Here is a 72089-nt window from a genome sequence, read left to right as displayed (position 1 = left end):
AAGGAGGAGGCAGTAGGGAACAAACACAATGAGATGGGCGTTGCCATGGGAACCAGAAAGGCTGTGTTCCAAGGAGAGAAATCTGTGGGCAAAAATGAAATAGTAGGCCCTAACGTGGAATGATAGCAAAGAAGAGCAAAATGAGGGCATCGAACCGCAGCTTTGACTGAAGCGACAACAGGCACTGCATGTTCTTTTCTGTACATTGAGTGGCAGGTGGCACTGACCCAATTCTTCCTGAACTCAGTGTTGCAGAGATTCCTTTTCTTGGTTTCCTTGGAGGAAAGCAGGAATATTAGGCTCTCCTCATATGCTCTGTGAAACTCATTACTACTACCAGGTCTTTTCTCCTCTGGTTCCTCCTGCTGACTTTTCCTTTAATGAAAATAAGCTGCTACTTGTACTTTCATTTGATTGCATGACATTCCTGGTTCATGCACGCATGTCCAGTCATCAGGTTCCTCACCATTATATTATCCTTTGTATTATTGTTAATATTGCATTATCAGTGTATGCGGCACTTTTAGATAATAATATAAGCAAAATAAAACCCTCACTCCAAAGAAGAAGCTTACAATCTCAATTGTGTCAGAGAGGAGACAACAGGAAGAGAGGATGGCCATGGAAAAAGAGGGGAGTAAAGTGTAACAGGGGTTGGATATTAGTAAGTCTAATTGCACATGCTTCTGACTATGTTTCAGCTGAAGGTGCCGTAAACTGCTCAGAGAGCTTCGGCTATGGGGCGGTATATAAATGTAATTAATTAATTAATTAATTAATTAAGGTGGGGATCAAGTCAAAGGTTAATGAAAAACATGGCTTTGTAGGAGAGATCTGAAGGAAGCAAGAGAGATGGTGTTCTAGTATGATGTATGGGTTTCTTGCCTGAAGAGATGTTTAAGCGCTTGGAAGAGCAGTACACCTTAACATAGCTTTCTCATTAACACCTCCACCACCACCACCACCACCATAACCAAGATCCATGGGCTCCTCCCCTTTACTTCTTGTCTCTGCCTGTGCATGAGCTCTGACCCCAGGTTGTAGGTTGGAGTTCTAGGTGGGTCCCAGTTCTTGATAAGATGAAGACCACCAGAGGGAGTACAAAGCACAGAAAAACCAGTAGAGTATTTTAAGAAGACCAAGACTTTTGTTCCAAGCGGTGGCCTGCAGGGGGTCCTGGTGAAGCTTAGCAGGAGTCCAAGCAGGAAAGCAAGACCATGGTAAGCTCACCATGGAGCTGGGTAGAATCAGGCTAGATACAGGGTGACTAAGAGCAGGAAGATAGAATGCTGCCCCAGCAATGCTCTTTGAGGATTAAGTTGTCCTCCTGTCAGGTTGGTGTTTCCAGCTCTGTCCCTTCCAAGGAAACTGTTGGTGTTTCAAGGAGCTGTATCATTGCTCTGTTCCTCAGGCACTGGCAGAGCTGGGGAGCCTACAGCTCCCCTCAGGACACAGGTGCCCTCCTGAACTGCTGTGGCTTCTGGTGAGGAGTTCTCAGAGTCAGAGGAGATGCAGGTGACCTCCTTAGACAATGGGACTGAAGGCTTCACCAGCTTCTGTTCTGAAGCTGGGAACCGAGAATCCAAACTGAAGAACAATCAGGAGCAAACCAGAAGGTAGGACTTGAGAGCAAACCAAGAGTCAGGCCAGAAAAAACACAGGTTGCTTAAGAAACATTCCACTGGCATAGGGAGCCCTGTTATACTCCTTCCTGCCTGGAGGAGCCAATAGCCAGCCTGGACAGAGTCAGTCTGGAAAATTATTCACCGAGAAGCTGTAGTGCAGTGGGTGGGGAATCTTTTCCCGCCCAAGGGCTGCATTCCCTTCTGGGCAGCCATGCTTGTGGTGGGCAGAGCAACAAATGCAAATGTTACCTTTGCACAGTAGGCTAATTTCTAAAAGCATTCTTTCTCCTCCATCCTGAAAATCAAGAGGCATTATCAGAGTTCAAGGACACATTCCAGTCAAGCAAAAACACTCAGGAGTACGAAGCAGGGCCAGTGAGGGGGGTGCCTGGAAGGAGTTCTGAAGGCCAGGTAAAGAGGCTGAGAGGGCTGCATTTGCCCCCTGGGCTTGTGTTCCCGTCCCCCCCCCTGCAGTGGCATGGCTCACTCTGTGGAACAGTGGCCAGCAGTTCCTGACACTCCCCTCCCATGAGAGTTTCGGCAGGGCCATGCCTTCTTCCTTGTCTTCAACTCCTTCCACTGATAGTATGGGCCCAATGGAACATGATAACCTTCCAGTGACCCAGTGTAGCTGAGTTGAAGGAGAGAAACTCACAAACACCTATTGCTGAATTGCAGCTAAATGTGTGACCCATCTGCCACTACAGGGTAGGTAACAATAACATTTTTTTAAAAAAGAAACCAGATTTTCAAAACTTATTCACCTGTTATACTTATATGCTTCTGTCATATGGTTTCCTGTGATCTCCCAGCCATGTGATTGGCCAGATCCACAGGTGCTTAGCTTTAGCAGTGGGTGTCGGGTGGTCCCAAGCAATTTACTGGACACTATGTAAATATATATAAATAATATATATATATTAAAAATTAAGTGGTCTAAAATGAAATCTGAATTTATACAGAACGCATGTTAGAATCAGTGCTTATAATCTATTAAAACTATGACCACCGATCAAACATATTAAGCTATATTAAAAATGGAGGAAAATATCTGTCTTTAAAAGTTAGAAAGTTAAGGATTATAAATGAAACAAGTCGTGTATTACATTTCTTCCCCCCCTTTTTTATGGTTCCTTCCCTTTGTTCCTCCTCTACTTTTTAAAAAAGTTTCATTATTACTATTTCTAAATACAAAAATCTGAATACTAAATTCATCAATTTATAAATATATAAATATTATACAAATATTAAATACATGCTGTATAAAAACATTCCATCTTATTCAATGTAAGATCACCAGATCAATCCTTTTAAGTTATAAAAAAAGTCAGTTTGAAAAAATGACTATTTAAACCAAGTGTATTTCATATACAACTGGGCCTCAAATATATTTAAATCTTTATCTGCTCAAAAAGCTACTACATTTCTTAATGTGTGCTTCCTACTAAACCAGGGACTATAATAATAATAATAATAATAATAAAACTTTATTTTTACCCCGCCCTTTTCCAATAGGACTCAGAGCGGCTTACAACTAAAAACAACATCATTAAAACATACAGAGTATATTATTAAAAAAGAATTAAACTATAAGGGAAAATTAAAAACTATAAGATAAAAGTTAAAACAGCGAACAATTTAAAATAATAATCATATAATATGACTAGCCAATCATCACAGATTCTAGGATCCAGGAGATTCTGGATCATACTCCATGCTAGTCCTACTCAGAGTAGAGCCATTGAAGTTAATAGACAGGGATGGAACTGGCAATCCCACCCCATATATACGGTCTGCCTAGTAAACGTCGCAAGACGTCACCCTAAGAGTCGGAAATAACTTGCACTACAAGTGCGGGGACACCTTTACCTTTACTCTGAGTGGACCCATTATTTAACTATTTAACTAATATAACTCTCTATATCTCACTGTCATCATTATCACCCACAAAGCTTATATAGGTGGTCTTGTACACTTGTGTCATACCCTTCAACTACATAAAATCTGTTTGGTCTTCAATTATGAATATTTATGACTCTAATAATTTAAAATAATTTACATTTACTTTCCATCTCACAAGGAACACTCTTTTGCCCAGTAACACCCAGCCCTTACTTAGTGAAAGACTTGGAAACTTACACCCCAATTCAATCCATGTTTATCTTGGAATTAAGTCCACTTTGTACAATAGGACTTACTTTCAAATGAGTGTGTGTGCATAGGAGTGCAACATTAGTCTTTAGGTAAGTGCTTCTGCTTAGTATCGTTGCATATGTACAAAAAAAGAGCCGAAGAGAAATACTGTCTCTGATGTAATTCTGCGGTTCAAAAAGCACATGGATTATGGTTTTAGACTAAAGCTCCATTAAGTTACAAGCCAAGATGTTTTAGTTGTATATAGCAACTGGATGGTTTGCATAATTGTTCAAGAAATATATGAATGTCAGAATGGGAACCTTGACTTATGTCACTTATTTAGGTTACCTTCATTTAAATCACCATGTATTGTGCTTCTGCTGATTTCAGGTGTTTATGATTAATCTGTGGGGCTGATTCCACTTGATGCTACTGTTGCATAAGTGAATTGGCCATAAAATGCAGATTTGACCCTCTTGGATGCTGTTTTTGCCACACACAAATGTTACTGAGATGCCCTTTACACATTTCAGCAGTCATTGGGTTCATCCTATGGGGTAGCTGCTTCATCCAATGTCAAGGGAAAAAATCACAACGGTTTTGGGGGTGTATTTTCTACCTAAGTGAGATTTTCAATGTATAGTTGGGTGATACTTTGGCCCCAGGTAACATTTGTGTCGCTATCCTAAAAACAAGAGCCAGAAAACACTTCTTCAGAAGCGGCAGAATTTTTCTGTGCAGTAGATGTCTGCCCCTTCCTCTGCTTATTGAGTAAACAACATAATTTCTGTTCCTTTAATAAGCTATGATTTTTATTTTCAATTTCAAGCATCAAAAACTATATTTTAAAGTAAAAATACCGAGAATGAAAATATTGTAAACTGTCTAGAAAAACCTTTATTACAACTGTGAACTAACATTAATGGGTTTTTTAAAGTATTTTTCTAACCCCATTAAGAAAGCTAGAAGAAAACCGTCCTTGATTAGAGAAATGTCCCCAAACATTATATGGTTTGTGCCAACCTATTGGCACACCCTACACTTAGTTTCCATCATGCTGTGGACCCTGCAACAGAATTTCCCACAGCTGTTGCACTGTCTCCTGGTTTTCTTATGTTCTACCCAGTGTCCACTTGTTCCAGATTCTGCAGGTGGAAGTCGAGGTTGGGCTCCATAACCAAGAACAGATGCCGCTGCCCAGATGGTTGGGTTTGGAGCAGGCACACCTTGCAACCTTTATCTCTGTGCCAGTTAGATATTTCTCCAGAGTTACCAGCAGTTGACACTTTTGAAGCTGTAGAGATGCATGCTTCTAGATAGTTGTGTACCCATAGCACATAGGTACTAATGGCAGCAACATCAATCATATTGAAGAAAATTACCATTGGCCACCTGTTAACTTTAGGTTTGTATATAGATGGGATCTTGGAGATGTGATTGCAAGTTTGTTTACTCCTTTGTCATGTGACTACAAGCTTTTTTGCTCTTGCAAAGATGGGAGGGGAAATTTGACTCCAGTGCTCTTTGGTTCCCTGTCCCTGAACATTTTTCTATGAAAAAAAAATGGGGTGTTTTTACTACCCAATCTGCTAACATTGGTTAGGATAGTAAATATACCACAGTGGCAAAATTCAATGCATTTCTGGAACATTTTATGTCCAAAATGTTTTGTTTGTTTCCAGAAGGAAAATGGTAAGTAGAAACTGGCTGAAATTTGAGGATGTTGTATGGGTGATTGTAATGTTCCTCCCACTGGCACCACCTGTCAGGCTTCCACCCGTGGCTCCCACCAGGGAGAAACATAGTTTTTATTTTTCTTTAGCTCACCCTAGCAGAGATCTCACAAGATCCCACTGCTAGGCAGCACCACCAGTCACTCCCTGGAAACAATACTGCTAGAGACTTCACCTTAGTCTCCCTTCTGGCTTATTGTTACTTTGTGTCTGGGTGCACTTGCAAGCCACAATCCCCCTGTATCTTTGTGCCAATAAAGCATACAGCCCTGGGTTGCCCTGGATACTTGATGATACACTATCTCTTCACCGCTGCCACCATTTGATACTGTTTCTCCGCCTTGGTAAATACCCTACCCACCTTTCTGGTCTGTGAAAGCCCCAGCCAAGGATCAGGCTTTTGGTGAACCAATAGAATATTTATTTATAAACACCAGGAAATAACAAGATTATGTAAGGTATGTTTAACAAGCGTATGGTTTCATATAGTGTCACTCTTTATGTTTCTGGTCATATATATATATTGCCTAAATATCAGCCAAATACAATCCAAGCCTCCCTCAGAACTCTGCCAACCATCTCCTCCAAAATCCCTCTCATCAACCAACCCACCTCGTCAACAACTCTCCCCCCCGACTCAACTGTCATCCTCTCATGTATACCTTCAGCCATTCAAACACTCAGCCAATCATCATCCAACATTCTCCAGCATTCTAGCCCATGTACTCCCCCCTCTTACTCAGTCACTTACCATATATCGCTTAATAAACCCGCACTTACCATATTTACAGATATTAAAATACAGAGACATCACATTCCCCCCCTTTAAATAAAAGCAAAGTATTACTCCTGTACCCAGGAATAAAATGACGCATTATATACAAGTGTCCATCACTCAGGGGTAGAGTGTCCTTTTAGTCTCCCATCTTGATCACTTGATTGCAGTATCAGCAATCTGCCTTGAAAGTTCATCTGCCAACACATTGTCCTTTCCTTTGATGAAAACGAAGTCCAGTTGATATTCCTGCAGTGCCCAGGGCCACCTTTGCAGCATGGTGTTGTTGTTTCTCATTGTGTTCAGCCACAGCAACGCGCAATGATCCGTGATGACCGTGCACTTCCTTCCCCACACGTAGGGACGCAGCTTTCCCAGGCCCCACACGACTGCCAAACATTCTTTCTGAACCGATGAGTAGTTCTGTTCTCTCACTGACAGTTTTCGACTCAGATATGTAATGGGATGCTTGATGCCTTCCCTCTCTTGCATCAGCACAACTCCAAGAGCCTAATTCGACGCATCCGTCGCCACGATAAAAGGCTGCTCAAAGTCCAGAGCTATCAACACAGGACTCTGGCACAATGCTTGCTTCAGTTGGTCAAAAGCTTTTTGACACCTTTCATCCCATCTCATGCACTCAGCACTTTTTCTGCATTAGCTCATGCAGTGGGGTTGCTATTTCTCCAAACCCCTTTATAAACTTTCTATAAAATCCAGCCATACCTAGAAATGCTCTCACTTGTTTCTTGTTTATGGAAATAGGCAAGATTGGATAGCCTCTATTTTATCCCATAAGGGAGTTATCTTTCCACTCCCCACCTTATGCCCTAGGTAAGTTACTTCATGTAACCCAAACTGGCATTTTTTTACTTTGATGGTTAAATCAGCCTTTTTAAGTGCCTCCTCTTAAATGTTGAACATGTTCAGGCACCAACTTGCTGAATATAGCTATGTCGTCTATGTATGCCACAGCAAAATCTGACATGCCTCTTAAAATAGTATTAATTAATCTTTGAAAGGAACTTGGTGAGTTCCTAAGCCCCATAGGTAGTGTTGTATATTCATACAACCCATCAGGTGTGTTAAAAGCAGTTTTAGCCCTGGATTGCTCTCCCAACTCCATCTGCCAAAACCCTTTGCATAGATCTATTGTGGAGATGATTGTTGCTGCCCGCAACAGTTCTAATATGGTGTCTACCCTAGGCATGGGGTATGCATCCGGAACTGTGATTTTATTTATAGCTCTATAATCAATACAAAATCTGATTGTCCCATCTTTCTTTGGTACCAGCACTATACTAGAGGACCAGGGACTAATTGATTCCCAAATCACACCCAGCTCTAGCATATCTCTTACTTCCTTTCTGATTTCATCCAACACTCTTCCATTCACTCTATAAGGGGTAGATCTAATTGGGTGATGATTTCCAGTGTCAATAATATGTTTTGCTACACTGGTTCCACCAGGTCTAACATTAAAGAGATCCTTATGTTTGCTCAGAACACTTAGGATTCCCCCTTTGACCTTGTCATCCACCTCCTCTGCCTCGCTTTTTTGTACCAAGACTGACAAATTAGGATCACTCCCTTTCAGCATTCTGTCAAACCTTTCTGTTAACCCATTGGTTGCTGGATGGTATGTGGGGGTTTTCAAATTCAATCCACAACACTTCCACATACATTGCATCACTTCTCCCATAAATACACTGCCTTGATCAGTCAAAACCTTATGTGGAAAACCCAGCCTCATAAAGATTTTCAGCAATGCCTCTGCCACTACAGGGGCTTCCACTGACCTCAGGGCCTCAGCATCTGGGTACCTCGTTGCAAAATCCACCACCACTAATATATATTTCCTGCCATGCCTTGTGGGTTTAGAAAAAGGACCCACCAAGTCTATTCCCACTCTATAAAATGGTTGTCCTATAATAGGAAGGGGCTTCAATTGAGCTTTTGTTTTTACCCCACTTTTTGGCATATCATACAAGAGGAACAGTACTGTTTGACATCCTTGGAAATATTTGGCCAATAATAATGAGCAGTCAGCTTTTTCTTTGTCTTTTTTTATTCCAAGATGCCCTGAACAAGGAATATCATGTGCCATGTCTAGCAATCTGGGTCTGAATTTGCTAGGCACAATCAATTGTTTAACGGGTTCACAGCAGTTCTCTCTCTCTTTAGGTAACCACAGTCTATACAGTACACCATTCTCCCACACAGTTTGATCCCTCAGAGTTTCTGTAAAGGGGATTCTTTGTGGAAGGGCTTTTCCCTTTATTATTTTCAAACTGCTATCATTTTCCAGCTCATCCCTGAACTGTTGTGTTTCTGCAGTAGAAAACATTCGTAACAAAGTTTCATGCACTCCAGGCACACTAGAGGTTGCTATGGCGACCTCAGGCTCAATTACAGGTCCCACCCTGTTTTGTTCTGCGTCAGATAAAATGGCTTCTGCTGCTTTGCCAAGTTGTTGTCCTGTCACCACATAATTTTTTCCTTGTGCCCCCATAACATCTCTGCCCAAAATTACAGGTTCTTGTTGCTGGGCATTGATATCCACTTTATAAGTCTCCTCTTTTCCTCTCCATTTCAGTTTTATTAGGGCCATGGGAATGCTTTCTGGTTCACCTCTCACATCTTGAATTACCAACTTTTCCTGAGGTAAAATTTCTTCAGATCTTATCAAATCTGGCCTCAGTAAGGTCTGAGCAGCACCAGTGTCCAGCAAAGCCCAATATTTTGCCCCTTGCACACATACTTCTTCTCTCAAGCTTCAGTCAAAATCTTGAACATTTGACCAGCTTATTTGACAGAATTGTATTTTCTTTGTTTCACCCTCTCAGTTCACTTTTCACTGCTCTTCCTTGAACAGGATTACTGATAGGGTTTGTAGCTTCACATTGGAAATGGAGATGTCCTGGCCTACCACATTTGAAGCAGAGTTTCTCCTCCATTTTAGGATACACAGACCCAATCTGAGGTGTCCCGTGCCCTTCTGATTTTATTAGAGGGTTTACTCTTTGTGGTGCCACATCTCTTCTGCCATTATTATTAGGTCTTGATTTGAAATCTCTTGGTGTTTTTCCCATCCAACCCGTTCGGTTTGAGGTAAAATGACCTGCCAGCTCTGCTGACTCCTGCACAGACTTAGGGGAATGATCTTTAACCAGCAATCTAATTTCTGATGGCAATTGATGATATAATTGGTCTAATATCATGAGGCTTTTCACCTCTTCCACAGATTGAGCTTTAGCACTTGTCATCCATTTTTCAAATATGTCCATCAGTTTTGTTCCCAACTCCATGAAAGACCTCCCTGTCTGTATCTGGCAGTTTCTGAAGAGTTTTCTAAAATAATCAGGCCCCAGTCTAAACCTTTTGAACACTGCTTCTTTAAACTCAGCATATGTTACTGGCCTGTCTGAGGGGAAATATTGATATACCTCAGCCAATTCCCCCTTAATTAAGCTTGATAAATACTGCATGTATTTATCTTCAGGTAGCCCCCACATCTGAGCTGCCTTTTCAGATGTTGTGAGGTAAATTTGTGACCAGGCTCATACACAGCAAAGTCTTTTGGAGTGACTTTTATTTTTGCTTCATCTCTCTCTTTCCTTGTTTCATCAGAATGAAACTTCTCTCTTTCTAATTTTAACCTTTCCACTTGTATCTCAGCCTCCATTCTCACTCTTTCAGTATCCATTCTCATCCTTTCAGTCTCCAACATTTGCTGCTTTTCCTTATCCACAGCCTCCATTTTAAATCTTTCAGCCTCATATTTTAACTTCTCTCTTAAATACTCCACATAGGCAGGATTACTTGAGTACCCTTCTGGGGTCTCTTCTCTTACAGGTTCTTTGGTTTGGATTGACGTATATGTTATTAATGCTACTTGCAATTTATCCACCCCTTTACACTCATGAGGTAAATGAAAAGCTATATATTTCTCCAGCAGCTCTTCTCTGCTTCATCTTTAAGAACTCAGCCATGTTTCTTAAATCTCGCACACTTTACCACACTCACAAGTAATCTTTATTTGTTATTTCCTTCACAGTCACACCACTTTATAGTGACTCTCTTTTGTTCGTATCCCACTGCTACAGCCAACACATGTAATGTTCCTCCCACTGGCACCACCTGTCAGGCTCCCACCCATGGCTCCCACCAGGGAGAAACATAGTTTTTATTTTTCTTTAGCTCACCTTATGTCGAAAGGCAGAGCTGGGGTCCCAATCCCGGGGAGCTGGATCCTGGAGAGTTGGGAGAAGAGTATTCGGATGGATGGCAGAGGGAACGGGGAGGAACTTCCCCCCTTTGGAGCGAAGACGAAACAGAGGAACTGCCAGTGATAAGGTCGCTTAGCGACGGGGAGCCTGAGCCCTCCCTGGACATTCTCATGCCTCCCCCTCTTTCAGGCTCAGAGCAAGAGGGGAAAGAGGGAGGGCTGCTCACAGCCGAAAAGCGGGGAGGCAGTTTACCATCAGCCCCTCCCCTATCCCCCATCCTGGAATCGGAAACTTCAGAAGAGGAGGGGGTGATGCTTCCCCCCTCACCGCGCACACGCAGACAGCTGAAAAGACAGGAGAGAAGGGGGGGAAGGCGGGCAGTACCTGAGGGGCAGTTAAGGAGGAGCGAAAGATTGCACGCCCGTTTGGCCCCTTCTTAAAGAACAGGCGGGAAGAAGTCCCTTGCTCTGTCAACTTTCTCCCAATGCCGCAGGACCTGTATCCCTGTATTGCTTCATGAGAAAATGCAGTCTTTGTTTGGACATTACCCTAATAAAACACGAATTAACTACAGCCGTTGGTCTGGTTCCTGAGTCACATCCTGGGCCTGACAGCTTGACAGAGCCACCTAAATCACCCTCAACGCTCTCTTCACTTGACTGGGACAAGATGTCAAAGGGAGCAGCGGGGGGGACGAACCCCACTTCTGAGACGGAAGAAGTGGAACTCTTGAGGACTAAGGTAGCTGATTTGCAGATGGATGTTCAAGCCCTGCTAGCAGCAGTCAAGGCGTTGAAGACGGATAATCAAACCTTGAAGGCCACAATAGACCAGATGCGAACAGCCCCTCCAGCTGCCATAGTAAAGGTTCCCATTGGATTGCCCCCAAAATACGCGGGACAAAGTGATCAGTTGGCAACCTTCGTGGCTCAATGTGAGTTATATCTGGATGTCAGGCACACGGAATTTCCAGACGATGGGGCTAAAGTAGCTTTCGTGATTAGCCTCCTGGAGGGAGAAGCTGCAAAATGGGTGACTCCGTATCTCGTGAGAAAGGATACTGTCTTAGGAAGGTACAGAGGATTTATACAGGAGATGACCGAGATGTTTCAAGACCCGCAAAGGGCTGAAACAGTAGCGCGGCAACTAGGTGCTCTGAAGCAAGCTAAAGGGACTGTTTCCGAGTACACTAACGCTTTTAAAATTCTGTCCCAGGAAACGGGTTACAATGACGCCGCCCTGATGTTTATGTACCGGAGTGGATTAAATGCTGAAATCCTGGATGAGTTGGCCAGGACCTCCCCCCCCGCTGACCTACCAGGGCTCATCCGGCTATGCCTACAGATAGATCACCGGATGGAAGGAAGGCGCCTGGAAAGGAAGCAGGAGGTCCCGAGATACTCAGCCTCGGCATCCTGCAACAAGACCCTTCCCACTGCAGGGATGGCAGGTAATGCAACTGAGGGACAGGGAGGGGCTAGGCCAAGACTGTCGGAAGAAGAAAAGGAAAGACGACGCCGGGAACGTTTATGCTTTTATTGTTCAAAGCCGGGCCATGTGGCCAGAGACTGTGGACTGAAAGGGGGGAAAGCCGAGCCGTCGGGAAACTAGAACACCCAGTCCACGTGCAGGCCGGTGGACTGGGGGCAGCGTTGTATAAAGGCCCCCCAACGATCCAACCTCCCTCAAAGGGGGTGTTGGTCTTGCCTATTCAGATTACAACTTCCAGAGGAGTGGTGTTTAATTCCACTGCCTTAATTGACAGTGGAGCCTCCACAAATTTTATTGATGCAAAGTTAGTCAGGCGTCATGGAATTTCCCGGTGGAAACTGGACGCTCCCCTAGCTGTGGAGACTATCGATGGGAGACCCCTGAAGTCAGGAGGGGTGACACAAGCCACGGAGGAAGTGAAACTTCAAATCCCTGGGCACGAAGAGTTCATTTCGCTATACGTGTCAGATCTCTCGAACTTTGAGGTGATTCTGGGAATGCCCTGGCTAGCAAAGCATGAACCCAAAATAAGTTGGAAGGAGGCGGTGGTGTGGTTCACCTCACAGTATTGCCAGGAGAACTGTCAACCTGAAGGAATCAAGAACACCTTAGCGGGGGCAGTGCAAGAGATCGAGCAAGTGACCCTGCCGCCAAAGTATGAAGAATTCAAAGATGTGTTTGATGAAAAAGAGGCAGAGACTTTACCCCCCCACCGCCCTTACGACTGTGCGATTGACCTAGTGCCAGGAGCCAGCATCCCATCAGGGAGAATCTACTCTCTCACAGAGAATGAGAGGGAGGCCCTGAAGGAATTCCTGGATAAAAACCTGAGGCGAGGATTCATACGCCCCTCACAATCCCCTGCTGGAGCGCCACTATTGTTTGTGAAAAAGAAGGGGGGGACTCAGACCCTGTAACGACTATCGCGCATTGAACCAGATCACCATCCCCAACAGCTACCCGCTGCCCCTGATCTCAGAGTTGCTGGACCGACTGCGCTCTGTAAAAATCTTCACGAAGTTGGATTTGAGAGGAGCGTACAATCTGATCAGAATGAAGGAGGGAGATGAATGGAAAACAGGATTCTTGACCGCTTACGGACAGTATGAATACCTGGTCATGCCGTTCGGACTTTGTGGAAGTCCAGGAATTTTTCAAAAATTCATGAACGACGTGTTTAGAGACTTGTTGGACACGTATGTAATCTGTTACTTAGATGATATCCTGGTGTTCTCAAAGAACCAGGAAGACCACGACCAGCATGTGAAGACGGTGTTGAAGAGACTGAGAGAAAATCACCTGTATGCTAAATTAGAGAAATGTGGATTTGACCTCAAGTCTCTAGACTTCCTTGGATATCAAATCTCAGCGGAAGGCGTGGAGATGGACCCAGGGAAAGTAAGCTGCATATTGGACTGGGGCCAACCTGTCACCAAAAAGGATGTACAACGGTTTTTGGGGTTTGCCAATTATTACAGAAAGTTCATTCCAGGGTTTTCCAAATTAACAGCTCCTCTGACTGACTGTTTAAGGGGGAAGAAGAAGTTTCAATGGACAGAGAACGCCACCGAGGCCTTTGAGGAGCTGAAGAGAAGGTTTGCTACTGAGCCCATTCTGCGCTTTGCTGATCCGAACCGCCCTTTCGTCGTGGAAGCAGATGCTTCAGATTTTGCCATCGGGGGGGGGTCCTGCTACAATTAGACCAAGAAGGAAAGGAGCTGCACCCCTGTGCGTACTTCTCTCGGAAGTTAAAGCCTGCAGAGAAGAACTACACAGTTTGGGAGAAGGAGCTGCTGGCCATCAAGGACTCTTTTGAAAACTGGAGACAATACCTAGAGGGGACCTCTCATCGAATTGAAGTGCACTCCGACCACAAGAATCTTGAAAGCCTCCAAACCGCCAGAAAGCTGAACCAGAGACAGATAAGATGGTCCCAGTTCTTCACTAGGTTTAACTAACAGATTACTTACCATGCCCAAGCCAAAAACCAGAGAGCGGATGCCTTATCCAGACAGCCACAATACAAAGAAAGTGAATCCGAGGACCAGCCTCAGTACATAATCCCGCCAGAGAAATTAACGTTGGGAGTATGCCAGCCTTCATGGGAAGAGGAACTCAAAAAGGCACAACAAGAAGATGCAGACATGCTAAAATATCAGCAGGAGACGGAACAAGGTCAAGACTCAGAAGTAACCTTTCACTGGAGAAATGGACTGTTATGGTTCAAAACCGCCAGATATGTGCCAGAAGGGGAATTAAGGCTCAGAATCCTACGCCAGTGTCATGATTCCATCACAGCGGGACACTTTGGGATTTACAAGACCATTCAGAACGTGGCCAAGGACTTCTGGTGGCCTAAAATGCGTCGGGATATTGAGAGTTATGTAAAGTCCTGCTCTGTCTGTCTGCGGACAAAAACACAAACAGGGACACCAGCAGGACTGTTACAACCGTTGCCTGTCCCACACGAAGCCTGGAAGGACCTCTCCATGGATTTTATAACTGATCTACCCAAGTCCCAAGGAATGACAGCCATCTTAGTAGTGGTGGATCTACTTACCAAAATGGCACACTTTCTTCCTTGTGCAGGGGCCTTAGAGGCTAAAGAAACAGCCAAGTTATTCATAAAAGAAGTCTACCGGCTGCATGGATTGCCAAACAGCGTAGTCTCAGACGGAGGAACTCAGTTCACAGCCAAATTCTGGAGAGCAATGTGGAAACAGTTGCAGACGGAATTAAAACTCTCCTCCGCCCATCACCCCCAGACAGATGGGCAGACGGAACGCTTGAACGCCGTTTTGGAAAGATATTTACGAAGTTATGTGTCCTATCAACAGACTGACTGGGTATCATATTTGCATTTTGCAGAGTTCGCCTACAACAATTCTCTGCACTCCAGCACTCAACAAACCCCGTTCTTCGCGAATTATGGATTCCATCCTAAAGTCTTTCCAAGCAGCTCAGAAGGAATGCTGGTGCCGGCAGCTGAGGACTTCCTAAAAGAATTGCAAGCGGTGCAACAAACACTGAAACAGCAGTTAAACGAAGCCAAAACAGAGTACAAGCGAGTTGCTGACCTGCACAGGAAGGAGGGCCCCCCCCCTTCAACCGGGAGACCAGGTATGGCTGTCCACCCGCTTCCTCCAGATGCCGGGCAAATGTAGAAAATTACAAGACAAGAGGGTGGGTCCTTTCAAAATAGAAACTCAAATCAATCCCGTGGCGTACCGACTGAAGCTGCCTGACACGTTTAAAATACATCCTGTGTTCCATCGATCCCTCTTAACGAAAGCCGCCCCTCCCAGTGAGTTACGGCCGGAGGAACCTCCCGGAGCTCCACTCCTGGTAAATGAGCAGCTTGAGTTTGAAGTTGAGGAGATCTTAGATTCCAGGATCAGACGCCACAAGCTGCAGTACTTGATTCACTGGAAAGGCTATGGGGTGGCTGACAGATCATGGGAAGATGCAGCTGATGTGCATGCTCCAGAATTGGTAAAACTTTTCCATCAACGTTTTCCCCACCGTCCCAAGCCAGACAAGGGGAGGGGGGCACAGCCCGGGAGGGGGGATGGTGTCGGAAGGCAGAGCTGGGGTCCCAATCCCGGGGAGCTGGATCCCGGAGAGTTGGGAGAAGAGTATTCGGATGGATGGCAGAGGGAAGGGGGAGGAACTTCCCCCCTTTGGAGCGAAGACAAAACAGAGGAACTGCCAGTGATAAGGTCGCTTAGCGACGGGGAGCCTGAGCCCTCCCTGGACATTCTCACGCCTCCCCCTCTTTCAGGCTCAGAGCAAGAGGGGAAAGAGGGAGGGCTGCTCACAGCCGAAAAGCGGGGAGGCAGTTTACCATCAGCCCCTCCCCTATCCCCCATCCTGGAATCGGAAACTTCAGAAGAGGAGGGGGTGATGCTTCCCCCCTCACCGCGCACACGCAGACAGCTGAAAAGACAGGAGAGAAGGGGGGGAAGGCGGGCAGTACCTGAGGGGCAGTTAAGGAGGAGTGAAAGATTGCGCGCCCGTTTGGCCCCTTCTTAAAGAACAGGCGGGAAGAAGTCCCTTGCTCTGTCAACTTTCTCCCAATGCCGCAGGACCTGTATCCCTGTATTGCTTCATGAGAAAACGCAGTCTTTGTTTGGACATTACCCTAATAAAACACGAATTAACTACAGCCGTTGGTCGGTTCCTGAGTCACATCCTGGGCCTGACACCCTAGCAGAGATCTCACAAGATCCCACTGCTAGGCAGCACCACCAGTCACTCCCTGGAAACAATACTGCTAGAGACTTCGCCTTAGTCTCCCTTCTGGCTTATTGTTACTTTGTGTCTGGGTGCACTTGCAGGCCACAATCCCCCTGTATCTTTCTGCCAATAAAGCATACAGCCCTGGGTTGCCCTGGATACTTGATGATACACTATCTCTTCACTGCTGCCACCATTTGATACTATTTCTCCACCTTGGTAAATACCCTGCCCACCCTTCTGGTCTGTGAAAGCCCCAGCCAAGGATCAGGCTTTTGGTAAACCAATAGAATATTTATTTATAAACACCAGGAAATAACAAGATTATGTAAGGTAAGTTTAACAAGCGTATGGTTTCATATAGTGTCACTCTTTATGTTTCTGGTCATATATATATATTGCCTAAAAATCAGCCAAATACAATCCAAGCCTCCCTCAGAACTCTGCCAACCAACTCCTCCAAAATCCCTCTCATCAACCAACCCACCTCGTCAACAACTCTCCCCCCCCCGACTCAACTGTCATCCTCTCATTTATACCTTCAGCCATTCAAACACTCAGCCAATCATCATCCAACATTCTCCAGCATTCTAGCCCATGTACTCCCCCCTCTTACTCAGTCACTTACCATATATCGCTTAATAAACCCGCACTTACCATATTTACAGATATTAAAATACAGAGACATCACAGTGACAATTTGTGACAATGTCCTGGAAGGACTACCCTGTAGGTCTACATATGTGTAAACTGCACAATGAAAAGTGTACTGGGGGTATGTTTTTGTCCCACAACCTTGGATGAAGCTCTTACATGTAAAGGGCACTTGATGTTAAAATGTTTAAGCTTTTAATTTTTAATCTCTAATTTTTAGAATTTTGATTATATCTATATGGAATTTACTTGTGTTTGGTTGTAAGTCGCCCAGAGTGGCAGATTAACCTCTGCCAGATGGGCATCTAACAAATTTCATAAATAAATAAATAAATAAATGAAATGTAGGTCTGATGACAGAAAAGTAATTTATGAATTCTAATCAATGTAGGATTGCATTAGATTACACTGCATGATGCGACTGATTTTAGCCTTATGTATGAAAATGCTGTCAAAGTTACTATAGATCCTATGAGTACTGCTCAAGTAGCTTCACTATGCACAGAACAGAGAAGTCTGGATTGATTACTAAGCGGTTATTTCTCCCAGTAATCACAAGGATGAAAAACTGAAATAAAAGATAGCCCACTCTTATGTGACTCTTCTCCTTGCTTATGTATTATTCTGTAAAGTGCATTGTGAATTGATGGCACTATATAAACAAACATTACACCTCTTCCTCTAATATATATTATAGAGGTGTAGCTGTGTTAAGTCTGTTGTGCAAAAATAACCAAGTGTCCTGTAGCACCTTAAAGACCAACATTTATTGAGGCATAAACCTTTGCTTACAATGAAAGTCTTTAAATTGCCACAGGACTCTTGGTGCTTGTTCACCAATATATAGTTGCACGCACTGAATGAAAAACAGACTGCACAAAAAGAACCTCTTTCTCCCTTTTTTGGCAGTGTGAAGAGGCAGCCTAATAAAAAAAATGCTAGCATCTTTTTCCTTCACAGCCCCACAACCAAGAACACCTACTGGCTTTGCACATGCGATCGGTCATCAGATGAAGACTGGAGGGAAATTTTATGCTCACACCAACACTTTTAATGCATGTTGTATTTTGCCCCTGCACACACTGATTTTATAAAATCAGAATATGCAATCAATCATGGTCTGAAAGACATGCTTTTTAATTTGGGTAAAGTAAACCACATTTTGATGCAAATCTACAGATCCTACGATCTTTCCCCCTCCCCGTCCCCGTAGCTTGTTGTATTTACATGTCTCTTCTTCACACGTACCTGTAATTATCCTGGCTTATACTATGGTAAGGGGGGGATGAGTGATGCTTAAGGGCGGAGGAGGATTGTTGCAAAAGAAACAGCCATCGTTCCCGCATCCTCCAAGACCGGCATCATCCCTGCCTTTTTCGCCTTTTTCCCCCCTCCAGCCAGTAGGGACCCAGGTTGCCACCACGTGAGCTCTTGCCTAGGTCCGCCTCCTCTTGCGCATACAGAATAGTAGGCGGGTTTTAACCGGGCTTTTCTCCTCCTTCCCTCCCCCCCCCCGTAATGCCAGGTCAGCTGCAGAAGCGCGGGGTATCCTGCAAGGCAGAAGAAGACGCAGCTGACTGGGGCTCCCCAAAATTCCACACTGGTAGAGGAGGTGAGCAAAAGGGCAGGACTTGCAAAAGAAGATCGCCTTAGCGGAGTGTGTGTGTGGGGGGCTTATCTCCATCTTTTCCTCCTTCCTTCCCCCCCTCTCGTTTGTACGCGAATATCGTCGGTCCAAAATAGCCTCGCCTGCCGGCTTCCCGGCTGGACAAGCGGCGTGTGGAACAAAGGATAAGCAAGGAAGAGAAAGAGAATTCCCGCTGGCAGCAAAGCTGGCGCAACGAGGCTGGACAGGAAAAACGAGTAGAGCTTGCTGGGGAGGAAATTTTGCCCTAGGAGAGAAAGTATAGAAGGTTCGGGGCCGGGGGGCAGGACATACCGGGACCCATCATCTCACCTGGCTGTGCCGAGGACTGGAGGGAGATTTTTTTAAGAAAAAAAATGTAAGGGGGAAAAGGAAGGGAAGGAAATCACTCTAAAAGAGCAAGCTAGACCGGCTCCAACTGTGTGCGTTTTAGTCGTTGGGACCTGAAGGTTATCGTGGAAGCAAGTGGCCTTCTGCAGCACCAGCCGCGTGTCTGCGTGAGTGGGCGGAGGTGAAGGGGGTGGCGGCGGCGGCGGCATTTCGCCTTCTTTTCAACGTGGGATTTAATGGCCACGGCCGCGGAGCTTTGATGATTCCGGGAGAGGCAGCTCGAATGCTGCAATGCTGCCAGCCGCAACAGCATCACCGACGGCTCTGGTGAAAGGAGGCGTCTGAGCAGCTGCGGCGGAGGCGAACGCAGGCGGTGGAATCCGGCAAAAATCATCATCCACGCTGCATTTTCTTTTCCTCCTCCCCACTGCCTTTCCCCTTCATCCATCATCGGCCCTTTTCGTGGCTGGCTGGCTTTCCTAGCTCGGGCAGGTAGCGGATCTGGCTCGTTTCTCGCCCTCCCCACCCCGTTAGACTAACTGCCTCTCCCCACCCCGTCCGCATTCACCCAGAGTCGTTTGGAGCATGGCTACACTGCTCCGGAAAATCGGGCTTATCCGAATCCACAACAGGGACACGGAGGATCCCAAGCACCATCACCACCACCACCGCCGCGGCAGCATCCAGCAAGGCTCGTCGCTGCGAGGCAAAAGCAACCAGAAGAATAAGCAGCAGCAGCAGTTGCAAGGCACGCCGGCCAGCGGCTGCGGCAGCCCCAGCAAAGAGAGCTGCAGCAGCAGCAGAGGCAACAGCCCCGCGCGCAACAAGCCCCAAAAGGTGCTGGAGCTAGCGAAGCAACAGCAGCAACACGCGGGCCCCGACGGCGCGAAGGAGAAAACGCAGCAGCACGGCGGCAGCAGCAGCAGCAAGGAGGCGGGCTCTGGCAAGGAACAACCGTCAGGGGGGAGCGGCGGTAGCGGCCGCTCCAGCTCGGCCTTGGTCCCCTCCTCTTTGGTGCCCGCCAGCCGGCAGGCGCACTGCACGCAAGTGCGCACCCGACGGCTGATGAAGGAGCTGCAGGACATCGCCCGCTTGAGCGACCGCTTCATCTCGGTGGAGCTCGTGGACGAGAGCCTCTTCGACTGGAACGTGAAGCTGCACCAGGTAGACAAGGACTCGGTGCTGTGGCAGGACATGAAGGAGACCAACACCGAGTACATCCTCCTCAACCTCACCTTCCCGGACAACTTCCCCTTCGCGCCGCCCTTCATGCGGGTGCTGAGCCCGCGCCTGGAGAATGGCTATGTTCTGGATGGCGGAGCCATCTGCATGGAGTTGCTCACTCCCCGGGGCTGGTCCAGCGCATACACCGTGGAGGCCGTCATGCGTCAGTTTGCTGCTAGCCTTGTCAAAGGGCAGGTAAGGAAGGATCTCCTAGCTGAGGGGCTCTTGGGTGGGCTTTTGAGGCCCAGCAGCAGCCAGAGTTAAGACTGGCATAGTCCAGGGAGAGGTCTTGTGTGGAACTCAGCCTGACTGTGGATGAAATGTTCTCAGGCCCACAAGCCTTTCCTCCTGCTAAATTATATACACAAGGGGGGAGTCTCCTTAGCAACAAAATTTAGAAAGAAATAGGAAGGTAGCATAGATGCAGGTAGACGGTTAAGACTTGTCACCGGCTGAGTTCCACCCAAGACCTCTCACTGGGCTTTGCCAGGCTTAACTTGGGGGGGGCAGTGGCATCACTAGGGTTGGTGTCACCTGGTGCGGTAACTCATGGTGTCACCCCCATGGACCTCCTCCCATATCAGACCATACAGAATCCTTAGTAATGTTTTTTGTACTAATGTTACTCGTAAATGGTAATTCCCATATATCACTGAATGTAATGGCAATAGTAGTGACATAAACAACTAGCGAAATTAAAATTACACCTTTAAATTACAATATCATACGCACAGCTCAAATTCTTGCTCTTATTACTAATGGGAGTTAATTATCTTGCATATGCCCATAGTAAATTTTCAGATACTTTCAGACCCTCAGCAATTTTCAAGTGGTCTATGTAGAAGAAAGGTTTGGGAACCCCTGGAATAAGACACCTGCTTATGGCCCTATGCTGCTCTCTCCCCTCATTTAGGGGCCTGGGATGCTTGCGTGTAGACACACCTCCTCACAATTATGGAAAGTGATTCTTAATAATAAGTTTCCAGACACAAAGTTACATAGGTATTTATCAGTTGTTTAGTAGAAAATTCAGAAGTGCAGAGTCCCTTCATGATAGTTACAGCCACATACACCCTTTTTTGCTCCTGGATTAAGAATGAGATCTTTGTTAATGCATTCTCTCACAACAACAAACATCTCTAGGAGCCAATCAGCATGAAAGTGGAGAGCGTTAGCAACTGAGAAGAGTCTTCTCAGTGGCTGGGTCACCTCCTTTCGCTCTGATTGGCTCCAATCTGCAGAAAAGGCAAGGAAGCATATTAGAAGACTCTTCTCAGTGACTAACACACTCCCTTTTCATGCTGACTGTAGGATGCTTGGAGACATAGGGACCCTGTCCCCCAAAAAGCAGAGGGACTAAGATCCCCTGGGCGACTACCCTCCTGGTGCTTATGGACATGACCGTAATATATTTTGTAAAGTGCAAGTTCGATATTATTTATTAAGTGTGTTTAGGATTACACTGATGGCATTCCCAAATATGTACTTTCACACAGACTTTGGTTTTCCATAACACAATGCTTGTCCAAGCCTCCACACTTGGGGGGGGCACTACTTGCACACCCCTTCCATAAGCACATCAAAGTTGGATACACACCTGAACCAAGACCCAGACAAAGGGCACTCAAAACAAAAAGGTAATTACAGTGGCTGAGTAGATCTTGTACAGTGGTTATACTGACTGGGCAGCCACTGTCCTTCACATTTTACAAAATACTTTTTCCTATACAAAGATTAGCTTTCTGTGTATGAAAAAGTAATATATGAAGTGGTCTCAATAGTGAGAAAAGTAAACAAGTGAATGGTGATCCAAATGTTTTTCATTCTCCCGTTATGAAGCTAGCTGCCAGATGATGTATCACCTTCCCTACGCATGCAGCGTAGACTGAAAAAACAGCACCCAAGCCACCATTCAATACGTGCACGTGTTCTTTCCAACATGAATCTACAGGTCTCAAAAAGTAATGTGTGACAAAGTCCTCAAACACCTTATAACATGCCTCAAACATGGTCTCTTGTTCTACCAGCATGCCTCCACACCATCACTTTGCCAAAACATAAGGATAGGTAAATTGCTTTTAGGGAGGTTCACAATTATGATTTCCTATTTATTTAATCTAAAAATATTTAAAATACATAAAAACAGCCAGGGGAAGATATTGGAGAAATATAAAATAAATACAAATAAAAAAGGGGGGGAGGTGAAGAGACTTTAAATGTGCTACTCACCATCTCTCAGCCTATCCTCCCCTCAGGATGAAAACAATGGAGAACCATGACCACCCCCAGGAAGAAGGGCACACTTAAAATGTAGAGGAAAAAAGCATCTACAACCATAGTGTGAAATCAAATACTTATTAGGACACAGTATGAAGAAATACTTATATAAACATGACTCTCAAATATGTTTATGAATTACACAATCTGTAAATATATTTATAGTGCAATCCGATGTTTGTTTACTCAGAAGCAAGTCCCAATGTATTCAATGGGGCTTACTCAAACTGGGAAGTGTGCAGAGAACTACAGCCTCAAGTGATAAGGAACTTGTTCTTTTCAGTTGAGACCTTATCCCAGTCTGAGTCTGTGTTGGAATTGCTTTTTAATATATTTTTAAGCCTTTTCTTTTTTTAAAAGCTTATAAAAAATATTTTCAAAGATGTTTTAATATATTTTAAAGTCTGTTTTTATGATGTTTTAAAGTGCTTTTAGTGCTTTTGTTTGCCGCCCTGGGCTCCTGCTGGGAGGAAGGGCGGGATATAAATCAAATAATAAATAAATAAACTTCATTCACCCAACCCAAAATTCAGAATCATGCCTCTTTAGGCTGTTTTCCAACTGTTTATTCTTGCTTTATGGTTATTGGATTTTAAATGGCTTTATTTCTTGTTGTGAGCTGCCTTGGTTTCCAACCCTACCTCACAGGGTTGTTGGAAAGACTACACACACACACACACACTGCAGATGTATAAATACATACAGCCCATATAATAGTTTGTCAAACCAGTTGGTCATTGCAGAAAAATCAGTATTAGTTTTTAAAAAATCAGTATTAGTTTCCTACAGAATAAAAACTGTAATACCTAAGTAAACCCTGCCTACTTGCTTTAAAATAGGACTGGAGGAGGGAGGGACAGAAAGAGAACACAAACACAATTCTTTTATACATTCACTCCAAAGTCCCATTGATTTTCAGCACATTCATAACCATGTCTACTCAAAAGTAAATCCTATCGAATTCAATGGGATTTACTCTGGACATATGGGATTAGCAATGCTTTTACCCCCACAAAAGCAAGTATTGGGAAGGTTTTGAAAACACTGCCCAGGATCTGACTCCTACACACAAGAGGGGAAAAAACTGAAATGTATATACTTACCCAATTTATGAGATTTTCAGATAAACGGGGGGGGGGAACCACCATTTTCTGGCCTTGCAATGAGGTTTACTAGACATTGCCACAGGTCAAACAAACACTTCACTGATTGGCTGCAATCCTGAACGGGCAGGGTTAAAGCTATGAAGTGCTATACAGTAGTTTAAAAAAAGATTTAAAGGGGGCGGCTGATGTTTTTATGTATATCTTGAGAACCGGACCACCTAGAAACTTTTTTTTTTAATTAACGCTGAGACTCACCCCCCTCTGATGTGTCACCTGGTGCACTCCACACCCCCCGCGTGATGCCACTAGTGGGCGGCTGATGTTTTTATGTATATCTCGAGAACCGGACCACCTAGAAACGTAATTTTTTTAAAATTAAAGCTGAGAGTCACTCCCCTCTGATGGTGTCACCCAGTGCGGTCCGCACCCCCCTAGTGATGCCCCTGGGGGGGGGAGGACTCAGCACATGCTTAGAGGCCCTCTTGTCTGTTTCTGTTGCTCACTCTAGCTCATGGTTGAGCCTTGGCATTGAAAATGGCAAAGCCCCAGAGCAAGGGTTCCCAAGCTGTGGTCCATGGACCACCAGTGGTCTGCAAGCTGTGTTCAGGTAGTCTGTGGAGTCTCTGTAGATTAGTGATTGGGCTACAGGAGATGGCACATCAATCAATTGTATTAAATATTCATACAGTAGGGCCCCGCTTATATATGGCGGGTTAGGGACCAGGCCCCTGCCGTAAAGAGGAAATCGCCGTAAAGCGGAATCCATTGACTATAATGGGTCGCGTTGTGCGAATGCCGCAAAAGTGCAAAATCGGCTTTAAAACGGGGAATTTCCCCTAATTGAAAGCCGCCGCATCAGCGGAACGCCGGAAAACGGAGCGCCGTAAAGCGGGGCACTACTGTACTCATTTTTAATTGGATTCTTGTTGCTTCTTTTATTTCTTATGTTGTGATTGTTGTGTAACAGTTTGAATTCCATAGAATTCAATGGAAGAATAAGAAATAAAAGAAGCAATGAAAACTTAATACAGCACCTAGCACAGTGCATTACAATTACTACAGTAGGCAAGTGGCCTTTGGGAACCATTGCCCTAGAGACGTGGTTTAGATCCATCTCCTCCATACTGGGACCTGGACTAATGCATTTTGCTGCATTGCATTATCCAAGTGACTAAGAACCAAACCACTAATGATGTGGGCGATTTGTGATTTCACAGCTTTCCCCTGTTAAGTATTAAAGCTGATGAGGGGACTCCAAATTTGATCAGAGCAGCACAGCTGGTCCGATCAAATTTGGAGCATCTTATGTCTTGTTTTGTTGTTATTTTTTATAAGGATATCCAGTTGCAAATCATGTTGTATAATTTAGTCCTGTGTTGCCTTATCCAAGTGGCCAGGTTGTTCTATCCAAGAGATGTACCCTGGCATGCCTTGCAGCACAGTAGCCAACATGGTGCCCTCCAGATATGGTTCGACTTCTTCAGCCCTAGCCAGGATGGCCAGTGCTGAAGAATGATGGGAATTATAGTTTGACAACATCTGGAGGGCACCAGGTTGGCTATTCATGCCTTGCAATGTCTCAGACAATACTGGGGAGCACCTCTTGGATCATGGTCAGTTGTGCCCTAGCACCCTCTGCTGCAAAATTGTGAGGAATCCTGGGATGCCCTTCTTGGGCGACATGCTGCTTCAAGGGCACTTATAAAAAAATACTTCTGGGCCCCCCAAAAAGTCCTGCCCAAGCTTCCAAAATGGGTATATAGAAAACCATATGTCAAACTCCAGTAGTGGAGGCCTCCTGGCTACTTTCTGTGGCGCATAAATGGTTGTTTACAGAGTGTTGGATTGCTGACCATTGGGGACCCTGGAGGCAGGAAGAAGTGTCAGTGAAGACGGAGCAGATTGTTCTGGTCCCTAAATCGTTGTGCAAATGGAAGAGGATGACTGTTGTACAGTATTCTGTGGACTGAGTAGAAGTGGTTCCAATTCTAATAGGCTCTGTAAAATTCAGTGGTGAGCAATCCAGCATCATGTACGCAACCTTTTAGGGCCACAGAAAGTGGCAAGGAGTGCCTCCAAACTATGACTTTGCAGCAGACACACAAAACAAATATTTATAAAATTTGAAATGACCTGGAGAGTGCGAGTTGAGATAAATTATTCTCCCTCTCTCAGAACTGGAGTTTTGAGTCATCCAATGAAGCATTGGCTGGCAGAAGTGTTGCTTCATAGAGCAATAACTTACACAATTCCCTGCCACAAGATACCATGGTGGCAACTGTGTCTGATGGCTAAAAAGAAAAATGTCTAACATGTTCATAGAGACCAGGTGTATCGGTGACTAAGAATATTACCAGAAGGTGGGGATAATTAATTAAATATTATTAACTCCATTATGTGAGCACCTGATTGGCTACTCTTAGAGACACAGTGCTGGACTAGATGGGCCTTTGGGTTGATCCAAATAAGCAGTTTTGATGTTCTAGAGTGGTCCTGTTTTAGCAATACTCTGACGTGGTGCTTTCTATATAGTGGAGCTATGCGGAGGTTAGCTTTTATGAAATGGAGCCTGTGGCTTGAAAAGAGAGCCTCTGCAGCTCTACTTAAAGTTGTATAAATATGTAAGATAAATAAAGGAGTTGAGACTGTTCTTTTGTATAATAACTCCAAATCCCTTGATCTGTCTACTGAAATCAGTGGGTTGCTAGTGGACTGTGGCCTAAGCCAGATAAATCTTACCTCCTAGCTGCATCTACGCTACCTTCCCATTCCAACCTTTCCTATTTCCTTCTGGCTTAATGTAATCTTGACTAAATTGGGTTACTTAGGAGACTCCCCCCTTATGTATATTTGTCTCCCTATCTTAAATCACATATATATGTGTACTGGACAGTCCTGTGCACATTTGTTCAAATGTGTTTAGTGAAGTATGCAGGCATAGGATTGCAACCAAAGCTACATATTGATTAATTCAATATACTGTTTTTAAAATGGAGACAGTAGCAATTCCTCTGCTCTATTCTTTCCGCTTGTAACGATGTTTTTAGAGGTGGTTGTGGCAAGGGATATTTGTAAGCAAACCTACACACCAATTTTTAATTTATTTTTTTAATTGCTGTAATGGATGTATCTGCATTAGCCAACTCCCAAATAATGTCATAAAGATCTTTATATGCTTTGTGTCCCTTCTTCCCCTGAAGATGTAAGCTGTGATCACAGATCAATGCCACATTTGTTCTGACATAAATTATTTTTGGTACCTCCTTTAATACTAATGTTTACATCCCAAATTTCCAGGGGACGATTTTAAAAAACTGTATTAAACACACTTTACAATGCAGCCTGTAGATTTTTCTTTAGCCCTGTTTTCTACACAGCAGCATAACTGACCAAGATGGAATGGACATAATCATTAGAACATCATTAGGTGTTTGGAGTGCAATTTGATGGAAAGTTTTCCTTCGCAAACTCCATTGAAATGAATATATTGTGCAGATCCCATTCATTTCAGTGGGGCTTGGGCTTGACAGTATCCTGCTAGATTATGCTCTTGGTTTTTAATAGCTCCTGCACAGAGTTTGAAAATGTTCTTCTTCAGTGTTAACCTCCAAAGGTGGCCAGGGATTGGCCAGTTGTCACAGACATTAGGATCCAGCTCTTGATTCCAAGGGATGCCCTCCTGTGTATTACTATGGGGATCATCCACTGTGTCCACCATAGTGATCTTGTGTAATCCTATTTTTAACTACCTGTTCTCTTTAGTTTGCTTAGTTGTCAAATTATGAAAGCCCACGAGTAACTGACAGTTGGGGCCAAGTGTTATTTCTGGTAGGCAGAGGGTGAAGCAAGCTCCCTGCAGCTGCCCCTTCTGTGGTTGATAGATGGGACAAAGTTGGTCTCCACCTCTTCCTGTGATGTTCTTCCTGGAGGGTGAAATCTTCCAGTGGCCCTTGGTCTCGTGGGCAAAGGCAGAGTCAGGTCAACTGGTACCTGGATCTGAGTATTCTTTAATTTATTGAACTGTCCCACTGAACTCAAGTGAGATTTCATGTAGAGGATTGTGCTGTTAAAGTTGTTGAAATTAATAACACATTCTGTTTTATTAAAACACTTTAATCTTTACAGCAACTTTTCACATTTATAACAGGCCACTGAGTATGCTGTATACTTTGCTTCTATTTAACAGTCCTGGTACCCTGTAGATTGACATACATAACACATAGTTATTTATTAAATAAGCAGCATATGTATCATTTTCTAACATTACTAAAATATAAAGTTTATATATCTATAGCTAAGTAAATAAACACATCAATAAATCATATGAAGGGTACTCTCATACATGAAGGATACTCTCGTAGATAGTGTAAATGCTTATAACCTATTTTAGTAATTAGATTAACCTATTGGTATGCACCTTTGTTTAGGAAAGGTATAAAATACCGATGGGACATTTGATTTAAATCAGCCATTTAAATTGGCTTTTTTTCTTGGTGACTGGAATCATTATTTGAACCAACAAGAAAGAAAAAGGCCATTTTAAACCATTGGTTTCGATCAAGTTTTTCATTGACACATCATACCTTTCTTAAACAATGATGCATATTGCCTCAATTTAGATCAACCCAGCTTGGCTTCTCAAAGTATCAGCAACCTTCCTAAGTTTATGTCTACCAAAACACAATCAAATTCTCTGTATCCTTAGCTCAAAGCAGCTTTCAGTGAGAAAACATTTTTTGCCCAGTGAAGAATACACAAAATGGGCATCTTGCATGTCAAAATGATGGATGGTTCATTTCATTATGGACAGGAAAGGAGGAAAACAGTTTTATCTGCTATCTTGCCCTGATTTACCAGAAAACCATTAGGAAACCAACAATTATAAAGATACCATTTCAGAGAAAAACAGTGGTTTGTAGTATTTGTCATAATTATTTATGCCAGTACTATAATCCCTTGTCAGCTTCCTCCTCTGGTCCCAAAAATTTGCCTATAATTGTACAGTGGTTTTCTTTAAATATCTGTTCATTTGGGGATTAGAGGATGAGAAGAGGTGGTTGCACATTTAATTAAACTATATTGCTTCATGTTTTAGGGCGAGATTGTGGGACTACTTTCCCATTCGTTAGTCATATGATCCTTTTTGTTACTGATATGAGTAATTCATGTTACTTCAAACCTAATGAGAACAATTGTCAGTGTTAAGTCTTTTTTTTGCATTCTTGCAATTAAAGAAATAGGCTTTTAATTAATTATGTATGTGACTCAACAGTGCCTTCTAGAAACAGCAAAGAATTCTGTGATTCTTTAAATAAGTTGATTTAGTAATTCATAATAAAGCAATATCCTTATTAGGCCACCCAAAATGTCACAAAACAGTGAGTAAGCTTCTGAATTCTGCAGAACTCTTCATTGGACTAGCTGTTAAACAAACTGGGGTGGGCTGAGGGGCAACTAGCCTGTGTTCAAGCTATGGAGTCTACATTTAGTCATAACCTTAAAATGGAATGTGGGAGAAGGTAGCGGACAAATAGATTAGGCTTGATTAGGTGCTGTGCAGGGTTCATGTTCCACTTAGGATTGCTTCTAGAATGGCTGGAGTAAAGAGACATACGATAGTTGAATAGCACCCAGTAGAACCTAATTTAATTTTCTCTTACTGCCTCCTCTCACATCTGTCCTAAGAATGCAACTAAATGCAGGCCCCATGGTATTATTACCACCAGCCAACTTTTTCTCTCTCCTGACCTCCGCTTGCATTGTTCAACTTAACATCTAGCTTGATGAAAAGTTCTGGGGAACTCAAAAACTTGCTCATAATTTAGTAATATTTTGTTTGGCCTAATACAGGCATTGTCTTACTGTAGATTTTAGAATTCTTTTTACATTTTGTGTGGCTTCATTTCATTTATCATTGCTTAACCAATAGGTTCACAGTATGTTGAAGGCTTGTTTTTTCTTTCAGTATTACTCTATCCCCTCTCGCGTGTGTGAATAAGAAATGAGATGTATACAATCAGTGCTGGCTTCACGTTTTGGGGGGACCTTGGACAAGGCAGCCATGATGAGTCCAACCCCCTCAGTGAGTCTATCCTATCACAGCCATTGCTGGCAGCTGTTGCTACTCTTCTGCCTCATCATTGCTACCGCCTGCTTCCTTGCCAAACAGAGCCAATGAGCAAGTAGGCACTGGCAGCTACTCCTTCTCACCGCCACTGTGATTTCCTTGCTCATCCTCTCTGAGCTAAAGCAGGAGGCAGATGAACAAGCAGGTTGCAATAATGAAGAGGAAGTTCAGATCCAGGGGGCTCCTGTCATTGGCCCCTTGCTGATGTGTGGGGCCCTTGGCAAGTGCCCTACCATGCCAACCCTTAACCCTGGCCATGCATATAATATATAAAGCCGGCTTAAACTGTTCTAATGTTCCCATCCTCAGTAACATAAGTAAATCTGCACCATTTTAAAATTAAAAATTTAAATGAATACTTACTTTAACATTTATTTCTGAATACATTGTGTTTTTCAAGCCCTGCTCATCGTATGGGCAGTGTACAAATAAGAAATACAGATCTGGGATATAACTGCCAAAGAGATACATTTTTAGGTAGGGATTTTTCTTAAGCTGCAATCCTAAAAATGCTTACTAGGAAGTTAGCCTCACTGAGTACAGTGGAGCTTCTGAGTAAACAGGTATAGGATTGCACTGCATATCTCCTAATTATTCACAATGTAATATTTTCACTGGAATTCTATAATTACAAGAGGGGGTGGTCACTGGCTGCCTGAAAAAGGCGGTAGTGAGACCACTCCTGAAGAGACCCTCCCTGGACCCAGAAAATCTTAATAACTATAGGCCAGTAACAAATGTTCCATTCCTGGGCAAGGTCCTGGAACGAGTGGTGGCAGGCCAGCTCCAGACACTCTTGAATGAGACCAATTATCTGGATCCATTTCTGTCGAGTTTCAGGCCTGGTTTTGGCACAGAAACAACCTTGGTCGCCCTGTATGATGACCTCTGTTGGGAAAGAAACAGGGGGAGTGTGACTCTGTTGATTCTCCTTGATCTCTCAGCGGCTTTCGATACCATCGACCATGGTATCCTTCTGGGAAGACTGACTGAGTTGGGAGTGGGAGGGACTGCATGGCGGTGGTTCTGCTCCTACTTGATGGGTCGGCTCCAGAAGGTGGTGCTTGGGGAACATTGCTTGGCACCCTCCAGTATGGGGTTTCGCAGGGGTCAGTTCTGTCCCCATGCTGTTCAACATCTACATGAAACCGTTGGGTGTGGTCATCCAAAGCTTTGGAGTGCATTGCCATCAGCATGCTGATGACACGCAGTTCTATTTCTCCTTTTCATCTTCTTCAGGTGAGGCTGTCAATGTACTGAACCGGTGTCTGGCTGTGACAATGGACTGGATGAGGGCTAATAAACTGAGGCTCAATCCAGACAAGACTGAGATGCTGCTAGTGGGTGGTTCTTCTGACCAGATGGTGGATATCCAACCTGTTCTGGATGGGGTTGCACTCCCCCTGAAGGAGCAGGTTCATAGTTTGGGGTTTCTCCTAGAACCATCTCTGTCACTTGAGGCTCAGGTAGCCTCGGTGGCACGGAGTGCCTTCTACCAACTTTGGTTGGTGGCCCAGCTACACCCCTATCTGGATAGGGATAACCTGGCTTCAGTTGTCCATACTCTGGTAACCTCCAAGTTAGATTACTGCAATGTGCTCTACGTGGGGCTGCCTTTGAAGACTGTTCGGAAGCTGCAGCTTGTGCAAAATGCAGCGGCCAGATTGGTAACAGGGACCAGACTTTTCGAACATATAAAACCGATTCTGGCCCGCTTGCATTGGCTGCCTGTATGTTTCCAAGCTCGATTCAAGGTGCTGGTTTTAACCTATAAAGCCTTACCAGAGCTTGGAAGATTACTTTTAAAAAGTAATAAATTACAGTTATAGTTACATGGCCCCAAAAAGTAGTAATTACCATTACAATTACAATTGCTTTGAAAGTAACTGATTACTTTTCCTCCAAAGTAATCACTATAATTACATTTCAGTTACTTTAAAAAAATGCCTACAAAGTGCTGGCCTTGGCTGCTGCCTAAAACAACATTAAAAATAAACAAACACATACAGAGGTAGTAGAATAATTATTTTTATTCATAAGATAGCAATTTATTTATTTATTTCATTTCATTTTTAAACCACCCATAGCTAGTAGCTCTCTGGGCGGTGTACAAAACAGAGTTAAAATACCATGTCACAATAAAATGGTGGTCTCTCCACTGGTAAGGGTGGTGGGGAGAGAGGCTGAGGCCACTTACTCAGATCTTGGCACGTCAAACCAAGTGCAACCCCCCCCCACTCAGCCAGCCAGCATCATCTCTCTCACTTAACCACCTCCCGGACCCTGCCCTGCCACCAAGTAAGGGACACTCACTCAAGCAAACATTTTCCCCTGAGATGCAAAAAAGTTAAAATACTGCAAATGCAGCCCAGTAGCCAGAGAGGGTGGTGGAGGCCACTTTGTGTGCCATGTGCAAGCACAGTGTACACACACACACGCACACATACACACACATTGTCATCTTTCACCTCCACAGTTCTTTATCTCTATTCTGCTGATGCCTCCTTTATCCATGTTCTTGACCTCAGGATCCTTTCCCCCTCCACTCCATTCTTCACCACCACTATCCTTTTTTAAAATAATTGTTTTCTCCACTCCACCCCGTCTCACTCTCTGCCTCCTCCCTCGTTGCCTCCTACCCATCCACAGAGCATGTGGAAAGAGCAACACTGCACAGAAGCCCAGTTTGAGGCACATGTTTTCCATCTACAAATCAGAGGAGCAGAAGACTTCCCCTGCTCCCCCCCCCAAGTAATGCCCAAAAGTAATTCTGGAAACGTTACAATTACTCCACAAAAGTAGTAAAATTACTCCTAGTTCTATTACAGTCAAAATGTAAAGGAATTACCCACTCATTACTCAAAAAAGTAATGAATTACAAGTAATTCGTTACTTGTAGCTAGTTACTTCCAAGCTCTGAGCCTTATGCGGCTTAGGACCACAATACCTGATGGAACGCCTCTCCTGACACGAACCCACCTGTACACTATGCTCAGCATCGAAGGCCCTCCTCCGGGTGCCTACTCCGAGGGAAGCTGGGAGTCTGGCAACAAGGGGGAGGCCTTCTCAGTGATGGCCCCCAAATTATGGAATGATGTTTCTGACGAGGTGCGCCTGGCGCCAACACTGTTACCTTTTTGGTGCCAGGTCAAGACTTTCCTCTTCTCCCAGGCATTTTAGCATGTGTTTTTAAATTGCTTTTTTAAAAAATGTGATTTTAAATTTGTATATTTGTTTTTAATGTTTTTAATTGTTGTAAACCACCCAGAGAGCTTCAGCTATTGGGGCAGTATACAAATGCAATAAGTAAATAATGACTATGATTTTTTTTAAAAAAAAAAAATATGATACCCATATGTTGGTGAAGAGCAAAGGGAAACGCTGAAGTAAATTACTGTTAACAGTTTCATAATGGTTTATTCTAATTAAAAACATGAAGGCAATTGCAAAGGGAAAATGGAAGGTAGTATTAATAGTACAGTGTTGTCAATGACTGCTTGGTAATCTGAGTAACTGCTGTCTAGTAGTCAAATTCACTGCTGTGTAATATGAGCCACGTTGTATAACCTTGCATAAGACTGACTGTACAGGAGCTCTGACTAGAAGAGACGCTTGAGAATCCTGAACCTGCTTGCAAAGCTAGGCTTTCTTAACCGTTAGTTTTAAGAAGGGCACTGCACTGAGAGAAAGCCTGCTTCCAACTGCCAGAGAAGATGTTGAAAATATAATCACTGAATTTGTGAAACCCTTAACAACTGACATTATATTTAGCCTGTCGCACTTGGTAAGATTCCCAGTGTTTTGAATAAGAATAGCTTCTGGCAGTTTAATCAGGCAATGCTGATAAAGGCACACATGAAGATAAGAAGGGCCCCTGTTAGCCCAGATGGAGGGTCCATCTAGTCCAGCATCCTGTTCCCAGCAATGGTCACTCAGATGCCTCCGGGATGCCCACAAGCAGGGCTTGAAGGCAGGAGTCCTCTGCCATTATCTGTTCTCAACATTTGGCATTCAGAGCTGAACATGGAGGTTCCTTTCAGTTATTACAGACCTATCCTTCACAGATCTGCCTGGTCCCCTTTTGAAGCCCTTTATATTAGTAGCCATCACCTCATCTTGTAGCAAATCCTATGCATTAATTATGTGTTGAGTGAAGAAGTATTTTCCTTTGTCAGTTCAAAACCTATGGCCAATCGCCTTCATTGGGTGATCCCAAGTGTTACTTCTTATGGGCAAACCAACTCTCTCTAGTTTTCACCACTGATAATTTCATAAGCATCAAGTCCCCCTTCATTTCATAAAACTCTGTCCCATACAGTTTAGCCTTTCATTGTAGGAACGTGTTGCAACCTTTGGCAGCCCTGAATTCCTACAGATCACTCGCTTTGTTACCGTGTTTGCAGGATCGATCTCTTCTGGGCAGTCTGTAAAAGGAGAAACACAAGCAAAGCACATGCAAATGAATTACTAAAATGGGATTAGTAGTTGCTGGGATTAGTAGTGCATTGGTTCGTAGTGCCTGGCTTACCATGTGGAAGATGTTTAGAAAAAAGGAACGCATCTGCACTCAGAAAACCATTTATATAAACATTAACCACTGTTTCTCTCAGTAGTAAGGCACTGGAGACTAAGGGAGCAATTCCATGCTCACTGGGAGGGCAGCTGAGGAGCCATAAGATACTGCAACCTTCTTCTCCTGCCAGGGTAGGAAGAAAGAGGTTTGCCACCAGAGGTCTCATTGGTGCAGTGGAAGAAAGTTCTGCCACTGGCAGGGGACCCTCAAATAGGGCATGATGGAGTCAGGTGTGGATCTGCAGGATCCTGTGTTCCCTCATTCCCCGACCTAGTGTTTTTCCCTACTCTCTCTTTCGGTCTGCCTTTCACCTTTTCTCTTGATCTCCTCATTGCCCTCCAAAATATTTGTTTATTTAAAATATGATGTCTTAGCCACTCTTCGTTGCAGAAGCAATCCTAGAGTGGGTTGCATTAAAACTCAAATACACAATGCGTATTAAAACAACAGTCACAATAAGCAATAAACTCTCATAAAACAACAAACGTAGCCGCTCAGCAGGAACTTGCAAAAAAGCTCAGTGCTTTGACAAACTCACCAGCATCACGGCTGGCTGATACATACAGTGTTGGTGTATCTGAGAACAGAGGGAAATCCATAATTGGGACACCACTGCCAAGAATGCCCTCTTCTGTGTTGCTGCATGACAAATTCAAGTGAACATGGAACAGCTGGAAGGGCCACTCTTATAGGTCTCAAAATATGGTTGCAGAAGCCCAGCTTGTGATCCACCTTTTAGATCAAGTTATGATTCAAATGTGGGTTGTAACTCATCAGCTGAAGACTAAGGAGATAGGACAGTGGATTTCAAACTGTATTCCAGGGAACATTGGAAGTTTATTAGGGCTCTTCATTGAGAAAATAACAAGTGCAGACAGCTTGGTCATCATTATCTATCTATCTACCAGTGTAATGTGCATTCTTGTTGGGTCTGTTCTAGGCCATGTTCTCTATTCCCATGGATTAATAGTGAGATCTGATGGATATGGCCATTAGGAAGAAACACAGGAAGTTGCCTTACAATTAAATCATATACTGATCCATCTAACTCAGTATTGTCTACTTACTGCTGGCAGCATCTCTCCGGGCTTTTAGTCAGAGGTCCTTCCCAGCCTTACCTGGTGGTGTCAGGGATTGAACCTGAGACCTTTTGCACACAAAGCATGCACTCTGCCACTGAGTTTTGGCCTTTCTCCAAAGATAGACATCCTTGGTGGACTTGAACCACCAACCCACCTTGCCAGTTATGCCACATTGTCCTGCATGAACTGAGTGTGAGCCATAAAATAGGTCCTAGAGTTCTTGACAATGCACTGCATCCATGGCAAACAAGTTGATATGGAAAGTGCCCCCTGAAGTTAGAAGGTCTGAAAAACATTAGGATAGGACATACGCATCAGTATGTCAGCAAACCATTACAAATTGGTTACAAGATGACATGTCAGGGCCGTAGGGATATTTAGCACAAATGTTCATGGATCACAGCGGCAGGCCACAACAGGGGTTGTTATCCTCTAGGCCCATGGGCACAGTTAGATTTTTGAATACCATGGGCACCACTCCTTCTAGTCACTTCCCTCCCCTGGATCAGCCTCACCCTCCCATAAGACAGAAAGAGAGAAAGTGCATGTGCATGCACTTTACTTTTCCAAGACATCTGGGTAAAGGTTAGATCCAATAGAATTAATCTGAGCTTTGAAAAGCACATAGAGCTGAAAGAGGAACTAGTGTTTCTTTCAGCTCTATGTACTTTTCAGGGAACAAAAAGGTGACCCCCATCACCTGATCACTGATGGGGTTGGTCAGTGAGTATTGGGAGGGTTGCTCAGAGGCTTTACAGGTGCCAAAGGCACCATTGCTCTCACAGGCATCGTGCTGGTGATGGCTGGCTTACAATTTCGAAACTACTGAAGCTGATTCCTAAACTCATTTTTAAAAACTGCTGTGTTTACATTATGTGACATAAACATGAAAACATAGATCATGCAAATGTGAAGAGCCTATAAAGCGCATGAGAAGAGCCCTGGAGGTGGATCAGACCAAAAGTCTAACTAGCCCAGCATCCTGTTTCCTGCAGGAGCAAACCAAATGATTGTGGGAAGCCCACAAGCTGACATGAGAACAATAACCCTCTTCTGCTGTGGTTTCTCAGTAATTAGTATTTGGAGGCATCCTGACACTCTTCTTTGCAGGCAGAATATAACAGACATGACTTGTAACCATTTATAGCCTTATCCCCTATGATCCTCTTTTAAAGTCATCTAGCTGGGTGGCTGTTACCACTGTGATGGAAGGGAGAAGCCAAGAGAGCCTGCTTATACCCTTTCTTGCCCAACCGCTATCCGCCTGCCCTGCAGAGTAGGCCAGTTGGTCCCAGCTATCCACTAACTGCTGTCCCCCCCTCTTCTTTGTGCCTGCAGGTCCCAGACAGGCGGGGAGTTTGGAGCTGTCAGGTCAAATAATGAAATAGGGACTGGAAGGTAGGCTCCCGTTCTCTGGGCCCTCTCCAAGGGGAAAGTAACTTGCTTACCTCCACCAAAATCCACCCCAGTTTACAAGGGGCACAGAGCCAGCACCCAACTTTACATTTCTCTCATAGATCAGAGCAGTCTGCTTTTCTTTGTCAACCCCAATCCTAAACTTCTGTAGCATGAATCAAGTGACTGAGGCCCATGGGGGGCTGTTGAATATCCTGCAACAGTACACACAGACCCAACTGTCAAATTTTAGAACATGTATTTGAAAGGAAGAGGGCAAGTGGGTAAAACAGAATATTGAACATAAAAGGAGCTCTTCAGCTGAAATCTATCTACCCTTGCTAGGGTAGGTCTCCTCATGAGTAGCGCAGCTTGATCGTCAGTTGCCCACCATGATGGAATGTAATGGACCCTGGTGTGATGGACAAAAGAACTCTGTTTTCAGTCCCCCTTTTTTTAGGATTTCCAGCTCACCTTGTCTTTGAATGACAGCTGACACCAGACAGCCAATCAGGTCCCACCTCACATTACTCAGGTAGCCCTTTCACACTTTGGGGGACCTGGGGGAAGGTGATAGACACCCTCTGGTTTCACTGGGATTTCTCCACCTCCCTGCCAGACATTCTAATCTTTAACTTGTGGCTTTGGAGACTTGGTGGGAGTTATGTGCTGGTCTGGGTTGGGCTAAATAGAGGGACAGGAGACCAAGCCTTTCCTTCACAACCACCTCTTGTGGCAGCGGACCATAGTTTAACTATATGCTCTGTGAAAAAGTCCTTCCTCTCCTGAATCCCCCAGCATTCAGCTTTATTGTATAACCCCAGGTTCTAGTTTTATGAGAGGAAGAAAAAATTATCTCCATCCACTTTCTCCATATCATTCCTAATTTTATACACCTTAAATATCATGTCCCCTTTTATCTGCCTTTTCCCCTAAACTAAATACAGGCATACCCCGCTTAACGTTGGCCCGCTTAACTCCTCGCTATAACGTACATGCTCCATTCCTCTCCATACCCCGCTTAACGTTCGCGCGCTTCGCAATAACGTATACTTTATTGGCATGACGCTGCTGCCATCTAGTGGTGATTGCATGCAGTACAAGTGAAGACAATTGCTTCACTTAAAGGTTATTTTCGCTTAAAGGATACTCTCCGGTCCCATTGCATACGTTAAAGCGGGGTATGCCTGTAGCTTCAAACATTGTACCCTTTCCTCTTAAGAGAGTTGTTAAACCTGCCCCCTCCCGATCAGTTTGATTGCCCTTTTCTGCAGCTTTTCTAGCTCTACAATACCTTTTTGTGATGTAGGAACCAGAACTCTACACGGTATTCTAAGTGTGGTTGCAGCACAGGTTTGTATAAAGGCATTATGATTTTGGCAGGTTTATTTTCAGCCTCTTTACTAAGGATCCCCAACATGGAATTTGCCTTTTTCACAGCTGCCACACACTGAGTTGACGTCTTCATTGAGCTATCCGCTATGACCCCAAGGTCTCTTTCCTGGTCAGTCACCGCCTGGCCAGCTCAGACCCTATTACAGTGAAGAACTTTTTGCCCAAATATGCATCACTTTACACTTACATTGGGTTGTATCCAGCTAAGACTTACAGCCCAAACCCCTCTTTCACTGGGTTGTGTGGGGTTTGGACTGAGCAGAGGCTTCCTTCCACTTAGTCATATCTTCCCCTTCTGCCTATTCTCATCAGCAGAACCCAGCAGGAAGCCCTGAAACAGGGCAGGCAAGTCTGAGGAGTCATGGGATCTGCTGGATTCCAAGCTGTTTTCTCACAGAAGTCCCAGAGAGTATCTGGGCCCAATCACTGTGACAGTCTGAAACTAGCGCAAGGATCAGGTCTGATTTGCCTGCCTCCTTCCTGCTGCTGCTGCCTTCTTAAGTGGCCAGGCTGCAGATGTGGCGGTAATTCTGTAACTCTGCGGAGCTATTGTGGCAGCAAGTAGTTAGGATTGCTCTATAAGTCATACTCAGAGTAGATTCATTGAAATCAATGGACTTGATTAACTTTATTAATTTCAGCGAGTCTGCGCTGAATATAACTTAGTTGGAATCTACCCATTGAGCTGCATTTGTCATTTTATTGCCCGTTCACACTTTGAAGAGATCCTTTGGAGTTCTTTGTGATCCCCCCCTTTTTTAACACTCAACGATTTGATGTCATCAGCCAATTTTGCCATCTCATTGCTCACACCTAACTCCAGATCAAGTTAAAGATCGAATTAAGAGCAAGTTAAAAAGTGCCAGTCCTACTACAGAAACATCTTCTTACATCCTTCCATTGGGATAACTATCCATTTATTCTTACTCTTTGCTTCCTGTTCTTTAACCAGTTACCAATGCACAAAAGTTTATCTTATCCCATCACTGCTAAGCTTTCTTAGGAGTTTTGGATTAAGGACTTTATCAAAATCTTTGTGAAAGTCCAAGTATACAATATCTATTAGATCACGCCTATCCATAGACTTAATTGATACTGGGTGGTATTCAGTGGTAATCCTATTCAGAGTAGACCTAGTCCATTTAAAAGATATGTCTAATAAGTTCATTAATTTAAATGGCTCTACTCTGAGTAGGAGTTCTGGTTTGACCTTCTTCCGGTTAATTGCTATCTTCTCAGCTCCGGTTTGTTTCTCTTTTAATTTATTTTTACATAATTTTTACTTGGGCAGATTTTATCTTACTTTGGCTAAACTTTTCCTTAGTCTACAAGGAACATCTGATCGTTAACGACCCCATTTTACTGCAGTTAATCCTTGTTTTATGGCTCCTCTCACTCCGTGGAATTATAAATCTTAAAAACCTTCAAAGAACTTTAAAACTCTCAAGCTTTGACAGCCTATTAACCTCTTAGTCTTATAATCTCTAATTAGTGTGATTCATACAGCCACTTGAACGGAACGAAGCAACTTTGTAGACCCCAACATACAAGAACCTAGCCACCAAAATTGCCTCCTCCAACTCTGGCAAGCTCTATATATTTCATTAACCTACACTTTATGCTCTTATAACAGCCTAAGCAGAAGCCTCTTTTACCCCCTGGAAGCTTACTCAATGGATACTATAACACCAAGTTTATGACAATCCAAAATTACAAACTTCTTCCTGCCTTTACAAGGTTCATCCCCCGAACTCACGCAGCTATCCTTAAAGCCACAAGCAAACATCGAGCAAATTATAGCACATGATTGGACGCTGCAACACCTTTACACGGATAATTCTTTCATGAAATCATCTATGGGTAAATCTTTGGCAGACGAGCTACAAGATGCTGGTTTTAATAATGCGTCAATCCTATACAATTCAACGACTCCATCTTCTTTCCTAACAATTGACTCCTTAAGTTTGACTAATGGGCTGATAACCCCCCCTAGTGAATTGAGAAAGGAACAGCCTTCTCCAGCACGGATTACAACACAGACAGAGCACTCAGCTCTACTAGATGAATTGAAGCTTGTGAAAACATTTATCTCTGAAACAAATCAATTACTTACCACACTAGTGCAGTCGTTTCGCTCATTGACTTCCTTACCAAAAGACAATCAAATTACTTCTGTCACCTCTATAGGATCACAAACCCAGAAGAATGAAACCATAAAAAATCCAACAAAATCAAATCAAACTAAGAAACCAAAAAATATTAAGAACCCCAAAAAGGCTAACTCAAACAAGCTGAATTATAAACCACTTTTTAAAATACTGGACTCTCAAAAGGCGCCAGCATCTTCCAACCAAGTGCCTACGAAGAACAGGAAAATTCCTTGTCACTCAAACTTGGACCACTCTGAAGCAAACCTCCCGATGCAACTATCAAGTACTCATCACGAAAAGATTGCGCCTTCTTCCACGCCCCCCCCCTGAACTTCAATCTTCATACTCTCAACTAATTAAACGCAGCACAAGACGCAATTTATTATCTTTGCAATCTCTAGTTCTCCAATCTGATAAAGTGGCTATTTCTTATAAAGCCATAACAAATGAGCGCCGCTATTCTTTACCAAACATCCCTTTTATGGACGTCGTCATAGGTAAAGCTTTGGGTGTCTTTAAACGCAGGAACTTCATTAGATCTATGAAAATTCTTCCTTACACCCCATATGAATGGCGCGTAATCGTTACATGCCACTCCTGTGCTGTTGTCACTCAACTCCTGCAATCAAGATATGTGCTGGATAAAATGGGTTTCTCTGTCCAAAGATATTACATAGACTTATCTCCCCCCAGCCCACTGGAATTACCGTACTCTTATCTACCATCTAGTAGTGTGGTATCACTTAACACCAACTCCAGTGTACCTCTGAATATCTCCTCTCATAATGATTCTGCATTTAATGCATCTAACCATCAGGAGAAGGCGGCACATTTACATACTCCAGTGATATTTGCACAAGCGCTGGAACCCGAAGAAACCCAACTTGAGGAGCTGTATGCCTCACTACCGTCACCGGAGCGTGAGTCCTTAATTAATAGGTTCTTAAGTTTCATCCACCGACTCAGAATGACGCCTCAAATCAAAAACTCAATAGAAACATCTTCCTCCTATAAAAAGCCAGCCCAATTAAGACAAATCCCATCTGATGGTAGCGAAATACTCTCAAATGTAAATTTTCCCTCGTGCATCGTGGAAGACACGACAAAACCAAAAGATATTCGACGCAAAGCATCTAAGCGTCAGACTGAAAAAACCAACCCAATAATCGAAACATCTACTTCCAACTCTAGACTCCACTCACGTAACAAAAATGGAGCAATCTTTATCGACGACACAGACTCATTAAACCAAATAACACAGCTAAATTGACATCTCCACAAACCCCCCCAAAATGTGAATTTTTTCCCACTCAATGCCAATCCTATACCTGCAACGACTCATTAACCCCTAACTGTCCTTTCGTGGAACATCGCAGGCTGGAACGCCAAATCAAACGACCAAGATTGGAAGAGTTATCTCTCCAGACACGACATCATCTGTCTTCAAGAAACCTGGATAACTCACAAGCCATATTTAAATGGCTTTTTCACCTTATATTCACCAGCCCAACCTGTAACAAAAGGCAGAGCAAAAGGGGGCATGGTGATCTTTATTTCTACGTCTTTGGCTGTAAAACTGCTTCAACTCCAAAATCTGGATACCCTAGCGATGGCAGCCTTAATATCGGTTGGGAAGACTTCTATATTGCTTGTAAATATATATATCCCTCCCTCGCGAACGTACGCCAATACAGAACAATACTGGGAAAAATTAGATCATTATTTGTTAGATCTTGAGACGGCCCACCCCCAAGCTCATTTGTTATTAATGGGAGACTTCAACGCGAGGATAGGCCCAAACCACCACACCTTGTTTGCCTCTAAATTGTGGCACGGTGAGGTATGCGATCAATCAGCTTTTTCCCTTGATAGACAATCGAAAGATACTATAATCAACCGTGGAGGAATATGTTTAATTCGCTTTGCTATCTCTCATCACCTGACTATTCTAAACGGCCTTGAAAAGCTAGACACCTGTGCCGAATATACATTTTTATCCCAAATAGGCAGCAGCGTAATCGATTACGTGTTGACCTCAGCATCCTTTCTTCCCTCTATAGAAAATTTTTCCATTGGCACAAAACTAAATAGCGATCACCTCCCTCTAAATTTCTCATGTCTAGTCTACGAGAGTTTTCGCCTAACAGCTGAATTTAAGCCATCGATAAGCTATTATAATTCTCAATACAAGCGATACCCATGGACGGACTCGCTTGCCGTAATGATAGAATCCTTTCTATCGTCCTCAAAAGCTATGGATATCAGGGCTCACTTAATGAACTCAGAGTCCTCTGAAGAACAGCTTAACCTATACGTATCCCTTATAGACCAAATAGACAAAAAAATGAGATCAGCGTATGTAGGACCTGAAGTGTCTAGAAACAGTGGCCCTAAATGGTTTGACAAAGATTGTCTGTCGCTTAAACGTAAATTAGCGCAAATCTACCTTTATTACCACCACCAAAAATTAAACCAACTCCCTTCAATTTATTACTAAATTAAACGAAAATATAAAACGTTAAAAATTAAAAAAAAAATGCAAAGAGAGAGGAATGGAATAATCTAATTAGAGCATCAAGGACAAAAAATTCCAAAAAGTTTTGGTCTATAATTACGAAAGCTTTCAGACCCTCCCGTCCAGTATTCTGTAATATCTCCTCGTATACATGGGAAAGCTATTTCTCGACCTTATTTAAAAACGCCCCCCCCCAGAGTACCTAACATTTCCTTTTCCCTAGATATGCAGTCACTCACATCCTGGCCACCAGTTGACCCAATTGAAATCAAGACCTTAATCGCTGGATTAAAATCTGGCAAAGCCCCTGGGTCTGACAACATTCTCCCTGAACTCTTAACAAATTTTCCAGATTGGTGGGCCCCTTTACTAGCAAAATTCTTCACCAGCCTCAATGACTCAGGCATTTTCCCATCTTCATGGCAGGAGGCTATTGTTATCCCTATTTTTAAAAAAGGCGATAGAGAGGATCCATCTAACTATCGACCAGTAAGCCTCCTACCAGTAATAGCCAAGCTCTATGCGTCATATCTGAAAGAAAAGCTCCAGCAATGGATGAATGAACAAAATATACTTGGCAAGGAACAAGTAGGATTCAGAAAAGGCTCTTCGAGCCTGGACCACTGCTTGATTCTACAACACCTAGCTGAAAAATATAGTAAACAAAAGGGAAATGGACTATTTGTTGCCTTTATAGACTTAAAGGCGGCATTTGATTCAATCCCCCGCGATATTCTTTGGGCAAAATTATCCAACTCTTCAATTGATAAAAGACTTTTGTTTCTGATTTTCCAGCTTCACCAACAAACTTCCTTGCGTATCCGTTGTGGAAAAGAGGGAGGGCTATCAAATTCTATTCCCACTGACAAAGGGGTCAGACAAGGTTGCATACTCGCGCCGTTCCTTTCTAACCTGTTCCTAAATGATCTGAACGAAAGCTGCCTTTCCCGCGATTTTCATTCCCCTAAGCTAGCAGATGTGCGATGTCCCCTCTTACTTTATGCTGACGACGCCGTGCTCCTTTCATTGTCAAAAGTAGGTTTAAAATGCACTTTAAAGGCTTTTATGTCGTACTGTGCAGTGAATCATCTAAAAATCAACTTTGACAAAACAAAAATTATGGTTTTCTCCAAGCGAATAAGTACTCCACTTTGGATTGTAAATAATCATTCTATAGAACAAGTCTCACATTACAAATATCTTGGAATAAATTTCCAAGAATCAAGAATCAAGGACATCGATTATCAGATATTTACCCAAGCGTCTAAAAGATGTTCTCCACTATATCTGAATTTGAATCTCCCCCCTGAAGAATTAAGTATATACTTAGATCACCTCACAATCCCCAAATTTTGACAAGCGTTTTCATAAGCAAGATTCAATGTTCTATACTCAGCGATTCTCGAAGGGAGGTTCAAGGGGATCTCATATGAACAACGCATATGCCCTTGTGGTATAGATATAGAAACTCTCTCCCATAGTCTTTTTGCTTGTCCCCAAATATCCAAATATCTCAAAGATCTACTGCTAAAAATTTCCCATAAGTCTCCAGAAGCATCAGTTGCATACCTACTATCTGGTACTGATAAACAAAACACCATGCAAGTTGCTAAATATATTTATGCAATCCAACAGAAACGTAAGGGCCTCTCCCAGCACTAATCTTCAAATTCTGTTAACAACAGCCTTCCTAAAGTTATATTATATGCTCATCATTATGTACTATCTTTCTTTTGTATCACCCTCTCCTATGGGTCTATCGACTGTAAATAAAGATTTTTATTTATTTGAGTAGGATTTTGTTGACTACAACCCACTCTCAAAAGCTCCAATACACAGAACTTACTTTTGCGGAAGTCATGCTGATTCTTCCTCAGCAAAATTTGTTCTTCTGTATGCTTGAAAATTTGATTTTGAAAATTTGATGAGTGGCACATACATTAAGCTAACTGACCTGCAGTGTTCTGTACCCTCTTTTTAAAAAATGTGTTTCATTGGACTCTTTTTTGTCCTTTGAGGCCAATCTTAGGAACAAGTTACGTATTTTATTGGAAGATCAACAGTTTCGCATGAGTTCTTTAAAATACCAGTGGACTATGTGATTTATTAATTTTAATGTATTAATAAGGCCCAGAACTTTATTCCTTGTCACTACAGTTTCATCGAATCATAGAATAGTAGTTGGAAGGCCATCGAGTCCAAACCCCTGCTCAAGGCAGGAATCCAAAGTAAAGGATACCTGACAGGTGGCTGTCCAGCTTCCTCTTGAATGCCTCCAGTGTTGGAGAGCCCACCACCTCCCTAGGTAATTGGTTCCATTGTTGTACCTCTCTAACAATTAGGAAGTTTTTCCTGATGTTCAGTCGAAATCTGGCTTCCTGTAAGTTGAGCCCATTATTCTGTTCTTACACCCTTGTGCTGTAGGAGGATAGATCCCCTTTTTTCTCACTCTGTAAGTATGCTTACTGAAAGATTATGAGTCGGTCTGAATCCTACCTTTGTCCAGTCTCCAACATTTAGATATAGTCTGGAACCACACCTTTGGTGACAGGTTCCTGGGGCTTGTAATCTGGGGTTCGCTATACAGCAGCAAAGTAGCCATGTGAAGAGAAGACTTGCAGTGGAGAAGTGATGAGCTGCAGCGGGAGGAGTGTATATAAAAAAACCTTTCCCCACCAACAGTGTTTTCCTGAAACCGCCTCACCTTAGCCAGCTTTCCCAATAACAGAAAACACGTGTCCAGAAAACACGTGTCCAGAAACCTGTACAGAGGGAAGGGCAGTTGGGGGAGGGAGGATATTGCAGAGGAAAAGAGGTGGTGAGGGAAGGGTTAAGCACTCCTTCCTCTCCAGCACTGTTGTGCTACAGATTGCCATGTTGCAGCTTTTCATTAGCAACCTGGATCTACATTCAGACATGTAGTTCTGGACTTAATTCCGGTATGCAGCTCAAACTACATTGATGGCTCTTTCAATCTCATGCTTGGGCCATTATAATTTATGTATCACTTTTTAACATTTAATGCGTTGTATAATTTTTATCTTTATCGTGATAGCAACTTGCCAGTTTATGTCTTTTAAAAATGTATGAATTCCCTTTCCTGCTTCAAGAGCTCGGAAAACACGTGCTAAAACCAAATCAGCAACTCGAGCGTTAAAATCAGTTTGCCCAATCTCAGTTTCAAATAGCAATTTTAAATATACATGCCCCCAAAAGCCTGGCAGAGTAGATAGGGCTTTTGCTATTTTCATAAAATTCAGGAATGATGTAGCAAGACAGGCCTCCTTAAGGAAGGCATTCCTTTTAAATGGCTGATTCAGTTTCTTTCAGGACAAGCTGTCGAGTTTATTTTTTATTCAATTGTGTATTGAACGATGAGCTTAAATTTGAGGATTTTCTGTTGTAATTGAGTTTTGAATCAACTTGATTGCAGTTTAAGAAGCTGATTGGCAGGAAATCAGTGTGCTGCTTCACACTGCGTAAGATGCTGTATTTTTCAAGAATCATAACCTAGATAGGTTGCTTTTTAAGTGTCAAAGAGATCACGTGTTGCATTTTCAGATTTTTATATCCCAAGATGCAATTGCATTATGCTCACTTATTATGTTCACTTGTTTGGGGGAAAAACTGAGCAGAGTATAATCTATTTATACTTTTTTATTTTCTCCTGTCCTGGAGGCTCAGGTTTTATTATAACACGCTACACGTTACAGGAGCAACATGCTTAGCAATTACAGCATTTTTTTTAAATCGAAACCTCTCCAAAGGAGGAGTGATAGTCATTGGCTCTGCAGTGCATGTGGGGTGGAGGCTTAAGCCTTTTCTCCCCAGCTAAGATCTCTGTAAAAATCATCCTAACCCACAGAGCAGTTAGCATTAGGGGAAAATGTCACATTAGTGCCAATGCTAATTGCTTTGCAGGGGGTAATTTTCACTAATATTAAGGCTTAAATCACTCTCCCTGTATGCTGCATTCCAGAGGATAGTCACACACAAGCCTAGTATAATATGTAGTTATGCCTTTAGCTGCCACATTTTTACTGCTACTTTAACAGCAGCCTGTCATGCAGATGAAGAGTTTCCCATCACTTGAATCCTGAGCAATGGTCTTTCCTCTTCATTTCCATCCTGGGAAAAGCTTGACCTGCTAAATTTCTTTCTTTTCTTTTTTTTACAACATAGATGTTTATTTTGAAATAAAGTTTAAATATAGGCAAGAAAAAGGAAGAACACACATAAGAGTACAAACAAGATCACAAATAAAGGGGGAAAAGAAACACTGACGATGGTTATTAGCACTGTAGGCCTTAAACAGTCCTCCATTGTCAGATATGTTATGTTTCTAAATCCCAGTTGCTGAGATTTAGAAGTGGACAGAGTGCTGTTGCACTCAGGTCTTGTTCATGGACTTCCCACGGACATCTGGTTGGCCACTGTGAAAACAATGCTGGACTAGGGCTGCTTTTACACTGCACTTTATTCTGTTATTCTGATGATTTCTTTCCTGGTAATTTGCGCATTGTATTTGACCTTTCACATGACGTACAAGCTAGTTCTGGAATTCTAGTGGAATATAGTGCAAGTTTAGCAGTCATTTTCACAATAAATAATACCAGAAATAATCCGTTTGCAAGGCTGGGAACCTGGAAGATTACAGGAGTTTTGCCTAGCTGCAGCCACTCACATGACAGGCATCCCAGCATGCAGTGCGTTCCCACCCTTTAGGTGTGCAGGTTTTTAGTTTTGCCTGACAAAAATTGTACTGGTATTCTGGCGTAGGTGCAGGTAGCAGCAGCATTTCCCCCCCACACACACACCCCTGCATCTGTACAACTAAAAAAAAAAGGTCAGATGCTAAAGGGAGAGGGGTTGCATGGCGAGAAGACAAGACATTAGACCTCCTACACAGTGGAGAACCCCAGTACGCATGTGTGTAACGGGTAAGGGATGAAAGCGAGATGTTGCTCATTGCAACGTTTGCGCAAAATGTAAAGCTGTTGCTTTGCACAACAGGTGCTGCAGTATGAAAGGAATTTTAGAAATTGGGACAGAAGCACTACTGTTTAATCCGTTAAACTAACGCAATCAGCCCATGTGTGAAAGCAGCCTAGATGGGCCTGATCTAGCAGGCTGTTCTTAAGTACTTAGTATATCCTGGGTAAGCTTGTGGGACAATTCGAGTAAACAGACCATCTAGAAATCATTTAGGCAGACCTTCCTAGCAGAAGCTCCGCTAATATAACATCGGATAAAGGGGATAAAGGACTATACCTTGGCATTTGCGGAGACTCGCTGGCGGGCCGGCTTGGTGTGGTTCGGTGTAATCCCGCTTGTGTCTGTTTGACCGTCGTGTTGCCTGCTGTGTTGTTTTTTCGGGCTGGTTTGGGACGGAGAGGAGTGCGGCCTGTTGTTCCATCTGGAGGCCCCTGTTCGACTGCCCACTTTCCTCGTTAGCGTCGCTGGTGGATGACGCGGCTTTGAGGGGCCTTGGAAGCAAAGAAGGCCCAGGCAGCAGCGAGGAGGCGGTCTCGGATATCGCCTCCTTTTGGGAGCTGTCGGGAGCCGCTGGAAGGTAGGGGGTTCCCCGCTTCCACTTCTTGCTCCCTGCTCTTTATTTCTCTCCTGCTGTTGCGGCTTACTGGAGCCCGAGCCCGGGTGTCGTTGCGGCCTTGGTCACTGTGGCGCCGTGGCTTCGGATTGTGGCTGCCGCCGCTGCCGTCGATCTGGGCGCGGCCATTGCTGCAGCCAATTCCCGTGGCGTTGCGGGACGGGTTGGGCCGTTGCTGCTTGCCCGGGGCGTGGACGCTTCTGTTGCTGCCGCTGGGCTGTCCTGGAATGCGAGACTGTAGTGCTGCTGCTGTCTCTTCTGAGGTGTGCGCCACCGTTGCTGCTGTCATTGTCATCTGGCTGGGGGACATTGCTGTCCATCGCTCTTGGGCCCCTATCACATCAGCTACTACGGACTGCCGGTTGCTGAAGCACCTCGGATGCTGCTGTGTTGTCTGAATGTATGAGTGGGTTGTATGAGTGAGTGTGTGATTGTGTGTATATGCCATGAGTTTTATTATTTATTTTATTTTTATTATGTGCCTGGGCGAGAGGACAGTGTTGTGGGAGGGAGGACCAAAGGGGGCCCCTATTAGTGTAGTGACGGGTAATGGGAGGTATGGCGTTGTGAGTAGGACATGCCAGTTAAGGGGAACTCGCCCCAGACAACTGGAGGCTGTGACGTGTTCCGGTCCTCCCCACACCCACAGGATTGCTGGTAGTTCTATCAGCCAACCCTCGGATCTCCAGTTGCTGCTTTTCAATGCCAGATTGGTAAATAATAAAACCTCCCCAATCCATGACCTAATTGTGGATGAGGCGGCCGATCTGGCATGTATTACCGAGACCTGGGTGAGCGATCTGGGAGGTATTAATCTCTCCCAGTTGTGCCCACCTGGGTATTCGGTTCAGCATCTGGGTAGATCTGAGGGTTGGGGAGGGGGAATCGCTGTGGTCTATAGAAGTTCCATCCCTCTTGTTAGGCACCCTATCCAGGTGGCTAATGGTCTAGAGTGTCTGCACATAACGTTGGGTCAGCGAGACAGACTGGGAATACTGTTGGTGTACCGTCCACCCTGCTGCCCAACAGCCTCCCTAACTGAGCTGACAGAGGTGGTCTCGGATTTATTGTTGCGTTCCCCCAAACTTTTGGTATTGGGGGATCTCAACATTCATGCTGAGGCCGCTTTATCTGGAGCAGCTCAGGACTTCATGACCTCCATGACAGCCATGGGGCTGTCTCAATTTGCTACTGGCCCTACGCATGTGTTGGGGCACACTCTGGACTTGATTTTCGCCACTGGATGAGGGGATGGTGATCTGAGAGTGAGGAATTTTACATCTATTCCTTTGTCATGGTCAGATCACTGCCTATTAAGGTTTAGACTCACATTGTTTTCTCCCCTCTGCAAGGGTGGAGGACCAATTAAGATGGTCCGTCCCCGGAGACTAATGAATCCTGAGGGTTTTCAGAAGGCTCTAGGGAATTTTCCAGCTGATAGAATTGACGGTCCTGTCGAAACCCTGGCCACGCTGTGGAATACGGAAATGACCCGGGCAGTTGACACGATCGCCCCGGTGCGCCCTCTCCGTTGCAGAGCTCAATTGGCTCCCTGGTTTACCCCAGAGCTAAGAGTGATGAAGCAAGAAAGGAGACGGCTTGAGTGCAAATGGAGGCGAACTCCCGACGGCTGTAATCATGCACTTGTGAGGGTCTCTACCAAACTCTATGTGAAGGCGGTGAGAGCAGCAAAGAAGCAATACTTTGCTGTCTCTATTCAGTCATCCCTTAACCGCCCAGCAGAACTTTATAAAGTTGTCCGGGGACTTTTACACTCTGGTCCCCAGGACGCAATAACACCATCAATTGCCCGCTGTAATGAGTTTGTGCGACACTTTCATGATAAGATCATGAACATCTGCCGGGACCTTGACTCCACTATTGTAGCAGTTGATCCTAATGAGGTGTCCAGAGCACAGTCTTGTCCTGTTTTATTGGATGAGTTTCAGTTGGTACAGCTCGAGGATGTGGACAAGGTGCTTGGACAGGTGCGGGCGACCACTTCTGCTCTGGATCCTTGCTCCTCATGGCTAATAAAAGCTAGCAGGAATGGAACAGCCGGCTGGGCCAAGGAGGTGATTAATGCCTCTTTACGAGAGGGAGTGGTCCCACCCTGCCTGAAACAGGCGGTGGTGAGACCGCTCCTAAAAAAACCCTCCTTGGACCCTGATAATTTGGACAACTATAGGCCGGTAGCAAATGTTCCATTCCTGGGCAAGGTCCTAGAGCGTGTGGTCGCTCGCCAACTCCAGGCTCTCTTGGATGAAACTGATTATCTGGACCCATTTCAATCGGTCTTTCGGCCGGGGTTTGGTACAGAAACGGCCTTGGTCGCCCTGTATGATGACCTCTGTCGGGAGAAAGACAGAGGGAGTGTAACTCTGTTGGTTCTCCTTGATCTCTCAGCGGCGTTTGATACCATCGATCATGGTATCCTTCTGGAGCGACTTACGGATTTAGGAGTGGGAGGCACTGCTTGGCAGTGGCTGTGCTCCTATCTCGGGAATCGTCTCCAGAAGGTGATGCTGGGGGAACATTACTCGAGTCCCTGGGTACTCCAATATGGGATCCCGCAGGGTTCAGTTCTGTCCCCCATGCTTTTTAATATCTATATGAAGCCGCTGGGTGAGGTCATCAGGAGTTTTGGAGTGCGTTTCCAGCAATATGCTGATGATACGCAGCTCTACTACTCCTTTTCATCTTCGTCAGGTGAGGCTGTTGATGTACTAGACCGCTGCCTGGCCGCGATAATGGGCTGGATGAGAGCTAATAAACTGAAACTCAATCCTAACAAGACTGAGATGCTGTTGGTGGGAGGGCCCTCTGCCCAGATGGTTGACGTTCGACCTGCCCTAGATGGGGTTACACTCCCCCTAAAGGAGCAGGTACGTAGTTTGGGGGTCTTATTAGATCCGCTCCTGTCACTTGAGGCTCAGGTAGCCTCGGTGGCACGGAATGCATTCTACCAGCTTCGGCTGGTAGCCCAACTACGACCCTATCTGGACAGGGAGAATCTCGCCTCAGTTATCCATGCTATGGTAACCTCTAGATTGGACTACTGTAATGCACTCTACGTGGGGCTACCTGTGAAGACGGTTCGGAAACTTCAGCTAGTGCAAAATGCTGCAGCCAGAGTTCTCACTGGGACAAAGAAATTTGACCATATAACACCTGTCCTGGCGCAGCTGCACTGGCTACCGATATGTTTCCGGGCCAGATTCAAAGTGTTGGTTCTTACCTATAAAGCCCTAAACGGCATCGGACCGCAATACCTGGTGGAACGCCTCTCTCGCTATGTACCTACCCGTTCACTACGCTCGACGTCGAAGGCCCTTCTCCGGGTCCCAACTCATAAAGAGGCCCGGAGATCAACAACTAGATCTAGGGCCTTCTCAGTGGTGGCCCCCGAACTATGGAATGCCCTCCCAGACGAGATACGCCTGGCGCCTTCTCTGTTATTTTTTCGGCGCCAGGTAAAAACCTACCTTTTCGCCCAGGCATTTTAAACATTTTAAATTTAATATTTTAAACCTAATATGGATCTTAATTATAAACTCAGTGGCAACTCTATATCAGATTTTTATCATGTTTAATGTTTTTATAATTGTACTATATTTTTCACACTTGCTCATATTTTAATTGTGATTTTATTTGTTGTACACCGCCCTGAGAGCTTCCTGCTATAGGGCGGTCTAAAAATGTAATTAAATAAATAAAATAAATAAATTAATGACCTAGAATTAGGAGAGAGCAGTCAAGTGGCCAAGTTTGCTGATGACACTAAATTGTTCAGGGTTGTTAAAACAAAAAGGGATTGCGAAGAGCTCCAAAAAGACCTCTCCAAACTGAGTGAATGGGCGGAAAAATAGCAAATTCAATTCAGTATAAACAAGTGTAAAATTATGCATATTGGAGCAAAAAATCTGAATTTCACATATACGCTCATGGGGTCTGAACTGGTGGTGACCGACCAGGAGAGAGACCTCGGGGTTGTAGTGGACAGCATGATGAAAATGTCGACCCAGTGTGCGGCAGCTGTGAAAAAGGCAAATTCCATGCTAGCGATAATTAGGAAAGGTATTGAAAATAAAACAGCCGATATCATAATGCCGTTGTATAAATCTATGGTGCGGCCGTATTTGGAATACTGTGTACAGTTCTGGTCGCCTCATCTCAAAAAGGATATTATAGAGTTGGAAAAGGTTCAGAAGAGGGCAACCAGAATGATCAAGGGGATGGAGCGACTCCCTTACGAGGAAAGGTTGCAGCATTTGGGGCTTTTTAGTTTAGAGAAAAGGCGGGTCAGAGGAGATATGATAGAAGTGTATAAAATTATGCATGGCATTGAGAAAGTGGATAGAGAAAAGTTCTTCTCCCTCTCTCATAATACTAGAACTCGTGGACATTCAAAGAAGCTGAATGTTGGAAGATTCAGGACAGACAAAAGAAAGTACTTCTTTACTCAGTGCATAGTTAAACTATGGAATTTGCTCCCACAAGATGCAGTAATGGCCACCAGCTTGGATGGCTTTAAAAGAAGATTAGACAAATTCATGGAGGACAGGGCTATCAATGGCTACTAGCCATGATGGCTGTGCTCTGCCACCCTAGTCAGAGGCAGCATGCTTCTGAAAACCAGTTGCCGGAAGTCTCAGGAGGGGAGAGTGTTCTTGCACTCGGGTCCTGCTTGCGGGCTTCCCCCAGGCACCTGGTTGGCCACTGTGAGAACAGGATGCTGGACTAGATGGGCCACTGGCCTGATCCAGCAGGCTCTTCTTATGTTCTTGTGTTCTTAAATAAAACAGTCTAAGCAGACTAATTATTGAGAGGGTTTTGATATGTAATTGATGTAGCGGAATCATAATTAATTAATTAATTAATTAATTATACTTGTATACCGCCCCATAGCCAAAGCTCTCTGGGCGGTTTACAGTAACTAAAAACATATACAATTTAAAAATACATCTTTTTTTTTTAAAACAATTTAAAATACAATTAAAAAATTTAAAACAATATAAAACACACGCTAAAATGCCTGGGAGAAGAGGAAACTCTTGACCTGGCGCCGAAAAGATAACAGTGTTGGCTCCAGGCACACCTCGTCAGGGAGATCATTCCATAATTTGGGTTCATAGTCAGAAAAAGAGATACCCGCTAGGTTTCTGTGAATCGTACTGTTGTTAAATGCACATGAGCAGTCAGCACAAAAGGTTGTGTCTTTGAACCATATTTGTCGCTAGAGGCTCCATGGTATGGAGCGCCTGTGATCAACTTTGCCTGATACACCAATTACACCCTTTCTTGGCAGGGATAGTCTGGTCACTATACTTACATGTATTCGTACCCTTGTGATAAGATTACTGTTCACTTAGTGTAGAATGCAGCAGCTGGAGTGTCCAGCTATGAATATATTTCACCAGTGCTGCATAGACTGCACTGGCTGCCAGTTAGGATACCTCGCTGACCACCTTCCCCACTGTATATACAGCCCAACCTTAAGATCTTCAGAGGAGGTGACCAGTCATCCTGGTGACTGCCATTACCAGCAGATTGTCATTTAATGATTTCTCAGAAGCAGACCTTCTTTGTGGTAGCACCAACCCTCTGGAATGCCCTCCTGCAGTACAGGAGGCACCAAATGGCATGAGCTTCAAATGGCAGTGCACCTCTATGAATGTCTATTAGAAGTACGTCCTGTTAAGTTTAATGGGAATTATTCCCAAATCAGTGTGTGTAGGACTGCAGCCCAAACCTTAATGAGCCGTAAGAAAATCCAACTTCTTTTCTCTCCCAATTCTTCTCACTGAGAGCCAACCCAAACTGGATTTTACAGCACCTTAGGAAGATGCTCAGGTTCAGGCTTTGGCAACTCTCCAGAGAACTATAATGCTGTACTTGTGGAGTGGTCACCACAAATTGCTCTGTATAACTATCTCTGCTGTTACGCCTCTGTCACTTTGATAGTACATGGACAAAAGTACTCAGGCACAGTGATCCTAACTTGGAGTCTGGGTGGAGTGAAGCAGTGGATTTGTCACCACATCTGAAGTCCTGCCGGCTTGTGCCAGCTGAGACAGAGGGTTGGCGGTAGGTTGAAAAATACTGTGTTGTACCAGTCCTAGGCTGACATAATAGAGGGGCCCAAGCGGTTAGCCCCTCAAGCAGTCTTTACAACTTTGGATGCTCTACCCTGCCCTGAAATGTCCCGTTTCAGAGTTTATGGCTTTCTACTACGATTGGGGGCTTTCTGCCCACAAAGATGAAGCTGAGGCCTCTGCCATAGCCTCCAACAACTACAACTGTTCCTCTCTACCACAGAGGCCAGCAGAGAGAAATCTACATGCCATCCTAACCCCCACCAGCCATCAACTTGGGGGTGGGGAGCAGCATTGCATTCTTGGTTACTCTTAGAGATTACGAGGAGATACAGATAAGAAAATAAAATCCAATTAACTTTATAGGTAAAAGTTCATACCTTTGCTTGTTCCTCTCTCAGGAATAATTCCAGGAGGTAAGCCAACTTTTTCCATGCCAACTTCAGATTTAGAAAAGTCTTGAAATGGTTTTACTACGCAGTGTTGATCCTGAGAAGAACATAACCATACACCAAGCTTTGATGGGCTAGTTGCTGACAGCTGGAAAATTTCAGTTAGTCTCTTCTTGGGAATATCATTTATAGTCAGGACTTGGTTCAACCAAGATTTGGGAACTGCTTGTTGTAGATAAGATGTCCACACCAATAAACACCTTATTTGCCCAAACTTTCAATGTGATTTTCTAGCAAAATTGTTCCCATTTATTATCTTTGTAGGCTTAAAGAAAAAAAAGATGGAAATAAGGAGCAAGATTGAGATCCCTGTTTATTCTGTGATGATTATAGTAGTTCAATATACATCCCAATTCCAAAGAAAGGGAATCCCAGGGAATGCAGTAATTATCGAACTATTGCCTTACTATCCCATGCAAGTAAAGCAATGCTCAAGATTCTACAACAAAGGCTCTTTCCAAATGCCAGATGTCCAAGCTGGATTTAGAAAGAGAAGAGGTACCAGAGATCATATTGCAAATATACATTGGATAATGGAACGGACCAAGGAATATCAGACGGACATCACCCTGTGCTTTATAGATTACAGCAAAGCTTTTAAGCGTGTAGATCATGAAAAATTATGGAATGCTTTAAAAGAAATGGGGGTGCCACAGTATCTGATTATCCTGATGCACAACCTAAACTCTGAACAAAAGGCTACTGTAAGGACACAATATGGAGAAACTGATTGGTTCCCCATCGGAAAAGGTGTGAAACGGGGGTATTTTATCACCCTATTTGTTTAATCTATATGCAGAAAGTATTATATGGAAAGTGGGATTGGAGCAAGATGAAGGAGGTGAGAAAATTGGAGGGAGAAATATCAATAATTTAAGATATGCAGACAATACCATACTACTAGAAGAAACCAGTAATGATTTGAAACGAATGCTGATGAAAGTTAAAGAGGAAAGCACAAAAGCAGGACTATAGCTGAAGGTCAAGAAGACTAAAGTAATGACAACAGAAGTTTTATGTAACTTTAAAATTGACGAGGACATTGAACTTGTCAAGGATTATCAGTACCTTGGCACAGTCATTAACCAGAATGGAGACAACAGTCAAGAAATCAGAAGAAGGCTAGCCAGACAAGAGAAAAATCAACTCATTTGAAATGTGGTGTTGAAGGAGAGCTTTGCGGATACCATGGACTGCAAAAAAGACAAATAATTGGGTGTTAGAACAAATTAAATCAGAACTATTACTAGAAGCTAAAATGTTGAAACTGAGGTTATCATACATTGGACACATAATGAGAAGACATGATTCACTAGAAAAGACAATAATGCTGGGAAAAAGAAGGGAGTAGAAAAAGAGGAAGGCCAAAGAAGAGATGGATTGATTCCATAAAGGAAGCCACAGACCTGAACTTACAAGATCTGGACAGGGTGATTCATGACAGATGCTATTGGAGGTTGCTGATTCATAGGGTCGCCATAAGTCATAATCGACTTGAAGGCACATAACAACAACAAGACTGGGGAGGACAGCTATGAGAGAACTAGAAAAGGTCCTCAAATGCAAAGATGTATCACTGAACACTAAAGTCAGGATCATTCAGTCCATGGTATTCCCAATCTCTATGTATGGATGTGAAAGTTGGACAGTGAAAAAGGTGGATAAGAGAAAAAACCAACTTATTTGAAATGTGGTATCAGAGGAGAGCTTTACAGATACCATGGACTGCGAAAAGACAAATAATTGGATGTTAGAACAAATTAAACTAGAATTATCATTAGAAGCTAAAATGATGAAACTGAGGTTATCATACGTTGGACACATAATAAGAAGACATGATTTACTAGAAAAGACGATAATGCTGGGAAAAACAGATTGCTAGAAATCAACTTGAAGGCACATAACAAAAATCATAATGAATTTATGCAAGTGTGATGATCATTTGTAATACTAATAATGTTCTCTATATGATAAGGAACGCTCTGCTTCATTAACTCACTTTTGGCTGGATTTAGCTGCAATCAGTGGGCTTGGTTCAGTTCCCTGCTATGGGCAGATACTGAATAAGCTACAAAAACACTTCCAAGGAAGTACATGAAAGCAGTAGAACTTACTTCCAAAATAAACCTGATTAGGATTGTAGTGTACAATGCTTGGGAAATTAAGCTTAATGGAATATGGTATTGCTACTTACTCTCAGCTTCCCTAAATGTTGAGAAGTTTCAGGAGCAGCGCTTGTCTGGGTTTGGGTTCAGTTCACTGTAGCTAATGGCATTTTTGTAATAATTGGATTATAATTTATTATTATTATCATCATCATCATCTTGTCCCGCCTTTCCTCCAAGGAGCGCAAGATGGCATAATGGTTCCCCACCTCTCCTTTTTATCCTCACAACAACCCTGTGAGGTAGGTTAGGCTGAGAAGCAGTGACTGGCCCAAGGTAATCCATTGAGCTTCATGGCCAAGTGGGAATTTGAACCCTGGTCTCCCAAGTCATAGTCCAACACTTGTAACCAATTTTCCACACTAGCTCTCTATACATATGTACAATTTGAGATTAGATGGAGACAGACAGTATACCTCTCCGTAGGTAGGGAAGTAAATCCACTACCCCCTTATTGGATCCCCAGAGAGATTGTTGCAATCCTGAAGCTGCCTTCCATTCTTCAGCTCACTCCTTCTGCTCAATCTGTGTCCCTCTGGAAAAGAAGATGAGCCACCTGCTCCAGTGTCTGCTGGGTTTCACGTTTCACACCATTCTCAAATAAAGCAGGGATGGGGACCAGCATGGCCTGTGGTCAGGGCCAGCGACATCCAAAAGTTCCCATCCATGCCATAAAGAGACATTCCTTGAACAGCATGGGTCATTACTGAACAAGAATATATATGCTAAAGACAGACATAGCTTGGCCAGCATAACAGCAGGCTGTTAGATAAACCTCAAAGAAGCACAAATTAATCTAGAAAGAAACTGGACTAGGTAAAAAAAAGGAAAACATGGCAAAATGAGGTCTTTTTTATCTATAGCTTTGTTGGTCTTGTTTTATTATGGGAAGTTTATTTTATTAGTTATTTATTTCACATATTTATAAACTGTTTAATAGCAGAACAGTCTAAGCAGTTGCTGTTAACAGTGAAGTGTATATAGAAAATCCAGCTCATATTTTCAAACATAGATTATATAATGCAAAACCCAAGTTACAGATTTCACTGAAATAAAACTCAGTGAGCTCAAACTTCTATAAAGAATATATTGTTTCCTTAGCCGCTCAGCTGGATGCGAGTACTATCTTCTCCAATCAGCAGGGTGCAAACAAACTACTATATTTTCCCAATGACTCAGTAGGGTGCAAAAGAATTCTATCATCTTGCAGCCCAGTATGATGGAAGTAAACAACCATATAAAATTTGAAGGAAGCAAGGAAACAAGCCCACAAAGAAAGGCAAAGATAAAGTCTCTGCAATCCAGAGGATCTCTTCTGCATGTGAAACGCTTTATTGTGCTTACATAAGAAGATTGTGCAAGAACTTCACATGAGGAAAATCAGGTTGCCTGATCAAACCACAGAACCCAACTCTGGCAAGTGAACCCACACAGTCAGTGTAGAAAGACACATTCATACTGGATAGGTCTGCAAACAGCTATCAGCCATGACAGCTAAATGCAGCCTCCATATTCAAAGGCAGTATCCTTCTGGTTGACAGATACTACAGCAGAAAACAGATAATGGCCATGTCTATCTTGTTCTGCTTCTGAGTTTTACAGGGGGCACCTGTTTGGTCCCTGTGGAGACAGGAGTGGTGGACTGGATGGACTCCAACATATTTATTTATTTATTTATTGTATTTGTATACCGCCCCATAGCCGAAGCTCTCTGGGCGGTTTACAGCAACTAAAAACATCAAAAACAAACATACAAATTTAAAACACATCTTTTAAAAACAATTTAAAACACAATTTTAAAATTTTTTAAAACATAAGCAATTCTTCTGTTCATAATCACGTTCCAAATGAATTTCAGAACATCTCTCCTCCCAGTCACAATCTCCACTCCATAAAATCCCTGTAAAAGTTCATTTGAATTTGTTGAAAGATAAAGCAGTGGAAGGAGGGAATCTTTGTCTTACTGGTTTGCTTTAAATGCATTTTAGATGCTGAGGATAGGAAGGAAGCATAGATGCTCTTTTATTTCTTTTCCTTTTTTACAAAAATACCCCCATAAAAAAAACCTGTTACTAATATGCTGCTTTCAGATCCATGTAACAGGGGTGTCTTATTGTCTGTTTAAATGGAAAAAATGCAGACTTGCCAGCAGGCATTGCAGATTTCTTAATTCCACCTCTGACCTCACACTTCAAAACAAAATTTTTCTGTTTCCAGTTTCCATGTTGATCTCTTAAACAACAGATGTAGTTTTGACAAAGCCAGAGTAAACCATGGTCAGCCATGGAGTAAAGGTAACTGTTTTCCAGCAAGTAACTCTTTGGAAAAAATGGAATGCATTTCAGGGATATGTTTATTTTTGGTTTTGCTCTTGTTATTGCAGTAGTTACTAATATTTATTTATACAGGAGCAGCTATTGACCTGTTATTTGTTTAACAAAAAGCAGTCAAAGCAGAAGGAAAGTAATTATAATAATCAGTTTCGCAGTCGGGGCCAAACTACATGCGATGGCAGCAGTTACGCTGTTGTTCATTTTTCTGCCCCAGTCTGGGAGACTGATTTTTTTCATCATGAGGGCATATGGATTCCCTTGGCCACTCACCCCCCCGCAACTGCCCTGTGGTCCATCATCCCAGGCACATTTCTCTCTGATTGACCCTCAGTACTGAAAGTAAGTAACCCAGAGTGGGACAACTGTGTGGGGCAACAGGAGCACCATGATGTCAGGTAGGTGAGGGGTGAGGCCTCAACTCCTCTTACTCGCATGCCCCCTTTCATATGAAAAACCAGACTCTCCTCCAACCCTGTTTCATACCTGAAGACACAAACACAAAAAGACACAAATGTGATTTCCCCCATCAGGTTTAATTTGGTTCTCAGTAACTCTTTCCTTCATTTCAAAGATGTAATGATGGAATCCATGTATCCTATAAGGAGCCTTTTTGGACATTCCAAAGGAGTTGCAAGAGAGGAATAAGATTTAGTTCTCCTTACCTTCCCCGGATTTTACACCTCATTTTATGGCTGGGGGCTTGGGAGAGATATATGTTCCCTCCCGCGTTGGGAGAACCTCTATACCCCTGTAGGATTATGCATTTCTCTGTCTTGCCAGGTAAGCACAATTGGTGAGCTTGTTTTGGGACTGGGGCTCAAAAGGCTTCTGCTGTTGTTGATTTACCCCTGATCCACAAAGGAATGTTAGGTATATTCAGACACTGTCCATGTTTGCTTGGGGCTGCAGCTAGTCCTAATATGGATGCACCCTTGAATGTGCACCAGGACACACTGTGTGGTGAAGGATTTCTGAAGCAGACAGATCAATTTTGAAAAGCCGCCTAGTGATTGTGATCTTGAATTCTGCTGTTCTCCTAAACCAAGGGTCCCCAACCTGTTTTAGGCCCAGGTACACATTTGAAAATCTAAGAAACAGTCATGGACAACACAAAATACCCATTTCACAGAAGAAAAACTGTTAATGCTCAGACACCCCCCCCCAAAAGGGAAAACACCTACACTCTCTCCAAAACAAAACACAAGTGTTGGGGGAGCAGCAACCCCCCCTATAGGCACCCCTAGCCAACACACTCCTAAATGCTAATTTTTAAAAGAAATGCAAGCATTGGGGCTTTGGTGGGCAGCTAGGATGTGTGTGAGGGTGCTGTGGTGCCCACAGATGCCATATGGGGGACCTAAACTATACCATGTGCTGATTCCATGCACAAACAAAACAAAGAATAAAATAACTCCTGTACGTACTCCAGCATCCCAAATCATGCTATAATTATATAGCATATTTTTTAAAAAACAGTCTTTTTAATAATGGCTTTTATATTCTTTCTTATATCTTGTACCATATATTATTATAGGCTCAATGAATACAGGTACAGCAGGGCTGCAGAGACGGACACCAGGGTTGCGGATATACACATTTAGACCCACTCCCATGGCTGTGCGACTCCTCCAGGCCCCTCACTTGATTAAATGATCTGCAGCCTTTTGTATCCGTAGAGGCTCCCCATGTGATTGAGAACCCTGGAAGATCAGGATTCTTAACTGCATGGGAAGCTTCTATGAATATCGAAGGCTCCCTCCTGCAGTAGTTCACTTTAGTCACACGAGGGGCCTGGAGGAGTTGTGCATTCTTGAGGCGGGGCAAGATGTACATCTCTGCAGCCCTGCTGTACCTGTGCTGACCATTTCCACCTTTAACATGACCACAAGGATGGCAGTTTTTGTTCAGTTAGGTACTACAGTGTCATGGCAACCAGAGCCTTTTTTCCCCTCTTGCTATTTGAATTCAGAGATTTTAGCAGAAAATGCTAGAGAAAGTGATGTTATTCAGTGACACTCAGGTTAATGCCGGTTAAACTCAGTGCTAAGAATGAGTTGGTCGACTGAGGCAGTATCATTCTCGACAGTTCCACTTTCGGGCTGAGCATTCCCCACCTCCAAACATTTGCAGGATTATTATTTCCCAGCAAAGGTACGGAAGAGAATATCTGCAACATGAGATGTGAGGAAACGTCATTGCACTTTGTGGGGAGAGGAGAGTTCCTTACTATTCCGGGAGGTTGCAGAGGAGTTTTCCTTTTATTTTCTTATCTTACTTTTCCCAAGTTCACGAGTAGTATGGCGAGGCGGCATTGACAGCACTCGAGGCACTCAGCGGCAGTGCTCGAGGTACCAGGTGACTGCGGTGAGAGTGTGCAAAACACCTGGTGGCAGCAGTGCCGGTGTGTGAGGTACCAGTAACAGTGATGGCAGCACCAGAAGTGCCCGGTTGTGTTAGTGAAGGAGGTGTCCGGCCCCAAGAGACGGAGAGAGAGAGAAGGACGGAAGTGAGCAAGGCACCTAACAGCAGCAGCTGCCCCTTGGTTGGTGGGTGGGAGAGGGGAAGGAGGGGGCAGGGAGGGCTGGTGATCTGCGTGGGGGAGGTCTGGTGACCTATGGGGGAGGGAGAGGAGTGCAGAGGTTCAATACACAGTTCCCTGGGAATACATCCCATTGAACCCAATGGAACTTACTTCTGAGTAGTCATGTATTGGATTGCAGCCTTAATCTGTCTGGTGAAGCTGTCAGGGTTACAGGAGACTGTGACGATCCCTCCTTTGGCTCCACCTGTCAGGTTCCCACCTGCTTGTGGCTACTGCCTTTCAGTAGGCACCACCTCAGGACACCACCAGTCAGGATCGTCGTTTTTTTTCTCACTCCGCTCTAGCACAGATCTCAAGATCCCACTGCTAGACAGCCACCACCAGCCAATACTGTAACAAACCTGTAAACAATACTGCTAGAGACTTTGCCTCAGTCATTCTGTAGCTTGTTACTTTGTGTCTGGGTGCCCTTGCTGTCCACAACCCCCCCCGTATCTTTGTCTATAAAGCATACAATCCTGGGTCGCTCTGGATACTTGACGTTGTTACAGTATCTCCCTTCACCGCTGCCACCATATGATACAGTTTCCCTTCAGCCTTGGTAATTACCATGCCCTCCCTTCTGGTCTGTGTATTCCCAGCCAAGGATCCGGCTTTTGGTAAACCAATAAAAGTATTTATTTGATAACACTTGGAAATAACAAGATTACTTTAGGAATGTTTAATGAGCATATGGTTTCATATAGTGTCACTCTTTATGTTTCTGGTCATATATATACTGTCTAAATATCAGGCAAATATAATCCAACCCTCCCTCAGAACTCTGCCTACCAACCCATCCAAATAACTCTCCCCTAACGACTCTCCAACAACTCTCACCAACCGACCTCCTCTCAACTGTCATCCTCCCATTTATACCTTCAGCCATTCAAACACTCAGCCAATCATCATCCAACATTCTCCAGCATTCTAGCCCATGTACTCCCCCCTCTTACTCAATTCACTTACCATATATCCCTATATAAACCCGCACTTACCATATTTACAGTTTTTAACATATAAGGACATCACAGAGACATAAAAGACAGAAGCTTCTTCTGGCATCCCTCCAGTTATGGGCTGTCTTTTACATTATGTCTCCCATTTAGTAGAAGAGAAAAACAACCCATATGCCTGCTAGGGAATGGAACGGTGAACCACTGTGTTCTTGTCTAATGTCCAAAATTCTTCCCTGCCTGAATTAGAGCTTTGGTGTGTGTGTGTGGGGGGGAGGTTCTTCTAATGGACTATTATTGAGTAAGAATGCCCAAAATTTGAAAAAGGCAACATAATAATTGAAGACTTCTTCCCCATCATACATGCATCAGAACTGCGATCCACCTTCAAGTGGGAAAAAGGGCGATGTGTGTTCAATGCTTCCTCCCCCCCCATCCCCTGAACTGGAACTTTGGGAAAGGTAGGAAGCAGGTAATGCCATTGTTGCACCTCTTGCTACAAGCAGAACTCAGCTGGAGAAGCTGAGGTGGTGAGTGGCTCAAGGGAAGACAGAGGGCAAGAGAGGATTTCAGTATTGTTAGAATATGCACAGACATTATTCAGAGGTTCCATCCACACTTTGCTCTTCTGCACAATGTTTCCATGGAGATGAGGGCTGCCCCTCCAGCACACATTCTTGTGTGTGTATGTTATACAGTTATGAGAGTGGCTGTATACTATAGCCAGCATGGATTTTTCACATTCCGCCATATGAAATTGAAGATACCCTACATGCCATTCTGCTGCTTTCCATAAGCTTATTTTAAAATCTTACAAAACTTATATTCTGAACTCAGAAATGCTTTCTTAACAACCCTCTAAGGTTGCATGACAATATACAAAACATTTAGAGAGAATCCAGAGTTCAAAGTGTAAAACAAGAGTAAAATAATCCAGACCCCTGTTGGGCTTTTTTCTGTTAGTGATCTCATAATTTTACAGAGTACATGTAATCCTGATACTGACCTTGCTCCATACTCTGTCTCACCTTCATCTTCTGCAGTTTAAAAGTTAAAAAAATGCATGGCTGATTTTAATTAATTTAAGAAAATTAACATTGGAGTCTATGATAGAGCAGACCAACTGCTAAAAACCAGACTAAAAACCAGACTAACAGCTGTTTGGCTTGCCTAATCAGGGCCACAAACATGCCAGACATTTTTTCCACTTTAAACCATCATGGCTTTCCCCAAAGAATCCTGGGAAGTGTAGTTAGTGAAGGGTGCTGAGATTTGTTAGGAGACACCCTATTCCCCTCTAGTGGCCAGAGTGGTTTAACAGTCAGCCCCTTTTCTGGTGATTGTAGGTCTGTGAGGGGAATAGGGCATCTCCTAGCAACTCTTGGAACCCTACACAAATTAGACTTCCCAGGATTCTTTGGGGGAAAGCATAACTGTTTATAGTGGAATAAATGTCTGGCCAGGGACAGTTTTGACGTGGCTGGGAACAGCTTTGGTTTAAATTTGGGTAGGAGATTGCATATGCCTGCTGTAGAATAAAAAGGTAGGGAAATCCTGAAAAATGATGATTCTGTTAACAATATTTTCTTTTCGGAAAGGAAAGGGGCTTTCCCTTTGCCCAGTGCCCACCCACCCAATCTGTTCACTTTTCCTCCTCCCTCAGGTCAGTTTCACCTATCCTAAGCATTATTGTACAGAAATAAATCCCATTTAGCTCAATAAGCATGCAAATGATAAAACCTGCACTCCCCTCCTTCTCCCTCCTATCCCCTCCCTCCTGCCCCTCCCTTTGCTTGCTCCTCCTTCCCTCCTTGCCCTTCCTCCTTCCCACTCCAGCCCTCCCACCTTTCCCCTCCTCCTCCATGGTCAGTTTCACCTAACCGAAGCATGAGTATACATGTTATCAAATTCTTCAAGCTAAACAGGAAGTGGATTGGTCTGTCAGAGACCAACCCAAATTGTGTTTGCATTTTTACAAATTTGTAGGGCAGCCCAATATCTCAGAGGAGGTCAGGTCTCCTGCTCCCCTGGTGTATTCACTATAGCTGCCCAATTTCACTGCTTTTTAAAGTTTGATAGAAATATCTGTGGGCTATAACTACTGTCCTGCCTGAACTCAAAGAACTCAGCTGTAGTTTTTTCTTTTATTGAAGTAATGGAAAGTTTCAGTTCAGCGGGTTTCATGAATCTACCTATGACTTACTTTGAACTCAGCATTCATCTCTAGCAAACTAGGCACAACTTGGCAGCAATAAGACATTGACTCAGCAACTAACCCTTCCCCTCGCCCAGCTTAAACGGCTGGGCAGGCTCCCTGCTTGCATGTACCCCAAGTAACTGTTGAGTGCTCTCACGCATAAGCGCAGACTCCTCCTGAGCTGGAATTGTTGAATTTCCCACCGCATTCGCTTCCTGGACTGGGGCGAAGGCGGGGCCTCGGTCTTTGTCCTGTCCTCTCCCTCTGCGGGGGGAGGCCTGTCCAGTGGCGGTGCGGGCACTGGGAGAGACGCCTCGTCAGGCGAGGGATTGACAGGCGGGTCTGGTGGTTTTTCCAAGGGGGTGTCTGGGACTGCTGGAAGTGACCTGTCAATGTCCAGAGCGGGGGCCACTTCGTCATCCGCCCCCTTGCTGGGTCCTTCCCCGACTGGAACGTCCCAGTCCAAGTCCTCCTCGCCCCCCTCCTGCTCGCCGGTCCACCTCCTGCTAGCATGGCCCACGACAGGTACGTTCTTAAACCACAAGGGTTTTGACGATTAGTGAATATAGATTGAAATATAAATAGAAGCACATGCACCCACCTTTATTGGCCCCAAGGTGGTTTGCAACTATTAATTGTTGTAATATCTTATAATGAAAACTGGAGAACATTAAAACAAGCCAGGTGCCCGTTTGAATAAAGCTAAGGCTGTAGTCCTATACCTACTTACTGGGGAGTAAGTTCCATTGAACATAGTGGGATTTACTTCTGAATAAACATGGATAGGATTAAATTGTAAGGCATTTATACTTTTAATAAATGCAGCAAAGTTCAGTTTTATGTGTTACGTTACACATAATAGATTGTATCCACACGTTTTACTCCGGGTAGATCCACTGAAATTAATAGACCTAACTTAGCCATATTCAATCATTTTAATAGGTCTACTCTGACTAGGACTGGCTATTCAGTAGGACTGGATACAGTCCAATGTATTTTATCATCTTAAAGTAGTGAGATAAGTTTTGGTCTGGTAAGAAAATAACTGTTGTATATATTTCACAGGGCTCCTTCAGGGAGGAAGGGCAGGATATAAATTTAATAAATAAATAATAAATTTCAATTTCCCTAAAATTTCTGTTTCTTTCTGGCAGTAGAGGAAGAATGGGGGGAGGGATTGCATTTTTTCCATGGTTTCAAAATTTCCAGAAATGTTACATCTCTAGCAAAATTTCACCCACAGAGTTTGGAAATATACTGGAAGAATGGGAATCTTTTACAAAATATTGCATACTGGAACTAAAATGAGAAGTACTTCCTGTAGGTATATCTTGCTTTTTATTTACCATCTTGTGGTGGTCCCTATGACAATAAAATACTGCTTTATCTTCTTCTGCATAGTTTTGCTGAGTCTCATAGGGCCACTTCACACTTTACTCACTCATCTCTTTTTTTGATCGGGTCACTAGCCTAGTAGATGGTGGAAATGCTGTAGATGTCATCTATCTAGATTTCAGCAAAGCGTTTGACAAAGTCCCCCACGACCTTTTGATTAGCAAACTCGTCAAATGCGGACTACATGGAAATACTGTCAGGTGGATTCACAACTGGTTGGAAAACCGTACTCAAAGAGTGGTCGTCGGTGGCTCTGCTTCGGACTGGAAGGAGGTTTCGAGTGGAGTGCCACAGGGTTCTGTCCTGGGGCCGATACTCTTCAACATTTTTATCAATGACTTAGATGATGGGGTGGAGGGAAGCCTTATGAAGTTTGCGGATGATACGAAACTGGGAGGGATAGCTAACACAATGGAAGACAGGAATAAAATCCAAAGGGACCTGGATAGACTAGAAAATTGGGCTGAAATTAATAAAATGACATTCAATAAAGACAAATGCAGGATTCTGCATTTAGGCCACAAAAACAAAATGCACGGGTACAGGATGGGAAATACCCGGCTTAGCAGTAGTGCGTGTGAGAAGGACCTTGGAATTGTAGTAGATCGCAAGTTGAACATGACCCAGCAGTGTGATGCTGCGGCAAAAAAGGCAAACGCGGTTTTGGGCTGCATAAACAGAGCTATAGTTTCCAGGTCGAGGGAAGTAATAGTCCCACTATATTCTGTATTAGTCAGGCCTCATCTGGAATACTGCATTCAGTTCTGGGCGCCTCATTTTAAGAAAGATATAGACAAGTTAGAGCGGGTTCAGAAGAGGGTGACAAGGATGATAGCCGGTATGGAGAACAAGTCTTATGAGGAAAGGTTGAAGGAACTTGGCATGTTCAGTCTGGTGAAGAGAAGGCTGAGGGGCGACATGATTACACTCTTTAAGTACCTGAAGGGCTGTCACATAGAGAAGGGTACAGATTTGTTCACTGCTGCCCCAGAGGGTAGGACTAGGTCTAATGGTTTTAAGTTGCAGGAGCGTAGATTCAGATTGGACATTAGAAGGAACTTCTTGACAGTAAGGGCAGTTCGGCAATGGAACCAACTGCCTAGGGAGGTGGTGGGATCCCCTTCACTGGATGTCTTCAAGCAGAGGCTACACAGCTATCTGCGGGAGATGCTCTAGCTGTGGATTTCCTGCTGTGAGCAGGGGGTTGGACTCGATGGCCTACAAGGCCCCTTCCAACTCTATGATTCTATGATTTACATTTTTATTCATGAATGCTAATGTTTGTGTTGGAGAAAACAGGCACCCAAGCAATTTATGAATGGTGGCACTGGTGTCATTTTCTGTGTGTGGACACTGATATGTGTATCAGATTCCTAATGTGTAGACCTAGACTAATACACACTTTTGCTGCCACTCATGTAGTATATAGTATGCTCTTTTTCTGATACTCATGTTGCAAAAGGCATATCATATTATTGCCATGTTCTGTTACGCAAAGGGACGAGGTGATACCCTTTAGACTTTTCTATAGCTTGACAACCAAAAGGTCCTTGTTTAATGAATATGGATGACTCTGTCCTTTAAACTTAAAGCTCAGTCTGCATTTACCTCAGAATTGTTTTGCTTTGTCAAATGTATATATATTTTAGGGGCAAAATCCACTATCTTTGCAAGTTCTCTGCTTTAATTTGATACTTCACTCAGCTACAACAATAGTAAAGGTAAAGGGCCAGGTCTAAACGGTTATCCAAACCTGGCTTTGACTTAGTAGGATGTTCTGTTAGGCACCATAGACCTGTTCAGGCACTGATCATGTGAAGGGGCTTTCTAGAATTTGCCTGGCTAGCCCCAGCCCCTAGATGCTGATGTGGACACCGACCATGCCACCTAGGCAGCAAATGATAAAAATCAGCCTGAAGGGGACTACATGCATGCAGATGTATGTGATAGGACACCTTTCATGAGGATGTACATTGTGGTCAATCATGGTTTATCTCCCTATGGAGGGAGTCCTGTGCACATAAGGCCCCTTGAGTCTGACACCAATCATGCATTGGCCAGGGTCATGGCCAACTCTCACATTGTCATCTAGAAGGGAAGCTTCACCTGCTCATTCATGAGAGTCCATTGATATGTTCATACTGAAGAGGGCTTATTAATTAATGCTGGTAGGTGAGATTTATTTAATACTAATATCTACAGTAAGGTGCTAAATATACATTTTCTTCTCTTGCTTTCTTTCATACAGGGCCGCATCTGCAGAAAAGCCGGAAAATCAAAAAAGTCCTTCAGCCGTAAGGAAGCCGAAGCAACTTTTAAGAGCTTGGTGAAGACCCATGAGAAATACGGGTGGGTCACTCCCCCTGTGTCTGATGGCTGATGCTCCTTGCAACCCACACATCAGACGCTAACAAAAACAACAACAACAATGAAGTACTCGTTGACATTTCCTCAATGCTGTATACCACATTCATCCTTTTTCTACTTCAGCTTCTGTTAGATATCATGAATGTCATGGAGACGTCCAAATTATTTATGAACAGATCTGTTTACAAAGGGAGGGAGGGGAAATGCTGTATAAGATTATATTTTGAAACTGATGACTGATCAGTTGATTATCAATAAGTCACTTTAGAGCAGATGTTGAAATTATATCACTTGCCCCCACCCTACCCTATTCTTCCATCGAGCCACATTGTCGCCTGCTTTTTCCCATGGTGCAGCAACACCAACCAGGCGATTCTGGAAATTCCATCCATCGTTGCTTAATTCATTTAAATGTATAATGAAGCAGTTAATATTTAAATAGAAAAGCAGTGCATTGCAGATCCATCTTTGCTGTGCTGTTTTTAATCTAGGTTTTCAAGCAGGTCAACCTAACTTGACGATGTGTTTTTTTCTGTGGAGCTGTGGTCTGCTGTGGCTAAATTTTAGACCTCATTTGTGCTCTGTAATATGACATTTGGTTCATAAAAAAAACAATTCTAGCAAAGACACAAGCTCTAGTATTTTTTTAAAGCACCCAGTTGGTCAAAAATGTGCTAGCTATGGTGATATTGTGGTGTGCTGTTGTTCACCGATAAAGCCAATGTGATCACATGAAATTCAGGTGATGAAGGCTTGAGGTACCAGATGAACCCATGTCAAGGGACTGCAAGGGGTTGGTGGCCAAATGGTTTTTCTCTTCCCAATAGGACAAGGTACTTTGAGGACAGCATATTTACCTGTCCACTTCTGCAACTGTCAAACAAAAAATTAGACAAAATGTAGATGAATTAATCTTCAATGTATGGTACTTAGTTTCAAATGATGGACCACTTACAAAAGCAAAGTCAGATTTTTAAGAACTAAGGCATTTCTGTGACTTAATTCTGGATTTCCACATTCACCCACCATAAAAGATAAATACTTTTGAGTCCAATGTCAGAGAAAATCAGTTAACATTTAAATGTGCAGCAGAGTCACTAAGAATCCATATTCCCTCTTCAATTAAACAATTTTTAAAGAAGTCATATAATGTTATTAAGAATTCAAAGAGTGAGTTTGAAATGTGGAGCCCAAATGGAGAATTGTGTTGGACACATTCTAAATAAAAGCAACCAAACCATTTAATTGCCTCAATATTTAAATCATTCTGTTTGAAGAACGACTGTGTAACACTAGAAATCTTACGGATATATTATGAATACTTTCACAGCATTCTTGATAAATTATATGAGGACATTATTGATCATAACATGCAATGAAGTAAACATTTGGCAGCACAATCCTAAGCTCAGAAGTTCTACTGTGTTCAGTGTAGCTTGCTCCTTAGTAAGTGTGCTTAGGACTGAGGCCTATCAAAAAGCTTTCCATCATATACCCCTCTCCAAATCAGGCTTTAGAGACATCTGCATGAGAGAGAAACGCTTGTGTGTACACAGCTTGGTATGTTATTGCTGCCGGACAGACAAGCCACTATTGAATATTATTATTTTCCTTGTACATCTAATGACTTTTCCATTAGGTTATAACTTACAACAAAGGTACTCCCATTTTTGTCGAAGCTCCAAAAGAGTTAGCAAGTGTGGGTCAGAATCATTTCACTGGCCTAAACAGAATTTTCTCCTCTTAGCCGATTCTCAGAAATGGAAGATGCAAAGGCAGGAAAAAAATTCCAGAATATATTTTTACTGTCAGTGTGCATGTGTGACCTGTCTTAGTGCATATTGTTGCACAAAAGCATCATATATGTGTTGGCAATTTTTGTTCACTTGAGTGCACTGTGAAAGCTGGATGATGTGAATACTAACACACCTTGAACATTGTTATTTACGCTTTGGTTTTAGGCCTTTATATGAAAAACCTCTTGCAGGGGAGGAAGGAGGACTTTGCACGTATTTGGCACTCCTACTTGGCAAAACTGCATGGCCTCATATAACTGAAATAAAAACACAAAGTAAAACAGGTGCTCCCCTTTTCTATCTCCCTGTTCAGAGATCCTCCTTCCACACAGAAACACACGTGTACAGTATACTTAGTACTGAAAAGCTCACACGGCATCCACTGGATAGAGGTTGGTCATGCCCTGCTTAGCTTCTGAGTCCGGCCCAAATTCTTTCAGTTTAGGCTTTACCAAAGGCCTAGCGTTTGAGCTTCCAGACCAGCCAGTCATTCTCTGGACTGGGCACCAATGCTCATGTAGGCCCACCCTGAGAAAAAAGAGGGATAAAGGTGAAAGGACACTGCATTGCTCCATCTCTTATTTTTCGATTTGCCTCACTGTACTGTTCCATTATCTCATCTTTATCCATTCATTCTGGAAGGAGAGGGGAGGTGGAGCAGTATGGTGGCAGCAAGGGAAGGGCTGTGTGCGGTTAGTGGCTTGTTCACTGACTCTGCTTGGCAACAATTCTGCCATTGTCAGTGGGAGTGGCAGTGCTAACTATGGTGGCACCACCTGGAACATTGCACCCGCCTACCTGTACACTTGCCCTGCATTTTGGCTGGCAGCAGTTAGTGGCGCCATAATTATGTACCACAATATGGACTGCAGAAGATGTGGGGGAGAATAGGGGGTGGGGGTGTTTTCATGTCCGTAGATGGAATGTGTGTGTGTATGCATGGGAAGATGATGGATGGGGATGTGGTAAATGTATAGATGCATGGGTATCTGTGTGTGTGCATATGCATGCTCAGTGTATGGGTAACATGTGAGACGAAACATACAAGGGTAAAAATAGGCCAAAGTGTCAAAAGAAGTATGGGAAATAGCAATCTTGAACCTATATTTATTTGTTTTATTTACATTTCATTCCATTTCATTAAATAATATGTTCTTGAAAATACTAGCACAATGAGTTTCTTTCTGTAATTAGAACAAGTGTCTTCAAAAAAGACTCATGGCTTCTAATTGTGAACTTTGGGCTTCATGTGCTTTAGATAGAAAATGAAAGATTTTCATGAATGGAAAACAAGCTTTTCAGCTTTTTAATACGGTGAATTTATTCCTGAATTGTATGTGTGTTTTCAAACATTTCTCTTTATTCCACGATGCAGAAGATGGGGGAATCTGAGGCAAGTGTGGAGTAACAGGCAGTGTTATATAAAGGCTCTGCCATGCTATTGCA

The 72089-nt window shown here is 43.5% G+C and overlaps 1 protein-coding gene across 1 annotated transcript; it reads left to right on the top strand.

The window, feature by feature from the left end:
* Positions 1-18384: 18384 nt before the first annotated feature.
* UBE2QL1 (ubiquitin conjugating enzyme E2 Q family like 1) lies at positions 18385-71689 on the top strand. Its single transcript, XM_061588413.1, has 2 exons — positions 18385-20273; positions 68729-71689. Exons 1-2 carry the CDS (start codon positions 19440-19442, stop codon positions 68858-68860), a joined length of 966 nt encoding a protein of 321 aa, XP_061444397.1. The 5' UTR covers positions 18385-19439; the 3' UTR covers positions 68861-71689.
* The last annotated feature ends 400 nt before the right edge of the window (positions 71690-72089 follow it).

The sequence above is a fragment of the Rhineura floridana genome, chromosome 1 (assembly GCF_030035675.1).
Source record: "Rhineura floridana isolate rRhiFlo1 chromosome 1, rRhiFlo1.hap2, whole genome shotgun sequence".
In the NCBI taxonomy this organism is placed as follows: Eukaryota; Metazoa; Chordata; class Lepidosauria; order Squamata; family Rhineuridae; genus Rhineura; species Rhineura floridana.
This window is presented reverse-complemented; position numbering and strand designations above follow the sequence as displayed.

Excerpts from the sequence above, each read along its gene's own strand:
- UBE2QL1 (XM_061588413.1), top strand. The coding sequence starts at position 19,440 with ATGGCTACACTGCTCCGGAAAATCGGGCTTATCCGAATCCACAACAGG. Across the intron at positions 20,274-68,728 it reads CTAGCCTTGTCAAAGGGCAG|GGCCGCATCTGCAGAAAAGC; the intron begins GTAAGGAAGGAT and ends TCTTTCATACAG.